Raw genomic sequence first — 72,089 nt, forward strand, 5'->3', positions numbered from 1 at the left:
GGACTCATGATGAAACAAGCTATTCACCCCAACATAGGGAAATAATGGACTCAAATGTAGACTGAAACTTTTTTTCTCTTTGTTTTTCTTGCTTCTTTTTCCTTAGCAACATGGCTAATGTGGGGATACGGTGTACATGGCTTCTTATATATAATGTATATTGCATTTCTTTACTTTTCAAAGGGTGGGGGAGGATCGAGTGAGGGAATTTGGATTTGAAAAAAAAATGGAATTCTGTACTTCAGGTGATTGGGGGAACTTATTGAGATAACTTCTAGGTTCCAAACAAAAACTATACTTTTTGCTTTTTGAATCCTGACTTTGCCTACACATTCAGTCTTCTGAAATTCCCTTGCCATTAATTCAACTACAGAGGTAGGAATAAATTAGGATCCAGTTCCAGACTGTTTATAGAGAGAACTATGATTTGATATGATGTAACATAATATGATATGATACGACATTATATGATATGTGATAAGACATGATATAATGTTACAATATAAAATGATAAAAATGTAATATAATGTGTTTATATATATATACATACACACACACATATATATACATATATATGTACACACACACATACACATACATATTAGCATGTATACTGCTATCTATTATATGGGCCAATTTAGCATCAGGTGCCAATTTGTGTATTCCCTGAGCACACTGTCCTGCCAGAGGTGCTGAATGTAGAGGAAGGAGAACTGAGTTCTAGCTTAGGCTGTACCAGAAACTTGCTGTATACATTTGGCAAAGCTACTTGTCTTCTCTAGGATTTAGCAAGAATCCTTCAAGAGGTATAAGAAGGAACATAGATAACAAAATAAAAAAGAATACTATTCAACAAACATATATTTGGCTCAGAGACACTATGTGAAAAGTCTGCTAGTATCTGGTGTCAAATAAAGAGTATTGAACAGGAGACCCCAGTCCTAACACTAATATAGAGTCACTTTGTGATCATGGACAAATCATTTAACCTCTCTGAGCCTCAGATTTCTGATCTACAGAATTAAGCAGCTTGGTCAAAATAAACTAAAAATCTCTTCCACATCTAATTCTTTGGTCTATTCTTTTATGAACACCAAGAAAGATACAGGACTGATATTATCCTCTATTTTGCAGATAAGAAACTAAAGGGTGAAAGAGTCCCTTAAAATATAGCACCAATCTAACTTTTTAGCCTTATTTCACATTTTTCTCTTTCATCTGCATGACAGACCAAGAAAATTAGAAAGCACTTCATTTCCAAACTGCCTATCTGCATTCGAATATCCTCCCTCCCCCCCTCTACCTCTTAGAATTCCTAGTTTCTTAAAAGGTTTAGCTTAAATATCCACTTTTCTAATGAAACCTTTCCTTATCTCCTCTAGCTACTAGTACTTTGCTTCCATCAGAATTACCTTGTATCTATTTTATAAACACTTCTATATGTAAATTTTATCTACTCTGGTTATTTGCAAGTTCCTTATGGCTAAATACTTTCATTTTTTAAAGGTATCCTCAGTGACTGGCTTTGTGTCAGATGAATATAATTAAAATATAATTGCTCAATAAATGTTCGTTGATTGGTTGATAACATAATGGGATAAGTTAAAAGGATCTGAGTTCAAATATTTGCTCTGCAGCATTGTACCTATTTTTTCCACCCCCCCCCCCCCAAACCACCTCCCCTTAATTCACTTCTGTTCTTAAGGTCATAGCTTCCTCACCTACCAAATCAGTCAGTTAAACTAGGTGATTGCTAAGATCTGTTCTCTATCTAAATGCCAGGCTTTTCCACAGTAGGTGATGGACTGGAACTTAGTTCTTCTTGTCTACAAATCTAATGTCCTTACCACTACCCTTACTGCCTCTCACCATTCTAACCTTCCTCATGGATAAGTTTTCCCATGAATTATGTAACTGCATATTAGTTATAAGCCCAAAATGAATGCAAAAGAAATGCCACAGGGTTCAACCAATTATATTGTTTTTATACACAAAGGCTATTTGATCCCTTCCTGAAAAACTGTTGTGTCTCTTAAGAGTAGTTGTGAACTGATGTCATGGATTTCTGCAAATGCCTTCAAATGTGATTGCTGTGATCATTTGTTTTGCGTACTGTTTTCTTTATTAAAATGGATGGTTCTATAAAAGGCAGGTTGTTAGGAAGTGACAGGGGTGTGATGGGGAAAAATGAATAAAATGTGTTTCATTAAAAAAAGAGGAATCTCTTGGTTTATTATTGGTTAATTTAGGGAGTGTTTAAAGAGGGAGAAGTTATCTTCTATCCCATATATAGTATCTTTTTTTGCATATTATCCCATTTTTTCTCTTTTTTATTTAGAACTTTATTTTCCCAAATTACATGTAAAAGTAAATTTTAACAGTGATTTTTTAAAATTTGAACTCCACATTCTTTTCCTTCCATCCTCCCTCCCTCCCTGCTTAAGGATTCAAGTAATTCAATATAAGTTATACATGTATAGTCATGCAAAACATTTCCTCATTAGTCAGGTTGTAAAAGAAAACAAACAAAAAATTTTAGAAAAAGGAATTAACAAAAAATTACACTTCAATCTGTATTCAGATGCCATCAGTTCTTTCTCTGTAGATGGATTGCATTTTTCATAAGTCCTTCAGAGTTTTCTTGAATCACTGCATTGCTGAAAATAACTAAGTCATTCACAGCAGATAATCTTACAATATTGCTGTTATATTGTATATAGAACATTACACTTTGCATCTGCTCATGTGTGACTTTTCAGGTTTTTCTGATAGCATCCTGCTCATCATTTCTTACAGCACAATAGTGTTCCACAACAATCTCATGCCACAATTTGTTCAACCATTCCCCAATTGATGGGCATCACCCCAATGCTATCCTGACTGTAGTTCCACAATGTTTGAATTGTTTCTTTCTGGCTGCTTGCAATATTTTTCCTTGACCTGGGAGCTCTGGAATTTGGCTATAACATTCCTAGAAGTTTTCATTTTGGGATCTCTTTCAGGAGGTAATTTGTGTATTCTTTCAATTTCTGTTTTGCCTTCTGCTTCTAGAATATCAGAGCATTTTTCCACGACAATTTCTTGAAAGATGATATCTAAGCTCTTTTTTTTTAACATGACTTTCAGGTAATCCAATAATTTCAAATTATTTCTCCTGTATCTATATTCCAGGTCAGCTATTTTTCCAAGGAAATATTTCACATTGCCCTATATTTTTTTTTTATTCATTTGGATTTGCTTTATTATGTCTTCATTTCTTATAAAGTCATTAGCTTCCATTTGTCCAATCCTAATTTTTGAGCAATTATTTCCTTCAGAGAGCTTTTGTATCTCCTTTTCCATTTGGCTTTTCAAGCTGCTGACTTTTGTTTCATGTCTTTCCTGGATCACCTTATCTTCAAAGTCCTTTTTCAGTGCTTCTATGGCCTGAAACCAATTCATATTTTTCTTGGAAGCTTTAGATATAAGAGGTTTGACTTTGTTATTTTCTTCTGAGGTTGTATTTTGATCTTCCTTTTCACTAAACAAACTTTCTAGGGTCAGCATCTTTTTTCTGTCTGCTCATTTTGCAGCCTATTTCTTGACTTTTAACTCCTTCTTAAAGTGGGGTACTGCTTCCAGGGTGCACTCTCCCAAACTTCAGGTGGTCCCAGATGGTACAATTTAAGGAGAGGCAAGTTCACCAGTCCTCTGTTCTGTGCTCTGGTCTTCAAGCAACCACAGACCTGTTTGCCCTCTGACCTGGAAGAGAATCCAGTTCCACTATGGCTGCAGGCTCTAGTGTGCCTGTATCCCTCCCCTACCTGGGCTGCCACCAAGACTGTGACCTGTATCTGAGCCTGGGCAAAACAATAGAGTCCTGCTCGACCCCCTCACTGTCCATGGGCTAAGTTGCAGAAGCAGTTACTGCTATTGCCAATACCAAGTCTCCTTTGTGGCATGGCCTGCCTGGGGCTGGATCTTTGTGGTGTGGCTGTGCTCTGCTCTCCCCCCAGTACAACAGACCTTTCCTGCTGACCCTCTGGAAAATATCTCACCCTGTTCTTTTGTGGATTCTGCTGCTCCAGGAATTATCTTATGGCATTATTTGAAGGTATGTGGAGAAATTTTTGGGGTTGTGCTCTGAGAAGCCACTGCCTTTTCTACACCATCTTGGCTCTGACCCCTATAGTAACTTCTTGTACAAACAACATAGTTGGGTTTTTTTGGTTTTGGTTGTTGTTGTTGTTGTTGTTGTCTCCCCCACTACACTGAGGTCCTTGAGAATAGGTACTGTGCTTTGCATTTCTTTGTATCCTCAGAACTTAGCATAATGACTGACACGTAGTAGGCACTTAATAAATTCTTATTGACTGAGTTCTAATAGTTATTGACTAAATGACAGTTGTTCTAAAAGTATACAGGAATTAACATTATTTTTGTTCTGTTTATAAAAAAACGCTTGACATAAATTCTGCTTCTTTTTTTCTTTTTTAATTTGCTGTGGATTTTTTTTCTTTTATCTTACAAGTATTAGAAAATGCAAGTTGGAATTCACTCAAATTGTAGCATTTCTGATTAGTAGAAAATATGCAGCTAGTCTATACTCTACAAGCTGGAATACTTATATATTAATAAATGGCCTTGGATAGATCTTGACTAAAAATTAAATTAAACAACTATTTTACCCCTTTTCCTTCACTCCCTGAAAGGGCCTATAGGCTTATACACATCTGGGTCCATTTTGGGCCAGGCCCCAATGCAGTCAATTTCTCTTTGGTTCATAAATGCTCTCACCCCAATTTCTTCCAGAAAATCTCTATAACAAAGCTGAAATGTGGCTTGAGTCTGGGGTCTCTCCAAATGTTGTTAGCAAGGTTTCTTTCCACAAATGTACTCAATGTACAGTATGAATTTGGGGCATTGGGTAATTAAAAAATATTCCCATCACAGAAACTAAATTAAAAAAAAAAACAAAGAACTCACAAATATGTATAAATACGCAAGAAATATACAATAGACAAGTATATAGTGAAATACATTCACTGTACTCCCCCAACCCCCAGAAAATAGGACTTTTTGTTTAAGTTCTAATCAGACAATTCACATTCAACTACTGCTTGTATCTTTGGAGACACTCATAGCAATCATCAAAGATGGCTGATGAGATACAGAACTCCTATCACCAGGATATTCCTTTAGTCCTTCAGCTACAGGATATTTCTATTGGTGATCCTCTTAGCCTCTGAGAAATAATTAGAGGAATCTGTTCCCTCACTGATGCCTCACTCTTGAACTTAACTCTACTCATGAGGTAACCCCCAGTGCTGGAAATATTCACTTCTTAAAATTGCTAGTTACTTGCTGTGAGCAGGAAGAGATAAATAAGGCAGGAGAATCCAGGAACTGTGAGGTCTGGATACTCCAGTCTCAGATTCACTTGGACAAGCACTTCTTGAGCCAAGTACTTCTGCTATGTTATCATTGACATGGTAGATGTAGGGAGGCAGCCATGGTTAAGGATAAATATCATTCTCAACCTCCCTTATTGCATTCCAGTCAGGGAATCCAAAGGAATGACAGTAAGTGAAAAAGGTCACAAGGTGTTAGTTATTTCCATAATTCATTCTTATAGACCAAAGAGAGAGGGTGTTCCTTTGAAAAGAATTCATTACACACACACACACACACACACACACACACACACACACACACACACACTTAATCACCCATCATGATCAAGTCAATTTCATCACTGGGAACCAATAAGAGGAGTTTACTATGACTTCCCATCAAAGGGCCAGAGAATATTCCCTGATCCATTGGGAGTTTGTATGGGGAACAAGATTTAGTAGGGTCCCTGCTTTGCAGATGGGCACAGAAGTTAACCTGAGATTTGATTTATCCAAAAGACTGAGCCATAATTGTGATTTCCTAGTAACTGAGGGTGTAAATAGTTGATGCTCCTCTCAAACAATGCACCATTGTCATAAGAGTCAAACAACCTTTCTTATTAGCTATTTTTCTTTATGGAGACATCTAAAGCTTCATCTTTTTGATCTAGTGCTCTGTCCTTGCTGAGTATAGTTTCCATGATATAATTAAGACAACCCGTTGTTGCTGTTGTAATAGGTGAATTTTAGATAGTCAGCAAGTATCTCATTTTGTTGCAATCCTTAGACTGAAACATTAGAGCAACTTGAATCAGCCCAGAACAAGGTGCTTCCTTTTAACCAAAGTCCACATCATATAGGCTCATCAAGTTGATTGGGGAGCCACTCTGTTACAATGTTTATAATAACCGAGCACTCAGGAAAATTTCCCTACATATTTGGCAATTAATAAATGCTTGTTGAATTTAATTAAATGTCCATCGTTCTCCATTTATTTTATTCTGTGCATACACTAGGGATCAAAACAAGAATTGCATTCTCCGTGAAATTCTCCTTGATCATTCTTTTCTACATATATGTGTGTAGGAAAGAATGCATACATACATGTATACATGTATATGAAAGTATATAGGTATATGTATGTGTGTATATATGTGAAAATATATATGAAATTATATATATGAAAGCACATGTGTATGTATGTGTGTATATATATATATATATATATATATATATATATATATATATATATATATATATGCACATAAACACATACACACATATTCTACCTCCCCCTAGCAGGAACAATACTCTACAGTAACGTTTATGCACTTAATGATATATGGTCCTGTGTTGCTCCCTCTTATTTATTTCAAAGCATTATAAATCTATGTCTGGAAAAAAATCTCAAGGGCCTTCTAATTCAACAATGTTATTTTATAGGGGAGGGAAACTGAGGAACATCATTCAGGTAATAACACTGAAAGGTAGGATTAAATCATTCAGGTATTATGACTCAAAGGTAAGATTAGTTCATTCAGATAGGGGTTGAAAACTCAAAGGCAGGGTTTGAACCTGAGTGTTCTATTTCTAGTGCCAATATTTCTTCTTTTTCTTCCTTCTTCTTCCTTCTTCCTTCTTGTCCTTCTCCTTCTTGTCCTTTTTATCCTTCTTTTTCTTGTTCTTGTTCTTGTTCTTGTTCTTGTTCTTCTTGTTCTTCATCTTCGTCTTCTTCTTCAATGAGGGTTAAGTGACTTGCCCAGGGTCACACAGCTAGTGTCAAGTGTCTGAGGTCAGATTTAAACTCAGGCCCTCCTGAATCCAGGGCCAGTGCTTTATCCACTGTGCCACCTAGCTGACCCAACCAATATTATGTCTGTTGTAAAACATTACTTCATATTTCAGGTGAAAGCATTAGACTTGCTATTAGTAGGGCTAGGTTGGTGTACTGGATTCTCCATTTTTGTTTGCATGACTTTGAACCAGTAATGTTTATCTGAGCCTCCTTTTACACATTTGTACAATGGGAATAAAAAATCAATAGTCTTCCTAATGAGTTGATATAAATATAAAACTTTATTACTTAAAGGATTTGTGATTTCAGCAGGCCACCAATTTTGTCCACTGAGCCCTATAATCTTAATATTCAGAATCACTAAATTGTTGTGGCTAAAAGAATTTAGAACTTACTGGTAAAGCTTTCTCAACTCTGAACTAGTCTGGTCTTTGAATGACAGACACACAGTATGTCACTAGGCCTATAATTGAATTATGCCAACTTGGCACAACCTGCCAGATTTTGTTCTTTTCTGGCACAGACTTCAAAAGCTCTGGGTCCCCTCCATGCCACAACGAGACATTGGCAGAGGACATCAGTGGAGGAAAGTTGTGAGAAAGTGCTTTGTAGACTGTAAAGTGATACAGCAATGGGAGCAATTAGTATTATGAATTCCAATAAGTAGCTGAAGCACAACCACTGGATGAGAGGCTCAAAACTTCTCTAAAGTCAGAAAAAAGAAGGGAATGCCATGCTGACTAAGTCTGGATCATGATTGGGGCTGGGGCTTCATGAAGACAAAAATCAATCTCAGAGTCATTTTCTGGGGAAGGAGATGCCATACATAGAGTTTTCCTTGATTTCAGAGTAGGGATTAGCATGGATTTGGTGTAAGAGGACTTTGAGGAGGAACTATGCAAGTTATTAAGTAGATGATCATTAATATAGACAACTGATGTGGTATATTATCTAAAAGATGAACAATATACACACAGGTGCATGAATATACATATCTGTATTTGTACGTGTGTGTATATATGTAAATATATACATACACACAGATAGAATTTGTTTATCTATATACATGTATGTGTGTATACACATATGCATATGTGTATGTGTATACACACACATACTCTAACCTGACAACACAGCAAAGATTTAGTGTGAAACAAACTTTGGTAGAAGCATAGAGCATTGGAGCTGGAAGGGTTCTACGAAAACATGTAGTCCAGACCCTTAAGTTTGGATTCCGTTTGGACATCATCACCCTTATTTCCTATTGCATATACAGCAACCACCAGCTTCAAAAAGACGTGAACTCATAAACAAGCAGTTACAGATGTAGTTAAAAGTACAAGTAAACAAAGATACAAATAGAACTATTGAGAATACTAACAAAAAAGATATATCTGAATCTAATGTTGAAACTGAACAATATCTAGTTAGTAGGTCACTTGCTATCTGACATATATTAACTTTATGGTCCAGGTACAGTGGTGTTTCTGCTGTTCCTCACATGTGACACTCCACCTACCAAATCCATGGTCTTTCACTGCCTGTTCCCTATTCCTGGAATTCTGCCTTTTTTCATCTCTACCTCTTGGCTTCCCTGAATTCCTTTAAGATTCAACCCAAATGCTAACTCTTTTCAGGAGGTCTTTCCTCCCTATCCTAGTCTCCTGAAGTCCTTTCCTTTGAAATTAACACTTTCTCTCTCTCTCTCAAATATATATACACACATATATACATGTACATATATGTATATATGTGTGTATCTTCTATATACAGTTTTTCATGTGTTGTTTTCTCTAAAAGAATACAAGTCTCTTGAGGGCAAGGAATATAGTATTTTTTTTTATCTTCATTGTATCTCCAGTGCTTGGCACAAAGTGAACTTTAATAAACTCTTATTGACTGACTAAATTACTGAAATACCTATCTAACTGGATTATTGGGGAAAAAGTACTTTTTATACATTAAAACACCATAGAAATATGAACTATGATTACTACTTTATAAATTATTTAGATTGAGACCCTGACAGGTTAGGTGACTTAGTGAAGACCAGAGAACCAAGTAATAAGCTGAGACTAGGATGTAGGTCTTAGCATTCCCTAATACAATATCCTTTCTGTTGTATACAATGTTGAATATAAGAGGGATAGGATATGAAGATATTATGAAACCTATACTAATGCTTAAATCCTTACTACTCCCACTGTTAAGGGTTAAAATTCTAGCTAAACTGTCTAAAATATCTAATGAGTGGTCGCCAATAAATTATAAGCTTTAGCAAGAGTTAGACTTTTAAGCATTTATTAAGGAGAATAAGAATTTGGTAAAGAGAGAGAGAAAGGCCTAGATTCCTATCTATTAAAGGGAGAGCACATTTCTAGCTCCCTTCTCCGCCAGCGTCCTCAGGAAAAGAGAGCGAGACTGAGCGCCAGTCTCTTCCTTCCTCCTCCCACTAGTCTGCGTCACTTCCTCCCGCCAAGAACTCTTCTACAGTAAGTATCCAGCAGGTGGCATCATTCCAATCGTTACACCACCTCTTCATGATGCAAATACACCTATGTATTTTATTTTGTCATATACACTTTGGCTTAAGGAAGCACAGCTAGAATATTTATTTCTTGTGGGTCCTTCTTAGGATTTGTCAAGTTTGTAGATATCCTGTAGAAGGCAGATTTCAAGATAAAATAGAGAGAGTAGGCACTTGTCCATGGTAAGTTATTACATCCATAGCTTCCACAAATTCCTATAAATAATTTACTCAGGGGCACCTGACACAGAGGACTTTTCCCATCTTCTTAATAGATCAAATGTAGAGGGGTACATATGTGGTGGGATACTTCACATATGTATCACCCCCCTCATCTTTATTTTTGTCTAAATTAGTAGAAATTTCTTGTGTTTTTTTCTCACTCTTAAACTCCCATTAAGAGGGAAAAAATTGTTAAATTTTGTGAGAAACTTTAAATATGGGGATTACATTAGAGGATCACTACAGCTCTCTTGAATCTTTAAAACTTCATTCAACTGTTCCAAGATAATAATTCAAAGACTGTTATTTCCCTTTTATAGATAGGTTAGCCAAGTCACCAAAAAGGTATGAGACTTGCCAATGGTCATATAACTTATTGGTGATGAAAGTGGGGTTAGAATCAATGTCATTTGATTTCTTATCTGATTCATTCTATTAGGTTAAAAATAGGTCCCAGTTACAAAACCACAACATTTAGGCAGGAAATTTCCAGTGTAGCTAAGGATCTATGCTCATGAGTTATCAGTTTACTCAAATATAAATTTATCTACTTACATCCTTCCAGCAGGATGAAAATTAGTTGAAAACAGAGACTATATCCAATATTTTTTTTAATACCACCCACCCCCAAATGCATACATACTCATACCTATGATAGTGCCTTGTACTACAATCCAATATTCTGTCTACTTGGTAAATTCTGGTTTGCAACAACCAACCATGCTTTATGTAAGGTGTTTCTATATTTAGTCATTTGAACTGAAGAGCCTGTGGACATAACCAATTGTAACCCATCAAAGAGATGTAACAGGCTGTTTGATGGGTGAGATATTTCATGACAAGGTGTTGCCACACCAAAGCATGCTCAAGTCAACAGTTTGAGCCTTGCTCATATTCATACGTTGCTGTGGCTTCATTGATTTCACCCTGCTACTCCCAGGAAAAAACAGCTGCCAATATATGCTACTATTGCTCAAAAGCAGTCACATTTAGATCCCTAGACTTCTCCTCTTTAGAAACAGATTCCTAGGTTTCTCCCCTTTGGAATGAGCAATGGCTCCTAAGTCAGAGGAGCTGCATTCAAAGACCATCTCTGACAGTTTGAATCATAAGCAAATTTCTCAGACTTTCTGGACTCACTTCCATCCTCTCCAAAATAAACGATTCAACTCAAACAAACTCTGGGTGGACTTGGGATTATGATCTTTCATAAAAAATAAATAAGTATTTTTCTCCTATATGTAATGAGGAAAATTAAAATTGGATTTGAAGTTTAGCATTGGTCCAAATGAAGCAAATATTTATTAATTGCCTATTGTGATCAAGGTTCTGTAGCAAGAATTGAGGAAGATACACTTTAGATAACAAAGTCTCCTGAATCCATTATGTTTATAGTCTAAGAGAGTGATAAGACAAAAAATACAGAAAATTATAATACCTAATAATTCAGGACAAGTCTCTTAGTGAAACTGAAACAAAATGCTTGGTCAGACCTGAAGGAAGTGATCAGAAAAAGTGAATGTTATAGGAAGGTCATTGGCATGATAAGGTAGGGAAAGTATTAGTATCAAGGTTGTTGGTTGTTGTTCAGTCATGTCTGACTCTTCATGAACCCTTTTGGGGTTTCCTTGGCAAATACACTAAGGTGGTTTGCCTTTTCCTTCTCTAGCTCATTTTACAGATGAGGAGCTGAGGCAAAATTCAGTGACTTGCCCAGGGTCACACAGCTAGTAAGAATTAAGAACCTGGCTTTTATTCTCAGGTCTGGCACTTATTGATTGTGACAATTATTACCTCATGTGCAGGAGTTACATAATACTTGCTCTGTGTATAGCACAGTATATAATATAATTATAGTATTATTGTGAGGAAAGTACTTTATGAGTCTTTAAAGGACTGAGGAAATGTAATTTGTTAATATTATTAAAGACATAGGTATGGATTCTTTTTTGTTTTTCTTTACAACAAACATTTATTTTATTTTTTCCACTTACATGTAAGGGTAGTTTTCAACATTCATTTTCATAAGATTTATATTTCCAAATTTTCTCCCTCCCTCTCTTTCCTCCCCCCTCCACAGGACAGCAACCAGGTTATAAATGTACAATCCACAAATGCTTTTTTTATCAATTCTTTCTATGGGGGTGGATAATATGCTTCAACATTAGTCGCTTGGGATTGTCTTGAATCACTGTATTGCTGAGAGTAATAAAGTCATTCACAATTGCTCATCAAATAATACTGCTGTCACTATGCACAATATCCTCCCAGTTCTGCTCACTTCACTATACATAAGTTCATATGAGTCTTTCCAGGTTTTTCTAGGATCATCTTGTTTGTCATTTCCTATAGCACAATACTAGTCCACTACAATCATATACCACAACTTCTTCAGCCATTCCTCAATTGATGGACATTCTCTTGATTCCCAATTCTTAGCCAATACAAAGAGTTGCTATAAATATTTTTTGTACAATTTCCCCCTTTTCACTTTTTCATGATTACTATTGTTAGCTATTTTCCTCTATCCTATTCCCTTCCCCATGATATATACTCTATTATCTATCTTCTTTCACCCTATCCCTCAAGAAAAGGGATTTGCTTTTGTCTGTCCCCTCAGCCAATCTTCCCTCCCTTCTTTGACCCCTCTCTCTTTATTACTTTTATTTTTTTGTGGGGCAGTGAGGGTTAAGTGACTTGCCCAGGGTCACACAGCTAGTAAGCATCAAGTGTCTGAGGCAGGATTTAAACTCAGGTCCTCCTGAATCCAGATCCAGTGCTTTATCCACCGTACCACCCAGCTGTCCCCTGATCCTCTCTCTTTATCCCCTTTCCCCTCCTATTTTCCTGCAGGGTTAGATAGATTACTCCACCCAATTGAGTGTGTGTGTTATTCCCTCCTTGAGCCAATTCTGATGAGATCTTGAGGTCTTTGAGCCATTTCTGATGAGTTAGGCTCATTTACTGCCCAGATTAAATAGATTACTCCATCCAATTGGGTATTTGTGTTAACCACAGAAGAAAGCATCTGGCAAGAGTCCTTTAAACCTACCACCCAATTGACTGAAGAAGTGGACAACCTACTGCCAGCTCCTAATCCAGAATTCCACAAATCAGCCTGTCTCTGCTCTGGTAGAAGGGTTCATCTGTACTTCTTCCAGCAAAACAATCTTGATTACATAGAGGCTAGGAGAAGATTATCATGCAACATCTGTCTCATATCAACCATCAAGGTGTGGGGACCAGGTGTGTCTACCAGGAGAGCTGCTAATCACCACCAGTCTTGACCCTAACTTTGGTGCAATCCAACTTATAGTATGACTCAAAAGTTAGGCTGGCAGCTGACCTATGGGAAGCAATATGGTGTAGCCAAATGAGTCCTGACTTGGAAACAAAAGGCCTTGGTTGTTGTCCTGCCACCTATTTGTTGTGTGATCTTGGGCAAGTCACTATAATTAATTTTTTTAAAATATATTTATTGTGTACAGAGATGTTAATTTTGCTAAGTTTAGACCAGAAAGATTTCTTGCTGTCATTGAACTTATATTTTAACAAGCAGAGAAACTATATTTAGTACGCAATATTTCATTGGTGTACCACATTGTACTATATGAAGCTATTGGGAGAGTATAAGAGGACTTGTATTTTTGCTTTAAAGGACAGATAGGACTTCAGTTGATCAGAATTATATTAAGTGCTTACTATGTGACAGGAATTATGATAAGCCCTGGAAATTAAAACAAAAGAGTTGAAGAAAAAAAGAAAGGATACCTGCCCAAAATTACCTTGCATGTAAAAAATTCACAATGTATAACATATATGCAGTGTAAATATAAGGTAATCTCAGAGTGAAGAGACTAGCAAGGGAGTAAGGAATGTGGGTTATGGGAAAGACCTCTTTCAGAAAGTGATGTTTGACACTCATTTGGGTAATCTATCTTACCCTGCAGGAAAGTAGGAGGGAAAGGTGATAAGGGGGAAGGGGTGAAAGAAGGGAGGGCAGATTGGGGGAGGGGGCAGTCAGAAATAAAACATTTTTGAAGAGGGATAAGGTGAAAGAAGATAGAAAATAGAGTAAATAACATGGAGAGGGAATAGGATGGAGGGAAACAGCAATAGTAACTGTGAAAAAAAATTGAAGCAGAGGCAAGAGCAACATAAGATGATGATTGATGATTGATGATGATGATTGATCGATTGATTGAAAGTGATGTTTGAGGGGCAGCTAGGTGGCGCAGTGGATAGAGCACTGGCCCTGGAGTCAGGAGTACCTGAGTTCAAATCTGGCCTCAGACACTTAACACTTACTAGCTGTGTGACCCTGGGCAAGTCACTTAACCCCAATTGCCTCACTAAAAAAAAAAAAAAGAAAAGAAAAGAAAGTGATATTTGAGCTGTGTCTTGAAGGAAGTGAGGCAAGTTAGCAAGTGGGGGTGAAGAGGGAGAGAATTACAGACATAAGAAGCAGTAGATTAAAAAAAAAAACAGATTTGAGAGATAGACTGTAATCCTAGAGGAATAACAAGCAAGTTGTACCCTTCTGAACTTCTCCACCATACCCCAGAAACCTCTTCATTTTTGAAGGTTACTTTGGCCCTTGAACTCATAACTTGGGAGTAACCTCTGCCTTTTAGGCTACTTTATATAAGAGGAAGCTGGAAGGCTCTTCTCAGAACCTCCCTTTAAGAAGTGCACACAAGGCAGCCATCTTTTCCTTTCCCACCAAGCTGCATCCCTTTAACTTCTTTATCATGCCCTTAAGCCAGGTAACCTTCTCCCCTCCCCTACTCACCCCTTTTTTGTTTCCTTTATGTGTTGGCTTCAGCATTAGAATGTAAGCTCCTTGAGGAAGGACTGCATTTTTGCTTTTAATTGAATTCCTCCTGCTCAGCACAAAGCCTGGCATTACATAAGGCTTAATAATTGTTTGTTGACTCACTGATAGCTTGTTTCCCTCATAGAGTATGTGGAAGGAAGTAAAGCATTAGAAATATAGAAAAATGATAAGGGTCCAAGTTTTAAGGACTTTAAATGCCCAATAGAGGAATTTATATTTGGTCCTGGAGATAATGAAGAAAGCACTGGAGTTTGTTGTTTGGGGTAGGGGAGGCAGAGGTGCATGATATGGTCATACCTATGCTTCAGGAATCATATCAGTAGCTGAGTGGAGCATGGATTGGAGTGGTGAGATATTTGAGGCATGGGGACCAAACAAAAGACTATTGCCATTGTCCAGGCATGAGTCAATGAGAAGCTGCATCAGGGTGTTGGCTGTGGGAGTAGAGAAAATGGATCAAAAGAGAAATGATGTGAAGATAAAAACAAGACTTGGCAAGATATTAGTCAAATGGGGTGAGTGTGAGAGAGGAGGAGTCAAGGATAACATATCAGGAGGCTTTCAGCCTGAGTGACTAGAAGGGCAGTGGTGCCTTTGGGAGATGGGAGGGTTTGGGGGAAAGATAATGAGTTCTATTTTGAGCATGCTGAGTTTGAGATGCCTATAGGACATAGGCATCTCAAAAGATATCCAGAAGTCTGGTGGTAACGTGAAACTGGAGCTCCAGAGAGAGTAGGGCTAGAGATGTACATATATGGATCACATACATAGAGACGAGAATTGAGTTCAACAAGCAAGAAGAGCACAGACAGAGGAAGTTCCAAGCACAAGGAATATAATGAACAAAAATATATTGTTGAGAAAAGGGAGACGTAACCTTGTTTAATATCCTTATACTCTCAAGGCAATATTCTCGCAATTCAATAGGGAGTAGAGTTCTGGACTTAGGAAATCTTGGGTTCAAATCCTGCTACAGATACCTAATAGTCATGTGACCCTGAGTAAATCACTTCAGCTCTCAGAGCCTCAGTTTCCTCATCAGTATGTAGTATGAAGGGGTTGGACTCCATGATTTCTAAGGTCTCTTTTAGCTTTACATTTACAATCCTAATAAACATTGTATTGAGCATCAGCTATGTGATAAGCATTGGAAATACAAAAAAAAAATTTTAAATGATAAGTCCTTGCCTTACTCAGGCAGAATGGTTCATGGTCCAACTCCTTGAACATGGCTGTCCCTTCTCCCTAGGGGAAAGTTATCATCATCCTACTTACATTTCTCCTAGAACTTGTTTGCTTGTTTGTTTGGGGGAAAGAGAACATTTCATGAAGAAGCTCCATTGTGTTTTGAAGGAGCTGTAATTAAACCTGGTAAAGAATGTACCTAGAATGTTGAAATTGTGATTCTTTTCAAGCAGAGAAGTACTGATAATAAACTAAGTTTTTGAAAGAAACTTTCCAGGAGGTTATAAATTATACTATTTCCCAATCCAAACTGTGATTTAAATGTTAATATTATCATGGTCATAGTTTGTGAAATTATAACATAATTAAGGTCTCTAGCTGTGAGTGGTTACACTTTGAGAGACAGACGCAGTGCATTCTATACAGCAAGGAATCAGTGAAGTCTTAACTCTATCACTTCTGACTGGAGTGCAAAAATCAAATCAATTACTCATAAACACTTGTGATAAGATTAATTTAATTTTTTTCTTAAACAAAGGGGGTAAATTAAAAGAATCAGCGTATTCCTTCCCACTCTGTAGTGACAAGATTAAAAATTAAATTTATACATATTTCATTTCTACATAATAAAGCCTTTTTACAAAAAGAAAAAAAATACCACAGTTCATCTAATTAAATCAAAGAAAATTGCCTGCAGCAATGTTACAGTATTACAATTAGACGGCTGCCAAAACCCGCCGTTTGAATTCTTAAACACCACTATGGGTTTAAACACCAAATATGTTTTCCAATTTTTTTGGTGACTTCATGGAAATGTCATGTTCTTTTTCTCACTCATATATCAATGTGGGGGGAAGATCCTCTGTCTCATTCCCATGCCCACCTTGCTCAGGAATTTGGAAACTGATTTGGCTTTTTCTTCACAAACTTTTTTTTGTTTTTCACGAATAGCCTGAGTCACACTAAAAGTCACACTCACACAGGGAAGATGAGAATTAGTTTATGTCTCAAATGCTTTCACCTAAAATGTATAGACAAGAAGGTAAAGAAGATGTGAGTCCTATTTCATGAAGAATTTCTCTTATTACATCTCTTCCCCTTTTCTGGCATAGAACTGTTAAAGCTAGAAAAGACTTGACACAGAACATAGAATGGCAAACCCAGAAGGGATATTAGAACTATACAAAAATAGAAGGTTGGAACTTAGAACATATAATCTGGAAGTTGAAAATGAGAAGTAATCCTTCAATCATATAACAATAAAATGTTAGAGCTAAAATTGACCTCAGAATTCCAGAACCAAAATGTCCCTTGCATGTCATCTAGTCTAATTTTACAGGTGAGGAAACTGAGATTCAGAAAGAGAATATGCCTTGCCAAAGTTCTTAAGATAGGAAAACTAAATGAATGGAGGAGGGGTTGTACAGGAGCTTGAGTCAGAACTATTAGGTTTCTCTTGACCTATAATGAGTCAGGCAGAGAGATGTCATTTTAAATCCCCTGCTTCCCACCTCTTGTACTTTCTCTTGCCTGGGGAATACATATATGTGACATATATCTGAAGGCACTTACCACAGACATCTGTGGAATGTGGCTATGAATCTGCTCCTTTCTCACAGAACCAGTCTAAAATTGTGGGTAGATCTCAAGCCTTTGTGCTTCATGGGCATCTGAAGTCTTAACTCCTAAGCCATATATCTTAGGAGTCAAGGAGACAGTCCATGATCAGGAAGAAATATCTGTCAAGAGTTATATGTTGAGACCAAATTCAATTTCATTCAATCTACAAACATTTATGAAGTGCTTACTAGGTGCAGGGTATAAGCAAAACCTCAGAGAGATACCAGTGAATTTAAGCTCTTATCCTCAAATTCTTTACAGGGAACACAATAACCTCTTTCCCTCTCTCTCTATTCCCACCACTATCACACTCATTATCACATGCCAGGATTATTGAAATATCCTCTTAACAAGTCTTCCCACCTCCAGTATCTTCCCTCTCATCTAACCTGCATAAATGCCAGATAAATCTTCCTTACACATAGAACTAGTCATATCACTCTGATCAATGCAATGATTAATCATGACTTCAGAGGACTGAGGGTGATGCATACCTCCCACCTCTCTTCCATTGGCAGGCATTGCCTGTGTGCTTATTTATTTTGTGTAATTGTGCTTCTTTCTTACAAGGGAGGGTTCTGTGGACCTGAGGGAAAGAGAAGGTTATCATTGGCAAGTCTCTCTCTCTCTCTCTCTCTCTCTCTCTCTCTCTCTCTCTCTCTCTCTCTCTCTCTCTCTGTATATGTTACATATATACACATATACATATATATGTGTGCACATATTATGTACACACACATATTAAAATATTATAATGAATTAATAGATAGTAGACATAATTTATTAGGCATAGGATTATATAGTACATTATATATTACAAAATATAATGCATATAATTATGTAATTGATTATAATATATTTATATGTAGTAGATATATTTATAAAGGGAATTTACAAAAAGGCTTGGAATTTGTTGGGGAATATATATGCTAAACAAATTTTTTATGTTTTATTCTAGAAAAAATATAGATCTATTGAAGTTATGTGAGTAGGGCAGTGACATAATACTTTTAAGAAAAAAGGAAAAAGACTACTTATAGCTTTCATTTTTTCAAAAAATGCTTAATGTCTTACTTTTGTCCCTAGGATAAACTTAGGAACATAGGTACATAGATTCTGAGATACAAGGAAACTTAAAATTTTTCTATTCCAGTGAGCTCCAAGCTTCTTTGCTTATTTACCTTTAGCAGTGAACAATATTTGATCACTCCCGTGTGTGTGTGTGTGTATACACACATTTAAAATTTATATACATGCATTACTAAAATAACAATTTACATCTTTTAAAACACAAAAAGTAGATAAAAGATAACATATAATTTTATTCAAGATCAATGTCATCAACAAACAGTAATATATAGAGAACTTCATTATCAATACAGAATCCAACTTCAACTTGGACTATAACACTAGAGCTATTGAATACTATGGCAGCAGGTAAGAGGTTTGGAGAGTATACAACTCCCTGTTTTATGTTTCTCTTTATATTAATGATCAGAAGATTGTCAAACAAGGATATTTCTATTGTTATTTATTTCAAGAAATCCTGAATGATTTCGATAAATGCATGAATAACACCTTGCTGGAAAAGAGATTTTAAGATGGTGATTTAGTGTACTAAATTGAGTCTTGTGGTTTTTCTTAATACTCCATAGATAAAATGCATAATATATTCTATATAATATTTGTTCAGTATGATGTAGAAATGGTCTATTGTAGAATGTCCCTTGCAACAGTCTCTCTCTTCCATAAGATAAGGATATCCTCACTGTGAACATAAATAGTACACATACACACATGCACAGATACACGTCCATATCCATATATATATATACATACACAAATATAGTATAGTACGTGACATAATGCTTTGCCTAATATAGCATAAGAGCCTTGAGGACATAAAGTATTTGGGTTTTACTTCAAATTCCCAATGCCTAGCACATTGCATGGTAGCAGCTTAAGATATTATTTTTTATTGGTTGATTGATTGATTAATGTGTAAGAAATTATGCTATGTAATTGTGCTGAGTCATATGAAGGTAAAAATAGTTAATACCCTCAAGTAGTTTACATTCTAATAGAGGATATAACATATGAACCAGTTTGTCCCATAGAAAAATTTTGGTAAATTTCTTTCCTTTTCTATTTTTCTGAATAGTTAGTCATAGTAGTTATTTGTTATTAGGATTCATTTGGAAATCCATCTGGATCAGGATTTTTCCCCTTTGGGAATTTAATAATTGCTTACTTTATTTATTCTGAGATCAAGGTATTATAGATTTTCTATTTCTTCTTTTATTATTTTTTAAAATCATATTTATAAATGATCCAAAATGTAGAGGAAGAGATAGCACACTATACAACATCAGAATATCCCTCCCCCCAAATCTTGACAGATTACAACAAAGGGCCAACTCTAAAATGAAATTTAATACAAATCAATGTAAAGTCTCATTTTTAGGTTAAAAAAATGCAAATGTAAGATGGGAAAGCTAGTGTTGGAAAGCAATTCATATGAAAATGATCAGTGTATTCAGTTTGCTTAAGCTTCAAAGTCAACGGTACAATATGGCTGCTCTCCATCCTCTGTTCTTTACATAGGCTCTCCTGCATTCCTGAAATGATCTGTCTCCTCACCTCTGACTCTTCAAATTCCTATTTTCCTTGAAGACTCAGCTAAAACACAACCTGTTCCATGAGGCATTACTTGGTATTCCAAGTTCTTACCACTTCCTTCTTACTCCCTTTCCAATTACTTTTTACTTATTGTGTATAAATTGTGCGTTTACTTATATGTGCACATGTTTCATCTCCCTAAGGTAATACAAGTTCCTTGAGTATAAGGATGAATTCATTTTTGTCTTTGGATCTCCATCACTTAGCCTGAATAAAGTAAACATAGAATAAATGCTTATTGAATTGAATCAAAGCAAAGACATTGAGAAGCTGGAGATTGTCCAGAAGAAGGGGGAAATAATAATGTAGGACACTGAGTTCATATTATATCAGCTTTGATTAAAAGAGCTGGAATAATTTAGCTTAGAATATGGGATATCTGGGGACTATCTGATACCTCTGCTTATGTCTTTGAAGGGTCATCACTCTGGAGAAGAAATAAACAGATACCATTCTTTCTGGGCTCATTCTCTCAGCCTGCACTGACATCAGAATTTGAGTCCCTACAGGGGGGACTATTGTTATTTTAAGATTTCTGAAAGTAACCCTGTAGGGGTTTGCTTTATTTCCCACCTAGGTACACTCCTCAGTACTGGTCCATCAGACCCCCTGAGCCTAGTGCCTGCCCTTCCACCCATCCCCTTCATTATGAATTTCTTTTTGTATGTTTCTTAACTCCATTATATTCCCCTGCAGAACTCCTTGAGGGTAAGGACTGTTTCTTTTTTTATACAGGTATTGCTAGTGATTTCCACAGTGCCTGGCACATAGTAAGTGTTTAATAAACACAACAGATTAATTGATTGACTGATTTCCCTAAACAATCAGACTCAGGACTCAGTTATTTCTTTTTTTAAAGTAATAAACATTTTTATTTGTAATTTGGGGTTCCAATTTTTATTCCGTCTTACATCCTTCCCTCCCCCCTCCTTAAGGCAGTAAGCAATCAGTTATGGGCTATTCATGCACAATTGTGCAAAACATTACTGTATTAGTCATTTTGTGCAAGAAAACTTAAGTAAAAGAAAAAAAATGAAAGTGAAAAACAGTATACTTCAGTCTGTGTTCCATCAATATCAGTTCTTTCTTTGGGGGTAGGTAGTATGTTTCATCAATAGTCCTTTGGGATTGTCTTGGATCACTGTATTGTTAAGAATAGTTCAGCCACTGTTGTCTCTGTGCACAATGTTCTCTTGGTTCTGCTCACTTCATTTTACATCAATTTATATAAGTCTTTCCAGGCCTTTCTGAAATCATCCTTGTCATTTCTTATAGTACAATAATATTCCATCACCATCGTATACCATAGGTTGTTTAGCCATTCCCCAATTGATGGACACTCCTATGATTTCCAATTCTTAGCCACCACAGAAAGAACTGCTATAAATATTTTTGTACAAATAGGCCTTTTTCTCTTTTGGGGATGTCTTTGGGTTACAAACCTAGCAGCAGTATTGCTGGATCAAAGGATATGCACAGTTCTATAGCCCTTTGGTCATAGTTCCAAATTGTTCTCTGGAATGGTTGGAACTTTTCACAACTCCACCAACAGAGGATTAGCATCCTAGCTTTCCCACATCCGCTCCAATATCCAATATTTTCCATTTTTGTTATTTATTTATAACATCTCCACCTCCCCAACCCCTAGCTAGGGTATCTTTCCCTTTGCATGAAGAAAGTCTCTATAGCCATGGTGTACTCATACTTATAATTTAATGACACTGAAACACATATGCAGGGGACACATGGCAAAGATGGATTTTGGAAGGAGGCCTAAAGTAGTTCCTTTTCTTCCTTTAGAATACCCACGAAGTTGTCTAGTGCCCTAAGTATAGTTGTTCATTCATGGACTCTGAAGATTAGTACCCTTCAAGAGTACAGAGTTGAAACTTCTCTTCATCAAAAAGGGGAATAATCCCTTAAGCGACCACCATGCTTGGGTTACTATGTCTCATCATCTCTGGTGGTTGTTTCTACTGTTGACAGACACTTCTGCTCTATGACTATTGCTACCTCTTCCAGTGGCATCTGTTATCAATTCCAATTTCTGGGATATCTAATGGGTCAAACTTAGATTCTCCTGAACTTATATAGTCACCTGGACACACCTACCTTGGAATGCTCACTCACTGGTGGTGAGGGAATAATATGTGAAAGAGAAATTGAATTGTGCTCATAGACACATAGCAGTTGAATAGAGTAATGCACATACAGGTACCTCCTGGACCTTGAAACTCTAAGAGACCTTCTTCACTTGAATTCATCATAAAAAAAAGTCTGAGGGAGTCCCCAGTTCTTTTGCATGCATATTTAGCTTTACCTCAACCTCTTCCAAGTCATTGGTTCTTCTGCCAAATAAAATTAGAAGTCTTTTTTATCATTGTATGGTAGCAATGGAGCAGCTAGGTGGCCTGGAGTCAGGAAGACTCCCTTCCTGAGTTAAAATCTGGCCTCAGACATCTACTTGCTGTGTGACCCTGGGCAAGTCACTTAACCCTCATTGCCCCACAGGAAAAAAAAACTGGAAAAGGAAATGACAAACCACTTCAGTATCTTTACCAAGGAAACTGCAAATGGGGTCTTGAAGAGTTGGATCTGACTAAAACAACTGAAAAACATGGTGCCTCATGGACTAGCTATAGCCAGAGAATATCTGCGCATGCCATAAAGACTGGGTCTTTATTGGCAATTAAAGTCTTCTCTTCTATTACAGGCATATTTTGCTTGTCTTCAAAGGGAATTAAGAGCAATCAGTTAAAGGCGGAAGAGGAAAATTTAAATTTGCTGAAGAAGAAAAACAAATAACCCAGCTAAACAGGACTACTCAAACCTGGAATGGATTACTTAAGCATATAGTGAGTTCTCCCTCTTTTGTAACCCAGAGCATTATGGTATGGACCCAGTATAGCCTGACTCAAATACCCCCCAGAGGGAATGATCTGAAACCCAGCTGTGAGTCTTTCAGAAAAAAGAGCATGTAAGATTCGTATGTGGACTTTCTTATGTGTTGGTCTTAGGACTTCTCAGACCCCAGAAATTTCTCTCTGAGTTTCCTTTACCTTAGGGTCCCTGAGAATGCCTTGATAGAACCTATGTCCTTATTTATACCTCTGCTTTGTAAAATCAAATGTTTAACTGAACCTTGAATCCCTAATCATGCATTGCCCCATAAAGGAACTCTGTTACTTAGACAATTATTTTAGCTAGTAGTAAGAAAGTGAAATGGATATTGATGTAGGCCTGAAAAGAGTGGGAAGCATCTCTGACAGGGGTATGACTGCAAAGGGTGCCAGCAGAAGGCATTTGGTAGAAGAGCAAGCTTCATCAAAAGGGGATGTGTTGTGGGTACCAGTATACACCAGAGCACAGGGAATAACATTTGCAGCAACAGGCATGCCCCTGGTAGTGATTTCTTTGTTCTTACTGTTCTGATAAGGATCCCTTCCCTTTGCTACAAGGATTAGGGAATGGGAGTTTTACAATGAAGCTGACATTTGACCTCTGAAGTCAATGATAACCAAGGATCAGAGATGGATTATTCTAAGACAGGAAACTGATAAACACCCAGGTAAGGGTGATTATACTTCTTTCCCCCAAAGCCTCCAATGACCTGAATCTCAGGGCTTTTGGGGCAAAAGGGTTACTTTGCATCAGGACCCTTATATGTGAAACTCAGGACTTTTCAAAGACAAGGGAACTTCTATAAGGGTAGCTTTTATCAGGCATGTGGGAAGGGTCACCAAAGACAAGGCTGAGGGAAGTTATGCTCACTTGTACCTCTGATTAGTAAAAAACAATCACACAAGACCCTTCCCTGGATACCCTCATTGGAGTCTTCAAGCAAAGCCTTGAGGAACACTCACCAGGTACATTATAAAGTGATTTCTTGTTCATTATGTATTGAACTAGAAGGCCACTGAGTTGAACATGACTCATATTCTATAATTCTGATTCATTGAGCAAAAACCATTGATGCTTTCTTAGTCCATGGCCTTCCATAAATACTTCATCGAGCACTGATACCCTGAAGTGCTTTCTCTCTTTCAATATTCTGGGAATAGCATGCAACCCTGAAGCTTACCATAATACCTAATTTTCATTACTTAACAAGTCCACTTCCTTTTATTTCCTATACATTCGTGAAATCTTTTTCACTCCTTCTCTAGAATATCGATAATATTCTAGAGCTTTGTTTAAATACATTAAGCATACATGTCATGTGATCTGAAATTTATTTCCCCTCCTTAACATTTCTATTAGCTTCATTCTGTAAAAGAAGAAACTGAGAACCTAAATCAATGGCTTAAAAATCTAAAGTTCCTCAGGTGGTAGAGGGGACATTAGAATCCAGATTTCCTCCTTTCTCATGTCATGATCTTCTAGGTATATTATGCTGCCTCCATGAAAGATACTGCCTAGTCAGCAAATATGACAACTCCCCAAGATTTTTAATATTGTATACAGACATGCAGGACCACATATATGCATAAGTTCACACATGGGTTGCACAAAATTAACTGTTATTTTCACACGAAAAATGCGAAGGTTGAGTTCTCTGGTATGACTGACACACTGGAGCACTCATTGAATTAATACAGTTACAATATTTCCTGCCTATAATATTTGTCTTTTAAAGACATGGTCTACTGCTCACACATATGATGTTTCCCACTTACTCTGTTTTCTTTTCTCGTCCTCTGGAAAATGTTATTATGGGTTTTGCTGTATTTGGCTAAATATTTGGTTTATTAAAATGCATCATATTTCCCTGACACTTTGAGCTGTTGTAGTGGCTGAATGTGAATTTACAACTGAATTGAAAACATGCATTATTTAGCCAGTAGCTTATAATGTTAATACAGAAGTTTTATAAGCCAATGCCTTAAGACATTTCTTCTAAAAGCTGTGACTTTCTTTGGGATGAAGTCATTTAACCACATTTTCTTTTGTATTTCTATATTTAGGTCCAAAGAGAATTAAAATATAGTGGTTATCTTACCTGATTTTAATTGCCTTCGACTTCTTTTGGTTTTCATGGAGAAACCAATGTGCCAACTGACGGGATTTGACACATTTTTTCCAGGCAGGCATAGGATTTCCAAATATACAAGTCCTTTTAGAAAAGTATGCCAAAGAATCCTCTCCCACACTGAAATTAGAGATATGGAATCCAACAGAAGAATAAATGCCCATTTCTACTCAAGGTTTATTAGGTTTGGTTCCATACCATGGCTGTCTCTTCACAGTCAGACAAGAATGGTAAGAATATTTTTTTAAAGTCTTTCAGAGAAAGCCATTTCCCTATGCCAGTGTATCACTATCACAAGATCAGAGGCATGGATGAGGAAATGGAGACTTAGAGGAGGCAATGGAGAGAGCCATGGACTAAAATTCAAAAGAATTGATGTCTAGTTTCTACTACTAACTAGCTATGTGACCATGGGAACTTGTTTCCCTTTCTTGAGATTCTCTTTTTCTCTATAAAATGAGAGATTTGACCTTCACTGTATTTATTATCTCTTCTAGTTCTAATAATTCATGTTTAGTTATTCTAAATTGCCTTGGTGACTTGATATTCTGTGTTCTATGGTTCTAAGAGCTCTTCTTGTGTTATAATTTTTTATTTCTGGAAAGGTACTGAATTTGATTTGGACTAAAATTTAACAAACAAACAAAAAACAGCTTCTGTGCCCACTATGTTTCAGTCATATGGCCTTGGGTAAATCACTTCCCCCAATAATGCCTCAAACGTTAAACTATCATATGAAAGAATTAACATTTAATATATGATTAATCATATTATTTATGAATCTTCAAACAGGGAGATAGTAAGAGAATGGCATTTGAGCTAGGAACTTTCAGGAGGAACCCCTCCAGAATATTAAGAATCTATCTTTTAAATATCCAGAGAAGATTACTCAGTCTCTCTTGGTAACCAGTAACACCTTTCACTATTCATAAATGCAATTAAGGTTGTGCTATCTGCAATATCACTTTCCAGAAGACTTAGAATCTAGCATTTCTGATCTCTTTCTACATAAATTTCTGTTGTCGATGCAAGTAGCAATTAACATAATAACAATAGCCATCAGTTCAGTGATGCAAGTAACAAATAAAATAGCAATGATAACTAATAATGGCAAGACTAGTGCTTTGCTTCAACATTTATTAAGTACCTTATACCATGTATAAGGTACAATTTTAGGCACTGCAGAAAAAAGACAGAAAATGAATTGGCTCTGCTCTTTCCCTCCCTGACATAATACTAAGGGACACAACATTTACAAAGATATGTAAGTATTGTATAATTTGAAGAGGATCAGAGCACTAACAACTGTCACAATGAGGGGAGAATAAATGAAAGATGAGGATTCTGAAAATAGAGGTGAGGATAAAGAGGATTCTAGGCAAGGGGTATGAAGTATTCAAATATAAGTAAGCCTGAATCAGAGTGCTAAATTTGGGGAACAGCTTAACTGTAGGAATACAGATTGGCTGATGAAGTAAGTATAGGGAAGTCATGGGATGAGATTGGAAAGAGACACTACATCTAATTGAATAGAATCTTCAATAGTAGCCTGACTTATTTGTATTTTATTCTACACGTAATAGGGAGTCACTTATGGTTTTTGAGCTAGGGATTAAAAGTTCAGACCTGTGCTTTAGTATTATTCTTCTGACTGATGTGTGAATAATGGATTAGGGAGGAACTGAAAGCAGAGAGACCTTCAGAAGGATGTTACAATAGTTGGTGATGAAAGCCTGAACTAGGGCAGTGTTTATGAGTGGAGAGAAAGGCAGAGATGCAAAAGGTGTAACAGCTAGTAGAAACTTCTCTTGGAAATTGATTGAATGAGGGGTGAGAAGGAGTTAAGATGACTCCAGAGGTACAAACCTTAATGACTGGGAGGTAGTTTTCTCAACATAGTATGGAGCTTCGAAGAAGCTAGGGCTTTAGAGCAGGAGTTGTCAAACCATAGCCTGTGTACAAAATCTAATAAATGACTTGTAGGAGAACTAGAAGAAAGCCATATAACAGAACCTAAAGAGAAATGAATGAGGCCAATTGAAGAATTGGTTATTATCCATTTAATTAATCCACTTAGGGGGCAGCTAGGTGGCACAGTGGATAAAACACCAGGCCTGGATTCAGGAGGACCTGAGTTCAAATCCGACCTCAGACACTTGACACTTACTAGCTGTGTGACTTTGCGCAAGTCACTTAACCCTCATTGCCCTGAAAAAAAATTAAACCACTTAATTCAAAACTTTAAGCATTACTTTTTTCACTTGTCTGGGTGCTCCATCCACTGACTCAGATAGCAACTCCCTAAATAAAAGAGCTTCTTGGGTTTTTTGTTTTGTTTTGTTTTATGCAACAGCAAACAAACACAAACATACTCTTTTGGCCAGTCCTTAAACTGGGTTGATACTTAGATGAAGGCATTATTGGATTCTTAACTGGAGACTGAGGCTCAGTAGGACCTGACTAACTGGCATTATACTGAAAACCTTTGATAAACCAGGTTCACCTCCAGGCATCTGAGAAGAAAATTCAGTGGTAGCAATCAGCCATACTGATAATTTGATAGCTCAGACACCAAACATTTTTCAGTTTTCAATCTTTTGCTTTGTTGCAGACTCAACTTTAGCTTATATAGTAAAGGAACCGGTAATAAAACCCTCCATGGGAGTATGGTATACTTACTATGAAAAACAACAGATTTAGAGTCAGAGCACTGGGGTTTGAATTTTGCCTGTTGCACATGTGTGACCCAAAAAGACAATCATTTCCCCTTCCTGGGCCTCAGTTTTCTTATCTGAAAAATGAGGGAAATAGATGCTAACTTCTCAAAGGCCATTCCAGAAGAGCATAAGTCCTGGCTTGATCTACCAAACTAGAAAAGCTTTCACCATGATCCCGTTCATGGGTCATTATCTGCCATCTGTCATCTGAGCAGCAGCCTAGATAAGTCCAGAGAAGTGCAGCACCAGGTTCACAAGAAGATTTTTAGCCAAGAGAAACAGAGGAAGATAATTTTTAAAAATATGAATGAAGTTATGCTCTGTGTTGGAGGGATGTACATACAGAGGAAATAGCAAGTCTTTAGAATATTGAAGTGTGTGTATCTGTGTACATATGTGTATGTATATACTTCAATATACATACTTCAGTATATATTCAATACACACACATATGAGAATATACACATGTGAGAACATATACATGCACACACATGCATATACATGCACACATGCATACACATACATAGGCAATACACATATACATAGACACATTCAAATATGCACATAGACATAAATGTATATATGCATGTGTACATACATGTATACCACAAGCATATGGAGATAGGTTGTGATCCTTTGTCTTCCTGACCTTTCTCTCATGTGAAAAATATCTCAAGGAGTAAGAAAGGTAAGGAAGATGCAGGTTCACAACCCATCTCCTTTAATACTACATAACACAAATCAGTACTATTAGTTTTTCTTTGTTCTCTTATTGGAAAGATTTTTATTCGATCTGATTTGTTTTATATTTTGAATGGACAGTGATTTTATCAGTGTGGGCTCTTTAACCATTCTCATAGATCTTATGCTTTTTCATTTTGTGAAATTCTTCTTCATGTATTTCCTGAAAACCTCCATAGTGGCTACATGTATTATGCTGACATATTTCTTCTTGCCCTTTCAAAAAGCATTGAGTACCAGTGCAGCCGTTCCCGGGACTGATGTCTGTCTTTAATTCTGGAAACCCCATTCTTTAGTGTAATAATAACACAAATAATTCATTTGTAAGGTTAGGGCTATATTGTTTATCCCAGCCACTTAACCATAATTACTTTTGTTAGGTATCACAATCAGAACTGAGTGTGAACAGGGACTATATTTCTACTTGACATTAGACTTTATGTGAGTGACTAAACCAGCCCAAGGAATTTGAATAAAAGGAAGCTATCTAACAAACATGAAGCAGATTCTGACAGGCTGGATTTGAAAGGTTGAGGCAAGAATGGCATTTCAGCACCCCTTTGAGGAGACAAGGCTGGCCTAAGCTGTGGCAGAGAAAGGAGGTGTCAAGGATAATCGTTGGGTCTACATACATCTCAGAAGCAGACCCAGGCTAGGGGAAGTCCCAAGAAAAGGTCAGCTTTTTCCCAACTTCCCCTCAAAATTCTGATCTACTCACAAACATTATAATATCATCTTCTGTCTTGTTACCCAAATTTTCCAGTAAAATGAATTTTGCCTTAACTACAAAGAAGCCAGGGATTAGAGATGAATAGAAATGTGAAGTTAGGCAGAGAGCCCAACTTCTGTCTAGGTGTTAGGAATATTCTTAACTTAATAGAATGTAAGCTTTTTGAAAGGAGGGCCTGCTTTTTACCTTTCTTTGTGCTTAACACAGTGCTTGATACAAAATGGGTGCTTATTAAATGTTAGCTGCCTAAGTGATAGACTGAAGCCTCAGAGAGATTCTGACTGAACTCATAACTTTACATCTAAAATAAACTCTGTGAAGCCAAAGAAAAGGGAACTAAGTGAACCTCAGGGGCCATTATATTGCCCTTTAAGCTTAAAATGAGTTAACTATTTTGATAGGGTATTACTAATATAGACAAACAGAATATTCTGTGTCCTTCAGGTGAAGCTAAACTACTTAGGTTTACATGGATATGATCCAGTCTCTCACACAGTGAGTTTATGAAGTAGGTATACAGGCCCTGTTTTTACTCAATTCTATGTGTCATTCAATTAAAAAGTGTATTTACCTAAGAAAGCTAATTTCTTTCAAGTAGTTGTGATATTGAGGACAGTTAGGTGGCAAAGTGGATAGAATGCAGGGCCTGGAGATAGGAAGACACAGCTTCCTGAGTTCAAATCTGATCTCAGGCACATATTAGCTGTGTGACCATGGGAAAGTCACTTCACCTTGTTTGCTTCAGTTTCCTCATCTATAAAATGAACTGGAGAAGGAAATGGCAAACCACTCAAGTATCTTGTTAAGAAAACCCCAAATGGGGCAGGTAGGTGGCACAGTGGTTAAAGCACCGCCCCTGGATTCAGGAGAACCCAAGTTCAAATCCAGCCTCACACTTGACACTTACTAACTGTGTAACCCTGGGCAAGTCACATAACCCTCATTGCCCCCCCCCCCAAAAAAAAAGAAGGATCACAAGGAGTCAGACATGATGGAAACGACCAAACAACAAAAAGAAGATGGGATAATAAATGGAGCCCCACCCTTATAATTGATTTATCATTGTTACCATTACAACAAAGGATGAAAGAATGACAGTCAGGTAGTTCAAGTGTTGCACTGGTATTAGAAGGGTGAGAGGAAATCCTTCAAAATACTACACAGATTCATAAGAATCTTGTAGTTAAGGTAAAAGTGATTAATTCTATTTTCTAGATGAGAAAACTTAGGCTTCAAGAAGAAAAGTTATCCACCTATGGTAGAGAAGAAAGGGTGCTATTTTCAAAACAGAAAACTTAGGTTAAAATGCAAGCTCTATCACTTAATAGTCATATTACATGGATGTTTTAAATCTCACAAACCACTTCACCAAAAAAATAACAACAGTGATAATAGGTTTAGGTACTTAACCTGGGATTTCATTAGGAAAAGGAAATAGGAATGAAGAAATCTCCTTTATCAAGACAAGTTGATGTTTTTACTGAAATTTAGAATCTTATAGAATTGCCTAGAACACTGATATGCTAAATAATTTGACCAAAGTCATAATGCCAGCATATGCCAAAGATGTGACTTAAAGCCAGATCTTCTTGACTCTGAGGCTCTCTCTATATTACTCAACATGGTAATAATAATAACAGCAACAACTATACACATTTATGTTGTGATTTAATGTTTACAAAGTCTCTGAGGCAGGTCTTACAAGTATTATTATTCCCATTGAACATGTTTTTGTTCAGTCATGTCCAACTCTTCATGATCCCATCGAGCATACTGTCCATGTGATTTTTTTGGCAAATAATACTGAAGTAGTTTGCCATTTCCTTCTGTAGTACGTTAAGGCAAACAGAGTTAAGTCACTTGCCCAGAGTCACATAGCTAGTAAGTGTTTGAGGCTGCATTTGAACTCAGGTCTTCTTGATTCCAGGCCCAGTTCTCTTATCCAATGAGCCACCTAGCTGCCCCTGGATCCTGGTATATTAAGTGATGAGGCTAAAATTTATTTTAAGATTGGACTACAAGACCAATGCTGTCTGTGACATCATTCTGGCCTCCAAAGTCAGTCTGACCATAAAAACCCCCTTTAGCCCAAATTTTACCTGAAAAATAACATAATCATTGTTCCAACTATGCCTACAAGATACAGATTATATTTTTCCTATGGGAAGCAGTATAAATTTGGAGGAACAAGTTCAGTGTATTGGACTGGCTAAAAGGCTAGATTTTCATCCAGATGACCTAGGTCTAGAGTTATTATTTTTTATCATTTGAGTGATCTAAACCAGGCCATCTCTTTTTCTGCTTGTGACCCCTTTTCACCCTAGAAATGTTTATGTGACCCCAGGGATATAGGTATATAGAATAAGTATACATAACCTTTTATTGCTGCCAACTTTTTTGCAACCCCCACATTCAGCTATACAACTCCATGGGCATAGTAGGGACCCACAGTTTAAGAAGTTAGGATCGAGAATAAGTCACTTTCCCTCTATGAGCCTCTGTTTCCTTATCTATATAATAAGATGGATTGAGATCAGATCAATGTCTAATCATTTTTAAGGTCACAGCCCCTTTTGTCAGGCTAATGAAGCCTGGGGACCCTCATCTCAGAATAATGTTTTAAATTACAGAAAAAAATACACAGAATTACAAAAGAACTCAATAATATTAAAATACAAATGTTATTTCCCCCCCTGCAAAGGAACACATTCATAGACCCCAGGTCAGGAAACCCTGGACTAGGTAATCTCGAAGATCCCTTCCAGCTCCAACATAGAATTTTGCTTGGAATTTGAGTGGGTTGAAACATCAACCCAGGTCAAAGGACCCATTGTCTTTAAGAATAAGTGATTTGTCCCCTGTACAAAGGTAATGAACATGGGCCATGGGGCTGTCTAATTCTCACAACTCTGCCCTCCATTTGGAGACCTCACACTCAGTTCCAGGCAGATTTTCATGTGTGATGACTTCATTAGCCAGGAGTTTGTTTCCTCGCTTTCTGCAGGGTTGCTTGTGGATGTATGTGTTTGACTCTTTGACATTATAACACTTTGCTATCAAGGAAGCTACAATAAAAACAACAATGAAAACATTGACTAAGTATGTTTGCAATCAAATATATCCCTCAGTAATTTAATTTGGAAGCAACAGAGAGCATAGCATTCTAAACATAGGGCTCTTTAATAATTCATAAGTCTCAAAATGGGAGAAGTTGATGCTGAGGCTTAGAAGAGCTAGATCTCCCTTCTACCCTTAATTACTCAATAGCTACATAATAGAACCTCAAAACTAGAAAGGATCTACAAATCATAGAGCAAGAGAATATTAGAGTTGAAAGGAGCCCTAAAATTATACTATGGAGAATGTTCAATTTGACGGCAGCCTACCTTTCCAGGCTAATCTCACATTAATCTTATTCAAACACTCAATGTTGAAGTCAAGCTGGTCCTCCTGCCTCTGATTTTGCACAGGCTCTCTCCCATGCCTGGAAGGCACCCTCTCCTTTCTTTACTTCATAAAACCCCTTGCTTTCTTTAATTCAGTTCGATTGATACCTTCTACAGGAAGTTCATCTTGATTCCTCCAGTTCATAATGTCCTCTACCTATAAATTACTTTGTATTGAGACTGTATCTTTTTAAATATTGTTTATTTTAATTATCAAGTGTGTATTGTTTCTCTCCAAGGGAATATAAACTTCGCCTATAAGGGAGGAGATTGTAACATTTTTGGGTTTATATGTCTGAAATGACACTTTGAACAGTGCCTAACACATGCTAGATACTTAACAAATGTTCGTTGGATGAAGGAAACATTTTTGCACGGGCTTTAGAATAATAGAACATGGGACATTGGAGCTGGAAGGAATAGGGGAGAAAATCTAGTGGAATCTTGTCAGTATCTCTTCTATCATTTTGAATACACACACATATAAGCATACTTAAATACACACATGTATGTATATGTTCACATACACATATAAATATAACTCAGATAAACTATGCCATTCCATACCAACATTTCATCCTATATCACTACTTATCACCATACATCATATTCTATATAAATTTTGTTGTCATTTTTTTCAGTTCTGTCCAAATTTTTACAACCCTAGCTGGGTTTTCTTGGCAAAGATACTGGAGTTTTGTCATTTCTTTCTCCAGCTCTTTTTACAGATGTGGGAACTGAGGCAAACAAGGTTAGGCAACTTGCCCAGAGTCACACAGTCAGTAGATGTTTGAGATCATATTTAAACTCAGGAAGATAAGTCTTCCTGAATCTGGATCTGGAGCTTTATCCTCTGTGTTACCTAGCTGTCTTCCTGTGCAGGTTACTTAACCTGTTTGCTTCAGCTTCATTTGTAAAATGGAGATAATAATAGCACTTTTCTCTCAGGATTGTTGTGAGGATCAAATGAGATAATAATTGTAAAGTGTTTAGTATGGTGCCTGGCACAGAGTGATATCTCTGTTTGGTATTATTAGTTATTATTACTATATGTAAAAGGGGAATAAAAAGTGGTTTAACATAGTATTGTTTTATGAAGCAAATAAAATCATAGTTGCAAAATGATCTGTCATCATGAAGTAATAGATCAATGTGGGTTTATAGGATCTTAAATTTCAGATGAAAAGGGAGGGGTCTTAACAGTAATCAAATGCTAACCCCTCCTTTTATAGATGAGGGGGAAAAAACCTAGAGAAATGACATGACCAATGTTAAACTGGTAGTAAGTGGCAGAACCAATATTTGAATCCACTTCCTTTGATCCTAAAATTCAATTATCTTTTTGGCTATTGCTATCCCTCTACTGAAGCCATATTTCAATGCCTCATCATAGTATAAAGCACCTCACCAGGATTCTACTCAGAAGCTCTGACAATTTGTGCCAAGATGTAAAGTTTACAAGAAAAGGACCAGTGATGGAACAAAAGCTGTGCCCACCTAAGCATCAAAAGGCTCATCACCACATCGGCCAGAGGTGATATTCTTTTTGTCGTCCTCACATTACCTCTGGAAGGCCATCTATTAATTTGTTAAATGGATGTTCACAGAAGAATGTGCTGATATCATTTTCCAACCAAGGATGGCTTGGAAGGACAGAAGGAGGGAGCTGCTGTGCTGAGACAGGAGTGGAGCCCAACCCCACAGCACCCTGACAGAGATCCAGTCCCAGGAGAAAAAGACCCCCCAGAGCCTCTGAAATAGCTTCAGCACCAGTGTCATCTGGAACTAAGCTCACAGTCTGGTGAGAGGGCTTAGTCTTTGGCAGGGGGGAGATTACAAAGGTCTCTGCTGATGCAGAGGCAGAACTTGGGTTTTGCTCCCCTGCTGGAACCAGGATGTAAGCTTGAGTAGCAGTGGCCCAGGTGGGGAAAGGGCACAGGCTCATTGGAGCTGACAACCACAGCACACAAAGTTTTGCTGTCTTGTTGATTACTAAGTTGGCCTGGGATTATCTCCAGACCAGGGAACAGGCCAGGTGAGTGAAGAACCTGATCCTCCTTAAATCATACTACCTGGGACCCCCTGAACCTTGGGACAGTGCAGCTTGGAAACAGTGCCCCATTGTAAGGAGCTAAAAGTCAAGTAAAAAGAAAGGCAAGATGAGCAGACAGAGAAAGGTGAGGACCATAGAAAGTTTCTTTAATGACAAGGAATATCAAGGTACCCCCTCAGAGGAGGATGGCAAAGTCAGGGCCCCTATATCTAAAGCTTCCAAGAAAAATAAGAATTCATCTCAGAACATAGAGGTACTAAAAAGGACCTTTACGATAAAGTTGGAGAGGCAGAGGAAAAAAATGGAAAGAACAATGAGGGTGATGCAGGAAAGACATGAAAAAAAAAAGTCAACAGCTAGAAAAGCCAAATGGAAGAGGAGATTCAAAAGCTCTGTAATGAAAATAATTACCTACGAATTAGGATTGAACAAATGGAAGATAGTGACTTTATGAGAAACCAAGACACAATAAAGAAAATCCAAATGAATAATAAAAAAGAGGGCAATGTGAAATATCTTACTGGAAAAACTGCTGACCTGGAAAATAGGTCCAGGGGAGATAATTTGAAAATTATTGTTCTACCTGAAAACCATGATCAAGGAAAGAGCTTAAACATCATCTTCCAGGAAAATGTCAGGGAAAATTACCCTGATATTATATAAACAGAAGGTAAAATAGAAATTGAAAGAATCCCCCAATCATCTCCTGAAAGAGATCCCAAAAGGAAAACTCCCAGGAATATCATAGCCAAATTTCAGAGCTCCCAAGTCAAGGAAAAAATATTGCAAGCTGCCAAAAAGAAAGAATGCAAGTACTGCAGAGTCCCAGTCAGGATAGCACAAGATCTAGCAACTTCTACATTAAAGGATCAGAGGGCACGGAATATGATATTCCAGAGGGCAAAGGAATTTGGATTAGAACCAAGAATTACATATCCAAGAAAACTGTATAATCTTTTAGAAGAAAAAATGGGACTTCAATGAAAAAGAGGACTTTCAGGTATTCGTGATGAAAAGACTTTAACTGAATGGAAAATTTTAATTTCAAATACAAGACCCAAGAGAACCATAAAAAATTGGAGTTGGGGTCATACCTGGGGTCATGCAGTTGGTGAATGTCTTGTGTCTGAGGCTGAGTTTTGGCTGGAGTCCTCCTGGGTACAGGGTGGATGCCTTGTCCACTATGTCTTTTAGCTTCCCCATGATGACATCTTTAGGATAAAATTGATGGGTGAGAGGATTGCACTGGGGGAAGGGGAATGGCAGAGGTAGCATAGAGTGAAATCCCACATGAAAGAAACAGGAAATGGGTTATGGAATGGTAGAATGTATGGAGGAGGAGCAGGGCAGTGAATGAACTTTACACTCATCAGAATAGGCTAAAAGACTTTAATCTCATCAGAGTTGGCTCAAGGAGGGAGAAAAATTTGAAACTAGAAATCTTATGAAAACGAATGTTGAAAACGGTCTCTACGTGTAGCTGGAAAATAATAAAATACTTTTATAATTAAAAAAAATGTATGGTACCTACTTTGCTGGACTATTGTGAAGAAAATTCTTTTGTCAAGTTTAAGGTACTATATAAAAGTTATGATGAACAGGATGCTATCAGAAAAGCCTGGAAAGATCTACATGAACTGAAGCAGAGTGAAATGTACTGTATACAAAAGAACAGCAATAGTGTAAGAAGATCTGCTAGGAAGGATGTGGTTATTTTCAGCAATGCAATGAGCCAATATAACTCTGAAGGACTTATGAAAATTGCAATCCATCTACAGAGAAAGAACTGATGGTATCTGAAAACAGATTGAAGCATAATTTTTTTTTCTGACAGTTCCTTAATCTGAAGTTTTGTTTTAATCTGTTTTCTCTCACAACCTAGCTAATGCAGAGATGTTTTCCATGACTACTCATGTATAACTTATATTGAATTGCTTGAGTTCTTGGGGGTGGGGGTGGGGAGGGAGGGAGGAAGAGAAGTTGGAACACAAAGTTTAGAAAAAATTGATGTCAAAATTTGTTTTTACTTGTAAGTTGGAAAATAAAATTCTAAACAGAAAAAAAAAATTAAAAAAAATAATGACTTCCTTCACAGAAGGAAAAGATTGAATCCTCTAATGGTAGCAACCCTACTAGCTGAGATTTGGACATGACTGAAGGTTGTTTGTATCCCTTTATGATAAACACAAAAGAGTCAGCCAGGCCTTAGTTCATCTTACTTTTACTATAATACTTTTACACTAATATGTATCTGAGATCTCAGCCTTGTGGACACTTCACTTTGTACAGATAAAAACTCATTCAACTTGTTTCATGCTGTGTAATTTTTGTGGATGTTTTCCTGTGAATCCTCTTTAGAAGTTCTACCTAATGAACTAGAGTTTTTCTCTTTAAATCAAGGGTTCTTATTTTTCCTGTCATGGACCCTTTTGGCAATCCAGTGAAACCAATGGACCCTTTCTTGGAATAGTATTTTTAAATAATTAGAGGAAATGTTATATTTCAATTAGAGGTTAATGAAAAAAAAACAAACATAAGTTTTTTTCCCATCAAAGTTCCTAGACCTTTGTAAACCTATTCATGGGCTCCAGGGAATTCCAAGCTAAATATTCCGATTCTAATTATTTTGATATTTTGTTTTATACTAATACAATTTGATGCAGTCATCACCATCCATCTACAAATAAGAGTATATGAAGGACTTCATAATCTGCCAGGAATCTCTTTTCATTTTGAATCCTGTATTGGATTTCTTCCATGACAAGGTTTATAACCACTTTTGGCTATCACTTGTTTCCCTATCTTAAGATTTGTCCTGATATTTTTTTATCAGAGGCTCATCAAGCAAGGCTATCTTTACTATTCATTTTGAATAATGTTCATGCATGGATGGGAAACACTTTATTGGAGAGCAACATTTTGCTCTACCAAATCATATACTTCAAAAAAACCAAAAGCAACAAACAACAAACAAGTGAGAAAAGAACATTATAAATTTAAAAATGCAATAGAAATGAAAATTATTGTGGTTAACCTTATTTGACTCTTTGGACCTTGGCATCAAGTAATAAATATTTTTTAAACACAGAGATTCATGAAGGCTTTCTGCTCTGTGATCTGTGGGGATGGAAAGAGAACCCAAACCAATAAAATAGGGCTCATTGAAAACATTTAAAGACATTCTTATATTTCCTGCCTGAGAGGGTGGTTTTGAGGAAAATACTTTGCAAACTATACATCAGTACAGGAATCTAAGATAGTGCTAATCACCCCCTTCTCATTAAATTGAGGGGGACTGGGGTTTAGCAACTGGAGCACTGCACTTTGCAGGAGTCACCAAGACCGAGATTTGAATTCCATTTCAGACCTTCACTCCCTGTGTGACCTTGGGCAAATCATTTAACTTCTCTGGGTCTCGGATTCCTCAGTTGAAATGGGAGGGGGCTTGGACTTGATGACTTTTATGTCCTTTTCCAACTTTAAATCTCTAATGCTATGTGTAAGGAAAAAGGAGGACATCATAATGAATTTCCTCATATGCAAAATAACCTTAAAAATGCTTGCACTAATGAATCTCACAGAGTGTTTCAGAGGAAAGAGTAACCTTATAGTGCTATCCAAATGTAAGCGTTTATTATTAGTTAGAATCCCATTCGTAGTGTGAACTGGCCTTATTTGGAGTTTTCCTTGATTCATGAAAACTCTGACTCAAGAGACCAAGCAAATACCCATTTTTTTTTTTAATTTGGTAATCAGTCCTTTGGAAAATATCAATACCCTTCCCCAGTTCCAGTTCTTTCCTTTCTTTCTCCCAACCCCCCCTCCCCGAAAAAAAAAGCAGATGTTCCCCAGTTAAGCCTTCCCTGTGAATTTAATACTCTCTGTGTCACCAATGCTACCATCGGGACTCCTCTTTCAATAAGATGCTGATTGGTTGAATATGGCTTCCAGTAACTCAGCCTTTGTTTTGTAAAAACATTATTACAACATTGTATAACACTTTAGAAATGTTTCAAATTTAGGCTGGCGTGGTGACTTAGCAGACTAGGGGGCTAGCATATGGAGTCTGCTACACTCAAGAGACTGTGGTTTCATTGCTGGCACCCACCAGTCAAGTCAGGATTAGCAACCAGGGTATTTTCAGCAAGAGCTGAGTTTGCAGAACCAGCAGGTACTATTGCCTGGATTCGACCAAGAGAAGAACTGCTGGCCCACAGAGACTAATATGACAGTGGCACAGAAATTGAATGTGGGCATTCTTCAGCTACAAAAGTATCTTATTTGGTATGCATTCACTTTTGTTGCTTTGCCTAGCCCAAGCTGGACGTGAGGGAGGGGAGTTTGGAGGGAAGGGTTTGGGGAGGTCCAAGAGGCAGAATAGCAGAAAAGGCACTAATCTGGGAATCAGGAATACTGGGTTCAATACCTAACTGCCATTGATTAGTCATGTGAGCTTAGGTATGTCACTTCTCTCTAAGCCTCAATTTCCTCATCTCTAAAATGAAAGATTCGAATACATGATCTCTAAGGACGCTTCAAGCTCAGATATAATGTTTTATTGGAAGTCTATTCCAGCTTGGTATTCTCTTGACTTATATGATTCAATAGTCCCTTCTAACTTTAACTTTTCTATTTTAAGGATCATGATTTCATCAGTGGAGGTACATCCTCTATAGGAGCAGGGTAGTTCCTGTCTTTCTTTCTACACTAGAGGGTCTCTGTCATTTTATTTGCCATACTCCTCCCAAAGTCACTACTCTGTGAACAACTTTCACATGACAGGATTCTCTGAACTATTTTAAATTTCTCTTCATATGACAAATGTTCATTCAATCACCAAGTCCATACCCAAAGTCTAGCCAATTTGGGAGGACCTTTAATAACCAACATTCTGCTTGACCACTAGGTCAACTCAAAGTCACCTCTATGGCAAGATGAGGCATAAGAAAAGAGTGGAGCCTCTGTTATCCTCTGGTTCTATAAATTAAATAGGCAGTTCCACCAGGGCTTCTTGGTGCCATATAGAGAGCCCAAGACTTGGAGTCAGAGGACTTGGATTCAAATCCTTTCTTTAGCACTTACTATTTATGAGACCTTAAGCAAATCACTGAGCTTCAATTTCCTCATCTATAACATAAAATGATAGGACTTGATGACCCCCTCGATTCCTCTCCAGTTCTATATCTATCAGACTATGAGCCGGAATAGGGGGAGACCAACATGAAGTTGCTTCTATATACCAGGCACTGTTCTAAGAACTTTACAAATATTATCTAATTTGATTCTCGTAACTTGGGGAGGTTGCTTCTATTATTGTTCCCATTTTACAGTCAAGAAAATGGAGGTAAAGTTTAAGTGACTTGTCCAGGGTCATATATCTAGAAAGTGTCTTAGGTCATATTTGAGCTCAGGCCTTTCTGACTCCAGTACCAGTGGTCTATCAAATCTGCCACCTAGCTGCCTACAAACATATTCGCAAAATTGTTAGGTTTTGGTGCCATGAAGTATGTCATCACTAGCAAAACAAAAAGGTGGGCTGAAATGCCACTGGCAGGGAGAAATGGCAGGTCATGAGAAGCTTGGGCTCCTCTATAAAGTTTTTCTTCCAGCAGCAACCTGTTTTCCTATCTGAGGGTGGCCCTAATTCAATTTATTAGAGTCTACAGTCAATGGCTTCTCATGTTTCTGTAAACATGAGAAGTGAGAATTTACTCACATGAGAGTGAGTAAATACTATAAAATTTACAAAAAACCTCCTCTCCAGAACTTGATGATATAGGCTTTAACAGTATTATTATCCCATTTTTTAGATGGAGAAACTGAGTTTCCAAGGCAATAGATACATTGCCCCAAATCACATGTCTAACTGGTGATCAAAACAATACTTTAATCCAGTTCTTTTAACCCCAAGTACAGTCATATATCTATGAGAAAAGAGGGAGCAAGCAACATGGTATATTAGCTAGAGGCCTGGATAAAACATCAGGAAATATTGGTTTGAGGCTTTCCCCTACCACTAATTTGTTGTATGCCCTTTGACCAGTCACCTCTCTTTCTAAGACTTAATTTTCTCATTTTTCAGATAAAGAGGTTCAACTTGATCTCAAAGTTCAACTTTCAATTTTAAAAATGTCATTTTTTTCTAGTCTTAACATTTTATGTATCCACAATAGTGATAAAAATATTTTTAAAAATCATAAAGGAACCAAGTAACTGATGCAGTCACTTAATATTTGGACCACACTCTAAACACACTCTCCTCTTATGGAATAGCTCAGATCATACTATCAACAGTTTAGTATCCAGAAAGGAGTGCCTTGGGAAAGACAAGTTGGCAACAGGAGGAGCCAATGCTTAGGGTGACCACACTGCCATACCTAAGGTACGGTTTTCATTAAGAGAGAAATGTGTGGGTCGGGAGGGAAGGGGGATTGCATTAAGAAAGTGATACTGTTCATGTCTTTTGTTTACTGGAAGAAGGGCAAACTGACACTATCAGATTAAGAGGAAAATGACTAGGGGGAGGAGATGGGGGAGGCGAGAGGGGGTTGGGGACATACTTGAAGTTGAAGGAGGGAGAAAAAAATCATGGCAGTTAAAGCCAATAAAGTCCTTTATTTGAATGCCATTAGTGGGTTTGGCAGGCATGTTTGCCATCTACTTCAGAGGACCACTGCACAGATTAAGAGAGGCTAGATGCTAATTTGCACATATGGAAATGCTTTTTCTCTCCGTTCTGATGGCTCTGTTGTGGACAGATGGAATTAGCAAGAACTCCGAAGCCGTGAAGGCAAACACATTAAAAAAAAAAAAAACCTTTCTTTTTTTCCTTTCTCTTTCTCCCCTCACTTTCTTTTCCTTTTTTCTTACTTTTCTTTCCCTTTCCTTCACTCCTTCCCTCTTTCGCTCCCTCCTTTCCTTCCTTCCTTCCTGCTCTTTCTCTTAATTTTTTCTTTCTTCCTCTTTTCTCTCTTCTCCCTTCCTTTCCCTTCTCTTTCCCTCTTTTCCTCTCTCCCTTCCTTCCTTCCTTCCTTCCTTCCTTCCTTCCTTCCTTCCTTCCTTCCTTCCTTCCTTCCTTCCTTCCTTTTCCTTCATGAAGAACTTCAGACTGCAATAACATAAACATATATTATTATCAGAAGAGCTTCTGGCATTAATAATGTATTTATCATGTTTCAATTGCAAATCCATTTCTAACAGTGAGTGAGACACTCAGAGCAGGATTCATGATGCCAGAAAATGTTGGCAAATTGAGACCCATCTTTAGGCAGATTTGGCCTTATTTACTGTATCTAGATCTATCTATGTTTTAGACTGTTTGCCTCATAAAAGCACCTTCCCTGACAGTCATCAGAAACTCTGAATCCCGACTGCAGCTTTGTGGCCTCACGTGGGTTGTACTCCCAACATTTCCACTGTTAGAACTTAGGGGGTGGAAAAGCACAAGCAATCCCACTGGATTTACCTTTTCACCCCTGAAGCAAGCCCAGCTAGTCTGAAGAGTCCTTTTTCTGTTGCTTTTCACTCACTGTCTTTTATGGGGAGACTCTGTAATATTTTATTTATTGGCAGACTAACAAGGTTTAGAGTACTTTGAGAGCTGGTCCCATCCAGAGGCCTGCCTGGCTGAGACACCTGTCTGGGTAATTGGTGCTCCATATCAGGTTATTTAAAAAAGGAGAAGAAGCCCAACAGAGGTGAATGAGCCCTGCATATGGAATCATAGTATTTAAATCTGAGAGAGATCACCTCATCAATCCCTTCATTCTCTAGAGGCAGAGGCAGATGCTCAGAGAGATTAGGTGCCTTGTCCGAGGTCCTACAGGGAGTGGGAATTCAAACCCAGCTCGTCCAACACTAAATTTCTTGTTTGTTCTACTATACCAGAGAGTCAATTGAAGTGAGTTAGACTCCTTCTTTGCCACTCAGTAATTCAGTGTGGGCAAAGTACATTCTCTTCCTCCATTTCAGTTTTGTCATCTTTGAAATGGGGATAATACTGACACTACTTGCCTTCCAAGGTTTTGGGGAAGATCAAATGAGGTACTATACACAATCCATGTTGTCAGCATAAAGCAGAATGTAAGAGCAACTTTATCTCTATGACAAGATTATATTATAGCATCACCCTCGTCCACCAATGGGAGTCACAGGGTTATGTACTTTCTGCTTCCCTTTTCTCAATTGTTACAGGAAAAAAGGAAAATATGTACTTTAAGCAAATCAAAAGAGATTCATGTCTAATATGTAGATGTTGCTCCAAGATTCTCTAATGTACTTTAACAAATTATTTAGACCATTAATTTTACATTGCTTTCATTTCCTACTATTGTTCCCCCTCCCCTATCCAGAGAGTTTTCTTATAACAAAGAATAGTCAGAACATGGACATTTTAGTCATTTTTAGCACAATTTTGAATTGCTTTCTATAATGATTAATGATGCCTATCTTTCTGAAGCTCCTCCAACATTAACTAGTTTTATTTTTTTTTTTGTCATCTTTGACATTTTGCTGGGTGTAAATTGAAATGTTAGATTTGTTTTGATTTGTCCTTACCTTATTGTTGGTAGTTTCAATTCGTCCTTCAAATGTTTATTCCTGGTTTCTAAATTTTCTTTTGAGAACTTTCTGTTTATATCCTTCGAGAAATAGTCCTTGCTTTCATTTATTTGTGTCAATTTCCTATATAGCTATAAGACCCCTATCAGAGATATTTGTTGAGATTTCCCTCAATCCATATATATATATATGCTTTTTATTCTACCCTCATTCTAATTTTTTTTTAATTGTCTACTTCTTGAATTGTCACCACTCTCTACCTATTCTTTTCAATTGCTTACGTTTTCATTTTCATGGCATGGAATCCCGGGTTAATTTGTTACGAACTATAATACCCTTTTTACTATTAGAAAAAAAGAATTTAAAGGTTGTTTATGTCAATACTGTCAGGTCCAGCTTCCTCCAATCACATTACCACTATCCCTGAAAGTAGAGGACCTTAGCTCTATAACTTACCAGCCATATAATTTTGGTTAAGTCATATTAAATAATTGCTATGGGATTTAATTTCCTTATCTGTAAAATTAAGGGATCTATAAGGTCCCTCCCATTTCTAAGTTTTATGAGGCAATTCACTTTTTAAAAACAAAGTAAAACATGCATGTTAGTTCTTATTGTTTCGACTGTCATTGTTATTCTAATTGGGAGGGAAGGAAACACTTCAGCAAATATTTTCCAGAAAGGCATTAATTAACTAACCCTTCAAGACTGGGGAGATGACAGCCCAGTGTCCTTTGCTGCAGTCTTAGACCATAGTTTAAGGATTATGCTAAGCTCTGGGCAATAAGTTTAAATGATAAACTGGAAAGAATTATTCAACAGAGAGCCATCAGGATAGTAAAGGATCTCAGGTTCAGATCATATGAGGAGCATTTAAAGGGAATTATGTTTAGCCTGGAGAAGACTTGCATAGGGGTTGAGGGAGGGGGCAGAACGATAAGTTCATTTAAGTAGCTCTCCGGCTGTCATGTGGAAGAGGCATTAGAATCATTCTGCTTGGCCAGCTATGTTGGCCTGTAGTCACTGCTGTTGGGGAGGTTGAGGTAGGTGAATTGCTTGAGTTCCAGAGTTCTGAATTGCAGGGTACACAGCCTGCAGGTGTCTGTGGTAAGCTGAGAATCTTCATAGTGATCCTCAAAGGAGTGGAGAGCTAACAGGATGCCTAAGGAAAGGTAATCTGGTTTCACATTAGAAAAATGGAGCAGGTCAAAATTTCTGTGCCAATCAGGAGTGAGATTGGTACTATGCTGTACTTCGAGCCATTGTGAGATAAGAAGACCTAATCTCCACCCTACCTTGCCCCCTTAAAAAAATTCTTGTTGGTCCTGAAGGGCAGAATTAGGAGGTAGGAGTAAAAGTCACAAAAATGGGGCAGCTAGGTGGCACAGTGGATAGAGTGCCAGCCCTGAATTCCGGAGGACCAGAGTTCAAATCTGGCCTCAGACCCTTGACACTTACTAGCTGTGTGACCCTGGGCAAGTCACATAACCCCAATTGCCTCACCAAAAAAAAAAGTCACAAAAATGTTATTTTAGGCTCAGTATAAGGAAAACTTTTCTGGCAATTAGAGTTATCTCAATAGTGGGATGAACTGTCTTTGGAGATAGTGTTTTCACTTCTTTGGAGCAAAAGTTAGATAACTACTCTTCTGGTTTGTTGGAGAAGGAACTCTTCTTTACGGACACATTAAACTTAATATGTCATGAATCTGTGAAGTCCAGGATACTTATTTAAGAAGTAGACAGATAAGACTCTTCAGAGAATACAATCTACTGAGATAGGTGCATATGAAATACTCCCATTATTTCAGTGCCACTGTCAATATTCCTCCTCAAACCTACAGAGACATAATTAGGAATTTCAGCACCTGGAACAAATTCAGTTACTCATAGTTGGGGAAAGATAGAATGTATAGTTAAGGGAGACTGAGGCAGGGCATTGACAATAGAGAGGTTCAGGATATAGGAAGGAGAGTGTTTGAAGGAGGGAGAGGTTATGGCAGAAGGTCAGGTACTTCATTTACTAAGGAGGAATTAATGACATGGTATCCCCGAGATGATAGTAACAATTATCTTGACATGATGGAGTTACCATTAAAAGGGTGCTAATGATTGTTGAGAAATTATTTTGAAGAGACTGTGGAAAACAAGGGATATGAAAATTAGTCCTTCAGGCCCTGCCTATGTGCTAGTGATGTGGGAAAAGAAGCAACCATCCTTGGATAAGGTACCAAGAGACTGGTGCTTTTAGAAGGTCAGGTTTTAGTGAGCACCATAAGATGGAAGAAATATGAAAGAGAGGTACGGTGAAAGGGAGGTGCTTAGCCAATAGAAGATGACTGCTGAAAGAGAATGGTAAAAAGGGAAGGCAAAAGGATTGAGGGTTTAGGAGAGTTAGGCTCAGTGGAGGCTTGACTTTCTGATATTTGGCTTTTCATGTGGTATTGTTGGTGAAATGCAGAAACCTGAGGAGACAGATAAGTGAAAGAGTTTGTTGGTGAGAAGGAAAGGTGGAGAAGCAGGATACCCAGGAAGAGTAAACATGCCCCAGGGATGCCAGCCCCAGGGGGAAAAAAAAGATCTGGCTTCCCATATTAATTTTAGCCCTGCAGAATCATCGTGGTTTACAGAACTTACACAGAAGAGTAATAGGGGGATAGTACTGGATACCACTATGAGCAATTCCATGATCTAGACAAGGTTCAGGTTACTGCCACAATTCTTAGAAACAACAAAGGAGCTTTGGTGCTTTTTGGTTTCTTTTCTTTCTTTCTTTTTTAATTTTTGTTTTCTTTTTTTTTTCAGTGCAACAAACATTTATTTTATTTTTTCCAGTTACATTGTAAGAATAGTTTTCAACATTCATTTTCATAAGATTTAGAGTTCCAAATTTTTCTCCCTCCTTCCCTTTCCTCCCTCCTCCACAAGACCTCAACCAATGTGATATAGGTTTTATATATATATACACACACAAACACACACACTACACAAGTGCTCTTTTTATTCAGTTTTTTCTATGGGGGTGGATAGTATGCTTCAACATTAGTCCATTGGGATTGTCTTGGATCATTGTATTGCTGAGAGTAGTTAAGTCATTCACAATTGCTCATAGAAAAATACTGCTGTCACTGTGCACAATGTCCTCCCAGTTCTGCTCACTTCACTATACATCAGTTCATATGAGTCTTTCCAGGTTTTTCTGGGATCATACTGTTTGTCATTTCCTATCGCACAAGACTATTCCACTAGAATCATATACCACAGCTTCTTCAGTCATATCTCAATTGATGGACATTCCCTTGATTCCCAATTCTTAGCCACTACAAAGAGTTGCTATAAATATTTTTTGTACAATTTTCCCCCCATTTCACTTTTTCATGATTACTATTGTTAACTATTTCCCTCTATCCTATTCCCATCCCCATATTTACTCTATTATCTATCTTCTTTCACCCTATCCCTCTTCAAAAGGGATTTGCTTCTCTTTGTCCCCTCTCCCAAAATGACCTTCCTTCTTTTGCCCCTCTCTCTTTATCCCCTTCCCCATCTATTTTCCTGCAGGGTTAGAGAGATTACTCCACCCAATTGAGTGTGTATTTTATTCTCAATTCTAATGAGATTGAGGTCTTTGAACCAATTCTGATGAGTGTTAGGCTCATTTACTGCCCAGATTAAATAGATTCCTCCACCAAATTGGGTGTGTGTGTTAACCCCTCCTTGAGGCAACTCTGATGAGATTAAGATCTTTGAGCCTATTTTGATGAGTGTAAAATTAATTTACTGCCCTGCTCCTCCCCCATCTCTTCCCCCAAACCATAAGCCCTTTCCTTTCCTGTTTCTTTCATGTGGGATTTCACCCCATGGAACCTCTGTCATTCCCCCTCCCCCAGTGCATTCCCCTCACCCCTCAATTTAACCCTAAAGATATCATCATGGGACAGCTAGGAGACACAGTGGAGAAAACATCCACCCTGGACCCAGGGGGATCCCAGCCAAAACCCGGCCTCAGACATAAGAGAGTGACCCACTGCATGACCCCAGGTATGTCCCCCAACTCCAATTTTTATGGTTCTCTAGGGCCTTCTATTTGAAAGTCCAATTTACCATTCATTTCTTTTCATCATGAATACCTGAAAGTCATCTTTTTCATTGAAGTCTTATTTTTTCCTTTGAAAGATTATAATCAGTTTTGCTGGATACATGATTCTTGGTTGTAATCCCAATTACTTTGCCTTCTGGAATATCATATTCTATGTACTTTATTGGTGTTTTTTTTTTTTTTTTTTGGTGAGGCAATGAGGGTTAAGTGGCTTGCCCAGAGTCACACAGCTAGTAAGTGTCAAGTGTCTGAGGCCAGATCTGAACTTAGGTCCTCCTGAATCCAGAGCTGGTGCTTTATCTACTGTGCCACCTAGCTGCCCCCTATGCCACCTAGCTGCCCCTTTCTATGTCCTTTAATGTACATACTGCTAGATCTTGTGCCATCCTGACTGGGACTCCACAGTACTTCAATTATTTCTTTTTGGTAGCTTGTAATATTTTCTCCTTGACCTGAGAGCTCTGGAATTTGGCTATAATATTCCTAGGCATTTTCCTTTTGGGATCTCTTTCAGGAGGTGATTGGTGGATTCCATCAATTTCTATTTTCCCTTCTGCTTCTAGACTATCAGGGCAAATTTCCCTGGCAATTTCTTGGAAGATGATGTCTAAGCTCTTTCTTTGATCATGGTTTTCAGATAGACCAATAATTTTCAAATTATCTCTCCTGGGACTATTTTCTAAGTCAGCAGTTTTTCAAAGAATATATTTCACATTGCCCTCTATTTTTTTATTCATTTGGAATCGCTTTACTGTGTCTTGGTTTCTCATAACATCGCTAGCTTCCATTTGTTCAATCCTAATTCTTAGGTAATTATTTTCATTACAGAGCTTCTGAATCTCCTTTTCCATTTGGCCAATTTGGGTTTTCAAGCAGTTGAGTTTTTTCTCATGTCTTTCCTGCATCACCCTCATTTCCCTTTCCAGTTTTTCCTCTGTCTCTCCAACTTTATCTTCAAAGTCCTTTAGGAGTGTCTCTATGGCCTGAGACCAATTTATATTTTTCTTGCAAGCTTTAGATATAGGGGCCCTGACATTGACATCTTCCTGTGAGGGTGCACCTCGATCTTCCTTGTCACTAAAGAAACTTTCTATGTTCCTCACCTTTCTCTGTCCGTTCATCTTGCCTTTCTTTTACTTGACTTTTAGCTCCTTAAAGTGGGGCACTGGTTCCAGGCTGTAGTATCCCAAGTTTCAGAAGGTCCCAGATGGTATGATTTAAGGAGGAGCTGGTTCTTTCCTCACCTGGCCTGTTCCCTAATCCAGAGATGACCCCAGACCAACTTGCTAGTCAATCAGCTTTGTGTGTTGTGGTTGTCAGCTGAGATGAGCCTGTGACCCTCCTCCACCTGAGCCACTGCTACTCAAGCCTACCTCCTGGTTCCCAGCAGGGGTGAAAAACCCAAGTTCTCCCTCAGCACTAGCATAGACCCCTGTAATCTCTCCCCTGCCAAGGGTTTAGCCCTCTCACTAGACTGTGAGCTTAGTTCCAGATGACACTGGTGCTGAAGCTGATTCGGAGGCTCTGGGGAGTCTCTTTCTCTGGCAAGGCCTTCCTGGGACTGGATCTGTGTCAGGGTGACTGTGGGGTTGAGTTCCACTCCTGTCTTAGCACAGCAGATCCCTCTTTCCAACTTTCCAAGCCGTTCTTGGTTGGAAGACATTTTCAGCACAAACTTCTGTGGATCTTGCTGCTCCAGGAATTGTCCTATGGCATTATTTGGGTGTTTTTGGAGTGATTGTGTCATGAGTTCAAGAGCTCACTACTTTTCCTCCACCATCTTGGCTCTGCCCCTGAAATCCTTTTGATTGATTTCAAAAGAAATACTGTGGTTAGTCTAGTGCTAATGACCCCTTGATACTGTCTTTTGCACATTCCCTTTAATTAGAGGGTGATATATGCATCCCTACTCCTACATCCTCAGTTTATCCCTTGACATAGTGGCCTACCCTGGGTTTCATGAAGCTCTGTTTACTAAAGAACAGACACTCATTGAAACACTAAATATGAACACAGCCCAAACCCAAATACAGTATTAACAGCTAATTTCAGACTCAGTGTAATGCCGTATCAACAGAAACCTAAAGCATAGGTACACATTAGGAATTAATAATCTTAAATACCCATCTATACCAGTCAATACTAGTGACATTCATCTAAGGCAGTGTTTTCTTTTCTTTTCTTTTCCTTTCTTTTCCTTTCTTTTCTTTTCTTTTCTTTTCTTTTCTTTTCTTTTCTTTTCTTTTCTTTTCTTTTCTTTTCTTTTCTTTTCTTTTCTTTACTGTTATATTCTTCCTTCTCCCCACCAATTACATGCAAACCCAATTTAAACATCTACTTCGGAGCCACAATGATTATTAAAGTTTATGTCCTAAGTAATAGAGTTTGTGATTAGCATCAATGAAGGTTGTGCCCATGCTAGGGAAATTAGAGATCCTTGAAAAATAAATTTTTGGTGAGGTAATTGGGGTTAAGTGACTTGCCCAGGGTCACACAGCTAGTAAGTGTTAAGTGTCTAAGGCTGGATTTGAACTCAGGTCCTCCTGATTCCAGGGAAGGTGCTCCATCCAATGCGTCACTTAGCTGCCCCATCCTTGAAAATTTAAAGTGAGATTGCAAACTATCTTTTGTAGTTGTCACACTACAGGGTTTCCCTTCTGTGAACTTGGTCGATATTTGCTGATCATTTTTGAGAGTGAAAAAGAGGTCTTTGTGGTCATAATTTATGGAATACTTTCTTTCTAATGATCCTGGGATGTGGGCAGTGGAATTATTATTCTCCTTTTACAAAGTCAAGTCAATGGCTTTTATTACGTAACAGCTATGTTCCAGGCACCATTCTAAGGGCCGAAAACTGAGATGCAGAGAGGATTTTTGGCCATGGTCACATAGGTAGTGACTGGTAGAACAAGGTCTCAAAATAGATTAAAAAAAAGTAAAAAAGAACAAGGTCTCAAATCCAAATGTCCTCAGTGCAAATTGGATGCCATTTCCACAATATTTTTGTTATAAGATACTTGAAATTACAAAGGATATTATTTCATTATGATTTGGGGATTCAGAATTAGTTATACTGTTCAAGTTATGCTGAATTACAGTTAGGTACCAATAACCTCAGCTAGGCATTTTGCTATGCTGATCTTGTCATGACTTCTTATCATAGGATCTCAGCTTTAGTGGCAGAAGAAAAGTCAAAGACTGTATCACCTAAATCTGTCATTTTTCAGATGAAGAGACCAAAGTCCAGGTAGGTTGAATGACTTGTGTAAAGTAACACAAATTTTAATCATATCATGTGAGATATGAAGCCAGTCACCTGACTATAAAGCCTATTACACTTATTGAATGCTGACCAAATTATCTCTGCTAGGAATTTATTGCTCAGTTGGTCTTAGTGTTGGTTGCTCAGAATTTCTCTTGAATTCCAAATTCTGGACTTCATCTCCTCAAAGATATCTGCCTCCCTAGATACTTTCCTACAGAGTGAAATAAAGTTTGGTGGTAGGAGTGTTTGCCTTGAGATCAGAAAAAAAGCGATCAAGTCCTAACTCTGCCATTCACTTTTGGCATTATCATGGATAAGTCACATCCCCTTCCTGAACCTCAGGTTTCTCATCTCTAAAATTGAAATAATAATACTTACCCTGTTTTCATCCTGTGGTTGTTGTGAAGAATACCTTTTGTGCAAAATAAAGCACCATGGAAATCTAAGCCCTAGTAAACATTATTAGGGCAGCTAGGTGCCACAGTGAAGAGAGAGTCAGTTCTGGAGTCAGGAAGATTCATTTTCTGAAATTCAAATCTGACTTCAGATCCTTAGTAGCTATGGAACTTTGGGGAAGTCACTTAACCCCCTTTGCCTCAGGTTCCTTATTCATTTGTAAAATGGGCTGGAGAAGGAAAATGGCAAATCACTCCAATATCTTTGCCATGAAAACCCAAATTGGGTCACAAAGATTCAGACATGAATGAAATGATTGTATAACAGTGACCACTATTATTGTCATTGTTGTCTGCTATAATATCATTTGATTCATATGCTGGAAAATGTTTCCCAGATTTTATATATATATATATATATATTTTTTTATATTTATATATATTTATATATTTATGTGTATATATATTTATGTATATATGTATGTATGTAGATACACATATACATCCATATAAATATGGATGTATATGTATATATTCTTGATAGTATTCAAATATTGAAGTATATCCTGCCTAAAAGACATATCACTGAAGAGACTCTTAGGCCACTTTAAATATTTCTCAACACCCAAGGAAAGAAATGTTTTTTTTCATTATGTAAAAGGAATGTCCATTAAAGTGTCACAATAGCTACTTTAAAGAGTTAAGGAGAGTACAATGTCAGTGGGGGTGGGATGAGGTCGAAAGAGGTCCCAATAAAGGAAAAGTCAAAATGTACTTTCTTTAATCTCTCATGAACTCTGTTTTCAATACATAGTTTTAAGCAAATTTCCTTTTCAACTTTCATTTTGTACTGCATGTAAAAGCTGTTGAATTTTACATAGTAGATTTAGGCTTTTTATTTTAAAAAATCATATATATGTATATGTGCGTATATGTAAATATGTATATATATATATGTGTGTGTGTGTGTGTGTGTGTATGATTACTCTAAGTAGAACGTCATATTGCTCATCATAGCAGTTTAATGGTATTTTCACTCCAGCTGTTTTTATTTATTCTTAAACTTCCAATAAAACTTATATTTTATTTCAAGTGGCAATCCATAATTAACTTTTCAACTGGTGGCAGTGGTTTCTATCCATGCCACCAACAGTGTTGAGAAGGTCCTTTGGGTGGAGGTGGAGGTAGAGGAGTGGAAGACAAAAGGTAGTGGGGACACTTTGCCTGGACCCCAGAGAGAAGCATTCTCTAGAGAGTGAGTTTTATAATGCCAAAAGCATTCAAGAATCCAAACTGGGATTTTGTAGGGGGCAAGGAATGAACAAATGACAGGAGAGGGTGTTGAAAGGTGGACAATGGGCTTTCTCAATATCACTTTGGCAGAAAAGCAGAGGAATGGAGGACCTGTTTGTCCTCTTCTTTCTCCCACTAGCTTTAAACTGATGACATACTATATGCCAAGGGGAAACTTTATAGGGGAAAGCAGTTATTTAGTTCTTGGAACATTTCCAGGAAATATTTGAAAATGTGATTGATTATGTTACCATATATGAACTTGGGACCAGGAAGAACAGAGTTCAAATTCTCCCTCTGATACTCATTATCAGTGTGCCTCTGGGCAAGTCACTTGACATCTCTATATCTCAGTTTTCCTGTCTATAAAATGATGGGTTGGACTTAATAGTTTCTAAGATTTCTCTTAGCTTCTATATCTAGAATTATTTGTTCCTATGACCCTCCACACAGACCAATAACTTTTAATTTGCTCCATTACATGATCTGTTTCTGAGGACACCTAAGGGGATTTGCATACTATTATTCTTTTTCCTTCCACATCAGGTCCATTAGTAACAGGGGCAATGAAAAAAGAACATTTTGTTTGAAGAAGTAGAAAGGATGCTCATGACCTGGAAGGGGATGGATTTAAGGCTTAATTCTAAGATGACACTGGACCCTAGAAGTATTGAATCTTCAATTATTACTGCTATACTCAACATTTAAAGTAGATGGCTGAAATGCTAAAGGTATCCCAGAAGGGATTTGCAGCCCTGAAGGCGATACATGGATTTTTACCACTTTCTTAAGTACCCCTAAAGTATAGTTTTTAACAAAAGAGTATTGTTAAAATTCAAGAGCCATTTATCTATCTATCTGTTCATTCATTCATTCATCTTTTTATCCATTCATTCATTCATTCATTCATCCATCCATCCATCCATTCATCTCTTTATTTATTTATTTTGCACAGAATATGGTGACTTTATTGATGGTGTGTATATAATATAGAACTCTAGGCTTCTCCTTCTTACTACAGGGGTGCTTAGGGACAACAATGTGAATGGGGCATGGGATCCGCAGTACAGGAACATAGGTTAGGGATATGGGCTCCCCAGTGTTGGAACTCCTCTTTTGGCTGGGAATGAAGTTCTATGACTTTCCACTTTACTCCTTGGAGGCTACATAGACCATGACATCTACTTCATGGTTGATGTAACTATACTCATTGTCATACCAGGAAATGAGCTTCACAAAACATTCATTGAGGGCAATGCCAGTGCCAGCATCAAAAGTAAAAGAGTAGGGTGTTGCTGTTAAAGTCACAGGATACAACCTGGCACTCTGTGCAACCCAAGATGCCATTCAAGGATCCCTCTGATGCTTGCTTCATCACTTTATTGATATCATTATATTTGGAAGGTTTCTCTAGGCAGCAGGTTAGATCCACATCAGGCACATTGGGAGTAGGAACACAGAAAGACATGCTTGTGAGCTTCCCATTAAGTTCAGGTATGACTTTGCCTACAGCCTTGGCAGCACCAGTGGAAGTAGGGATTATATTCTAGGCAGCACCAAGCCTATCATGCCATAGCTTGTCAGAGGGGCCATCTACTGTCTTCTGGGTATCAGTAATGGCATGGACTGTAGTCATGAGTCCTTCTATTATACAAAGTTGTCATAAATGACCTTGGTCAAGGGAGCCAAGCATTTGCTGGTGCAGATGGCATTACTGGCCATCTTAAGGGAGTTGCCATATTTCTCATGGTTCATTTCCATCATGAACATTGGGGCAAGAGCAGAAGGGGCAGAAATAATGACCCACTTAGCCCCACCCTTCAAGTGAGCCCCAGCCTTTTCCATGATAGTAAAGACATCAATGAACTCTACAACATACTTAGCTGTAGCATCTGCTCATTTAATATTGGCGGGGTACCACTCCTGGAAGATGGTAATGACTTTTCTGTTGATCACCAGCTTTCTATTCTCAGCCTTGACAGTGCCCTTGAAATTTCCATGGGTGGAATCATATTGAAATATATAAACCATGTAGCTGAAATCAATGAAGTGGCCATTGATGGCCACAATGTCTATTCCACTGGAGTTGAATGCAGCTCTGGTCACTAGGTGTCTAATACGGCCAAATCTGTTGATTCCAACATTTACCATCTTTTCTCAGGGATGCATCTGAAGCAGTGGACCCTGGCACCAAACTTGGGAGAATTACTGAGAGCCAAGAGACATTTATTTAGCATGTACCATGTACGATCCTGTCATAAGAATTGGGTTTAAAAATATCCATCTGTTCATTCAAGAAGCTTGTAATTTAATGAGGGAGGACAAGAGGGTTATGGTATACAAACCAATATTTATTTAATGTAGGCAAAGGTGAGACCCCAGGTGTTCCAGGAAGATTTCATAAGATTATTGGATTAGATTTAAAAATAACACCACACAATACATACCTATATAATGTATATACATATATGTGTATATGTGTGCATATATGTATATGTGCATGTATTATATATGCATATTTTTTACCCCAGTAAAACCATTTCAGGAGGTGGGCTTAAGGTTAAGGGTAACTGACAGGCCTGAAACCTGTCAGTAAATTAGGGTGATATCTATCCCAAGTATGTGAAGATATCTCCCCATGGAATGGGCAAATGAGAACAACTTTTTTCTAATGGCCATGAAGGTGGCTGAAGGAGGTACTGTGGAGTCCTTAGAGCATGGTCAGCCACAACTCCCTGGGCCATTTCCAGTCATTTCGATATTTGTCCTGCCACTGGACTTCAATGCCTATGGAAGAAAGAGTGAGGCTGAGGACTTTGGGAAAATCTGCCTCAATTAAATCCAATTCATGAGCAAGTCATCACCCATCATCCACTGTTTTACCCCAATGTCAAGATGTCATTGGTTCTCTTTAAAAACAAAGGATGAACAAAGTAAGTGCTTTAATGCTTATAGACTACTTTTGCTCACATGTTACTATCTTTAATACAGGAAATCGTATGACACAAAACAAAACAAAACTACCCTGAAATAATCTCCATCTATTCCTATTCTTCCTATTCTTCAAGATACATCTTAAGCTATACTTTCTCCTTGAACATTTTCATTATTATTTCAGCTCTCATTAATTTCTCTTCTCTTAATATAACACTTTACACTTAGAGATTATACTTCTGAGCTCACAATTTTGCAGTGTGTTATAGTCTCTCTTAAAGGCAACCTGCTATAGTTGTATGAACACCAAATTAGGAATTAAGATGCCTGGGTTCTACTTCCAGTCCTGCCACTAATTTACTGAGTTTCTATGGCTATGCCATTCCTTGTCTCTAGAACATAAGGAATATAGAATTCCACTAAATTATTTTAAAAACTAACACTTTTCCAGCTTTGTCAAGCACTATTTGTACTATTGCTTCATATGTTTTAGTGTTTTTTCCCCCAATTATACTGTAAGGTTTCTCAGGTAAGGGAACATTTTCTACTTTTTTTTTTCTGGTAAAACTCTTCTGCACTTAGCATACTGCTGAGCACATAGTGTATAGGTACCCTGAAAATGCTACACTTAATTTTCCCTGTGTGCTTGATACCAGGTGATACATTCTTTTCCTTTCAGCTGTCGCCACCTACTTGAAGACTTGCAAGAGGACCCAAGACAGTCATTGAGGGTCATTGTGGCATCGTATATAGAAAACTAGCCTTGAAGTTAGGATAAGCTGATACTTCTTGATTGTTTGACCTTGAACAAGTTGCTTAAGGCAGAGCTCTGGGCAATGATCATTTGCAGGAAGGGATCTGCTTGTAGCTGTAGAGTGGATCTGTTCAGCTGGGAATTTCCTATACTTTTGAAATCACTGCTTTTACCTATCTTTTAGCTTATATACCTAAATATTCATAAGAAGGTGTATAAAAGTTAATTCCCTTTGATTCTTGGGGAATTTTTTGTATGGACATAACACATAGTAGATGATAGACAACAGTGATCTTAAGTTAGCTCTAAGTACATTAGACAGGGGAAGAGCTGAGTGGTAGAAATTACTAAGTTTCATGTCATGTGACCCAATTTCCTGCCATCCTCAAGATCAGTTTTGTTCCAAAAGATCATTGCTTCCAATTTCTGGGTATATCCTCCCCCTACTCCCTACCCATCTTCCATTCTGTGTGACAGACACTCCCAGAAGCTATCCTCTCTTGGAACAGTATGCTGCTAATAGAAGTAAAGCAATCTATCAAAGATGGTGGCTTTTAAATGCACCAGATATCACCAGATTAAATACATCATGCGATCCCTGTCTCCTATTGAAGGTACATACCTCTTCCCCCATAAGTATTCTTCATCAGCCCCCCACCCCAGCCTGCCGGGGTGAGACCTTCCCACCATACCCCATATTTAATCCTATCTTTCTGCCACCTCTCTCATTCTCATTTTGCCCATATTTGTTAAATCTCCATTAGATTTCAATACATCCTTGTGTGAAATAAGGGGATTGTTATGATTATTCTTTTTTTTTTTAGAGAGGCAATTGGCATTAAGTGACTTGCCCAGGGTCACATAGCTAGTAAGTGTTAAGTGTCTGAGGCCGGATTTGAACTCAGGTACTCCCGACTCCATGGCTGGTGCTCTATCCACTGTGCCACCTAGCTTCCCCTATGATTATTCTTAAAGACATTTTAGCTCTAACATCCTATACTTGATTCTTCTTTTCCTTCCTGTTAGCAATATTAAAATATTTTAAAATATCTCACCTCTGCTCTGTCCAATTGTTAAGGGATTGAGAAGGGATTTGGGGGTGGGGGTAAAATTAAGACTTCTATTATGACCAAATTCTCAGACAAATTCGTTTTGGAAGAATGAAATACATTTAATATACATAGTACATATGGCCAATGCAGAATTAAGTAATCAGAACCAAAATAATAATATTCACTATGGTGTGTTTATCAGTCATGCATGACTCTTTATGACCCCTTTTAGGGTTTTATTGGCAAAGATATTAGAATGGTTTGCCATTTCTTTCTCCAGTTCATTTCAAAGATGAGGAAACTGAGATAAACAAGGTTAAGTGACTTGCCTAAGGTAACATAGATAGTAATTGTCTGAGCCCAGATATGAACTCAGGTCTTCCTGATTACAGGTCTAGAGCACTGACCATGGCTAAAATCATGTAAATAAAAAGAACACTAAAATAAATGTGAATGCTGAGTAATTATCACAGTCAATCAACTCTGGAGAAAAGATGTAGAAGCACCTCCTTCCTTTCATCAAAGAAGAGGTAAGATATTAGAGGGGAAAAATTGCACTTATCCTGTCAGATATGTTCATTTTGCCTGTTGGTATTATTTAATTACTTTGCTTTGTTACAAGAAATAACTCATTTTGCAATAATAGATTAACCATTAAAACATTCCATAGGTGACTGAAACCATCTTAATTGGACCTTAGCCTCAGTTTGGTATATCAATAAATGATTAGATAGATAAATGGATAGATAGATAGTTAAGAGAACAAAAGAACAAACAATAAATAAACAAATTACCTAGCAAATAAATGGATGAATAAATAAATAAATGAATGAATGAATAAGTGGGCAGGTGAGCAAATGAACAAATAAATTAATAAATAAATAAATGGATGAATAAATAAGCATATAAATAAATGGATGGATGGATGGATGAATAAATAAATGATTATATAAAAAACTAAAAAAACAATATGTATTTTTTTAAATCTACAGATAACTTCTCTCTTGAGTGAAGGAGAAAGGCATTTAGAGAATACCCGTATGTGCCATGACTTCCATGAAGTTTTTATACATAATCAAATTTGCAAATAATTTTTTAAAAAGATGTCTACAAATTGAGAATATAATTCTTAACAATATTCCTAAAAACAGACATCGATACCCATACAAGCATTCTTATAAAGAGAATAGACTATTGGAAGCTTATTGATGCAAGGCTTCAACCCTCCCAGGAAGAAGAGAGAGCTGCTGCTTGCTACTTTGTTTGCCAGAGGTACTTCGGCTTTCATAGTCACAAGAAAAGAAGAGCAGTTCTGAAAAAAAAAAAAAAAGAAGTAAAGGATTCTTCTATGAGTTTCTGCTTTGTCTGCAAGAAAAGAAGAAACACAACCTATAATGAAAGTCCCAAGGTCCTAAGTGCAAGAGAGGGAGTCAAAATCCTATGTATTCCTCCATTCTTCCTGCTATTCTCATTCTAGTACCCTTTAACTAGGTTCTCTATACTTTGTTCGTCATTTCTTGTCTAGTAGGATTTGTTAACTTAGATTCTCTGAATTTATTTTTAGTTTTTTATCAAGATATTTCAACATAATTGGTTTCCTTTGTAACTCTGTGTACTTTATTTTTTATTTTTTAAAATAATATTCTGAGAAGAGGTCCATAGGCTTCAGTAGACTTCCAATAAGGTCTATTAAAGAGAGAGACAGACAGAGAGAGACAGACAGACAGACAGACAGACAGACAGACAGACAGACAGAGAGAGAGAGAGAGAGAGAGAGTTTAAGAAACTCTGTCATACATAGGCCAAACTTTATTTTCAGCATTCACAGTTCTGTGCCAGATCTATGGACCACTAGAGGTGCTACCCCTTTCTTTTTATAGGACAGGTCAGCTTAATTTTGAATGAGCATCACACCTTATTAACAATGGAAATATACTTTCTCAATCCAATTGTTTCTCTCCTTTTTCTGAGATTTTTTTTTTTCTAGAAGGAAGCAAGTTAAGAAGAGATTCATTATTATGACTTTATCCCCTCTTTTATAAACAAGGTGGAGTATGATTAGGTTCAAACACAGTGCCAATGAAGGATTATACAGGAAAAGTGCAATAAAGAATATTAAAAGAGCAATGTAAGAGCAAAAGAGGAATTGGGAAAGTCAATTTTCAAGAGGAATAATTAACTTATGGATAGTCTTTGCACTCTATTATCATCCATACAATGTCAATACACTAAGTTAAGTCTGATAGTATGGTGAATCAACACTTTGTAAAAGATTGATATGAGAACATGGCTAAGAAGCACCCAGCATGTGAAGGTGTAGATTGGTAATGATCTGCATCATTGGAGGGATTACCCACATAAATGAATTCATAGATATATCAATGTAGCAATGCTAAGTAAGCAGGCTTGTAATATTCTACCTGCAAGATTCTATATTCTATGATTCTATCATCCTGTCCTAATGTTCTATGTTCTGTTATTTTGGGTTATCATAAGCTGTGTTTCACACAGTTTGTACTGGTATGACAAAATTCTAATACTAGTTCCTTCATTCCTAAATGAAGAAATTTACAAGTACAATGAATCTCACCAAATATAAATGCCCCTCAATTTCTGTAGCTTCCTTGTTACAGGACAATTGGTACTGTTGTACTCATTCTATTCTTTTCACATGGACAAAGGAATTATGAACTTCTGAATATTACATAATAAAGAGCTTTCATTAGCATAGACATAGTTGTTGTTGACTCATTTAACCCAGGAGAGTTCTTTAGCACAGGTTAAGGATAAAACTGATAAAAATTGTTATTCTGGGGATTGCGCATAATGCAGCTTAGCAAGATGGAAACATCTGAGAGTATGAATTTTCTTACATGGACCTCACTACGGGACGAAACCAGTTATTATTTTTTTTTTTTTTGGTGAGGCAATTGGGGTTAAGTAACTTGCCCAGGGTCACACAGCTAGTAAGTGTTAAGTGTCTGAGACTGGATTTGAACTCAGGTCCTCCTGACTCCAGGGTCAGTTCTCTATCGACTGTGCCACCTAGCTGCCCCTAAACCAATTATTTTTAAATGTGCTTTAGTTTCATGTTAGCATATTGTGTTTCAGTGTAATGGGAAGAACATTAGATTTGGATTTCAGATGACCTGGATTTGAATTCCAGCTTGTCTTTTTCTATCTGTCTGACCATTGGAAAATCACTCCCACTTCTCTGACCCTTGGTTTTATCGCTTTCAAAATAAAGGGTTTATATAAGTTTATCTCTGGGGTCAGTAAGTCAATAGTCAGTAAACATGTATTAAGACACTTACTGAGGCAGTTAGGTAGTGCAGTGGACAGTGTCAGATATGCAGTCAGGAAAACTCTTCCTGAGTTCAAATTTGGCCTTAGACATTGACTACCTGTATGACTCTGGGCAGGTCACTTAACTCCATTTTCCTCAATTTCCTCATCCATAAAATGAGCTGGTGAAAGAAATGGTAAACCACTCCAATAGCATTGCCAAGAAAACCCCTTGATATGATGGAAAACTACTGAATAACAACAAAAGCACCAGCTATGTGTCAGGTACTAAAGAAAGCCCCCTTTTTTTCTTTAATAGAGTATTTTATTATTTTCTAGTTACATGTAGAGATAGTTTTCACCATTTGTTTCTATGACATTTCTAGTTTCAAATCTTTCTCTCTCCCTCCCCTCCCTCCCCCTTCCCAAGACAGCAAGCAATCTGATATAGGTTATACAGGTACAATCACATTAAATATATTTCTGCATTAGTCATGCTGTGAAAGAAGAATCAGAGCAAAAGGGAAAAACCTCATAAAAGGAAAACAAAAAAATAGAAATAGCATTGTGATGTTTAAAATCTAAATGTGGGCCCTAACCTGCCCCCCCCAGTTTTTTTTGGGGAAAGCTGGCTAAAATCACTGATAAATTCAGCAAGAGTTTAGGTGTTTAAGGATTTACTAAAGCATATTAGAAGTTAGTGAAGAGAGAGTCAGTATAGCCAGAGAGAAACCCCTATTTTTCCTAGCAGTCCACATGAAGTCCCTCACCATGCCAAAGTCCCGGACAAAAAAGGGGACCCTCCTGTTCTCCATCTCCCGCCACCAAGCCAGTTCCAGACCAAAAGAGAGAAATCCAGCAAGCCAGCCTCAACTTCCTAGTTCCTGTCTCCCTCCCCAAAACTGAGGTCCTTCAAGCTGATTGGTTGAGGGTCATCTCCTGCTGATATTATAGTCCATAGCCTCTGAGAACAACACCCCACTCAGGGCCAGCCAGGTATGGTCTCAATTTAATCATTCTTAAGTAGGTACTCAGTCAGTTTCTCAGTCTTACCCAATTCAATCAATTCCAAATCATTTTTCAGGTGGGGCCCTTGGGCATTTGCCAAATCCCATTATTCTATCACAGTATGGTTCAATCTGCATCTAGATACCACAGTTCTTTTTTTCTTCTGGCTTTGGAGAGCATTTTCCATCATGAGTCCTTTGGATCTATCTATCACTGTTGGTCAACACACAACACAATGTTGTTGATACTATGTACAATGTTCTCCTTGTTCTGTTCATCTCATTCAGCAACAATTCATGTAAGTCCTTCCAGGTTTCTCTGAAATCCACCTGCCCATCATTTCTTCACATTAATTTTTTAAGACTTTGTGTTCTAAATTTTCTTCCTCCCTCCCTCCTGAACCCTCCCTATAGAGTCAAGCAATTCAATATAATTCATACATGTGCAATTATTCCAAGCATCTTCATATCAGTCAATTTGTGAAAGAAAATAGAATAATAAGAAAGAGGAACTAATAAATAAAATTACACTTCAATCTGTATTCAGATACCATCAGTTCTTTCTCTGTTGAAGGTTTGCATTTTTCATACGTCCTTCTGATAGCATCCTGCTCATTATTTCTTTCATAGTTACTATTACCCTTCATCCTATTCCATCCCCTTGATATTTACTCTATTTTTATCTTCTTTTACCCTATCCCTCCTCAAAAGAGGTTTGCTTTTCACTGTCCCCTGCCCCAATCTTCCCTCCCTTCCTTGACCTCTTCCCCCCCTTTTCTCCTTCCCCTCCCACTTTCCTTCAGGGCAAAATATATTACTATAACTACTTGAGAGTTTATGTTATTCCCTCTTTGAACCAATTCTCATGAAAGTAAGGCTCACTCACTATCCCGCTCCTTCCCCATTTTTCCTTCTACTCCACTTTTTCTTGTTTTTTTTTTTCATTTGAGTTACTTTACACCCTCCCACCTGTCCTTTTCCCTTTCTTCCAGTGCATTCCTTTTACCCCTTAACTTTATTTGGAAGATGTCATAATAGGTCAGCTAGGGGACACCGTGGATAAAGCACCTGGACCCAGGAGGCCCTGAGCCCAAATCCAGCCACAGACATAAGCCACCCCACCCTGCCTTCCCTACAAAAACCATGGGTAAATGCTTTACATATATCATTCCTTCATATTCACTTCACACCTGTGCCCTCTGTCTAACTATATTTCTTTCAGATGCCCTGATACTGAGAAAGTTCTTATGAGTTGGAAGTATTATCTTTTCATGTAAGAATGTAAACAGATTATCCTTTTAATGTCTCTCATGATTTCTTTTTCCTGTTTACCTTATTATGCTTTTCTAGGGTCTAGTATTTGAAACTCTGATTTGCTATTCAGTTCAGGTCTTTTCATCACAAATGCCTGAAAGTCTGCTTTTTTCATTTAAGTCCAATTTTTTACCCTGAAAGATTATATTCAGTTTTTCTGGGTAAGTGATTTTAGGTTTTAGTCCCAGTTACATTACCCTCCAGAATATCATATTCCATGTCCTCTGGTCTTTTAATGTAGAAGCTGCTAGATCTTGTGTTATCCTGACTGTGCCTCCACAGTATTTTAATTCTGTCTTTCTAGCTGCTTGCAATATTTTCTCCTTGACCTGAGAGCTCTGGAATTTGGCTATAATATTCCTGGAAGTTTTCCTTTTGGTATATCTTTTAGGAGATAATTGGTGGGTTCTTTCAATTTCTATTTTACCTTCTGCTTCTGGAACATCAGGGCAATTTTCCTTGACAATCTCTTGGAAGATGGTGTCTAAGCTCTTATTTTGGTTATGGTTTTCAAGAATTCCAATGATTTTCAAATTATCTTTCTTGGATCCATTTTCCACATCAGCTGTTTTTCCAAGGACATATTTCATATTGCCCTCTATTTTTTATTCATTTTGATTTGCTTTACTGTGTCTTGGTTTCTCATAAAGTCACTAGCTTCCATTTGTTCAAATCTAATCCTTAGGAAATTATTTTCTTCAGAGAGCTTTTTAATCTCCTTTTCCATTTGGTTTTTCAAGCTGTTAACTTTTTTCTTATGACTGTCCTGCACCACTCTCATTTCTCTTTCCATTCTTTCCTCTACCTCTCTAAATCTTCCTTCTATCTCTCCTATGAGTGCTTCCAAGGCCTGAGACCAATTCATATTTTTTTTGGAAGCTTTGGATGCAGGGTCTTTACCTTTGTTATTATTTTATTCTGGAGATGTATTCTGGTCTAGCTTGCCCCCAGAGCAGCTTTTGATGGTCTCCTATTTTTTCTGCTTACTCATCTTGATCCCTTCTTTCTTGACTTTTAACTCCTTCTTAAAGTGTAGAGGTGCTTTCAGGATACACTGTTCTGAGCTACAGCTTGCCCCAGGGGGTGATTGGGCTTTTTCTCAGCCTGGTTGGCCTGTAAGTAACCACAGCCAGCTTTCTCTTTGACCCAGAAACAGAAGTCTGATTGAAATCTGATTCTCTATGGTCAGAACCTTGGAATGCCTGTGTCCCTCCCCCACTGGGTGGCTTTCCTTCAACTTTGCTTGCTTGTTCAGAATGTGGGCTACCTGACCCAGTTCCAGCAGGGACTGCAGCTATCCTCCCCCCCTCCCAACCACTGGACCCTCTCATCAGTCCATGAGCCAGGCTTCAGAAGAAGCAGCTGAGGGGGGCAGCTAGGTGTTGCATGGATAAAACACTGGCCCTGGATTCAGGAGGACCTGAGTTTAAATCTGCCCTCAGACACTTGACACTTATTAGCTGTGTCACCCTGGGCAAGTCACTTAACTCTCATTGCCTTGCCAAAAAGCAAAAACAAACAAACAAACAAAAGAATAAGAAGCCGCTGAAGATTCTGAGGCTTTGGTTGGAGGTGCTGCCTACTTGTCCTGTTCTGTGTGCTGTGCTCCTCTCTCAGATCGAACAGAAGGTTATCCCAGTCACCTAGTTAAGCCGTCTTTGGCTGGACAGAGTCTCACTCTGTTCTTATGTGGGTTATACTGCTTCAAGAGTGTTTTATCACATTATTTTTGGAGGTTTGTGGACAGGTATTCTTGAGTTGGGAGAGTCACAGCCTTTCTTCCACCATCTTGGTTCCACCCCTCCACCCTGGCTCCTTTTAATTCACATTCTCTAACTTTGGGATGCAGAGAGAGGGTTATTTATCCAAAGTCACATGTTTAGTTACAAAGTGGGAACAATAACCTAAATATCCCAAATTCTAGTCAAGTTTTTCTCTTACTACAATGTAATTATATCTAATATTTTATAATGTTTATATCAGTGCTTTACAAATATTATCTTCTTCAATCCTTAGAACACTTGGGAGGTAGGAGTTCTTATTCTCATTTTACAGATGAGGAGGAAATTGAGGTAGGCAGGGGTTAAATGACTTGCCCAAGATCACACAACTAATAGATGTCTGAGGTCAGAAATAAACTTGTCTTCCTGAACTCAGATTCAAAGCTCTATCTACTGCATCACTGTCTCTAGGTCTTCATTGAGGGTCTTAAAGCTATAGGACAGAAAAAATGTTCTACCAAATTTAGAGGAAACAATACTTAAAACTATAGAATATTAGAAGTCAAAAGGAATTTAGAACATAGAATGTAAGGGCTAAAAATATTCTTAACGTCACAAAAGAATAAAATGATATACTACAAGAGACCTTAGAACACATAATAGGAGAGAATGTCAACACATAGGAACTAAGAATACTGTAGGGCTTAGCACTATCTTAGAAATCATCTATTCCCAGCTTCACATTTTACAGAAAATGAAACACTTGTCCAACATCACCCAGTATTTCCAGATGCAGAAATTAAATATGGGGTTTGTAAAATTGTTTGGAGAAGCCCTAAAAGGAAAGGTCACTTCATTCCAGTTAAATCCTGTAGACAACAGGGTTAAGCAGTATTTCTCTGAGAAGATGGTCATATTTACTAGAATAATACAAATGACTAGCAGGGGAAATACCATCTGCCAGACTATTTTTGCAACTGTGTGGAAAACGATGAGGGCTGTGGCCACTGCTGGGTTTTTGCTGAGGATGGGAGCTGATCCCTCTCACATATGGTCAGTGTGGTTGTAAAGAGAAATCACAGAGTTCATGGAAGGCAACCTTTTCTAAACAACGCAGTAGAAAGGGTTCCACTTCCACTCTGCTTCCTCACCATCAAATCAATAGTTCACCTTTATAGTTTTTGAAACATATTTCTCATAACTTCATGAGGTCAGTAGTTCAAGTATTATTAGCCTGGTTTTATAGATAAGGAAATAGAATCACTGAATCTGAGTGTAGAAGGTACCTTATAAGTTGCCTAGTCCATTTTGTATCTGCAAAAGAATTCTTTCTACAACATCCTAGACAAGTGAACAACTGACTTTAGATTAAAGACCTTTTGTAAGTGGGAACCTACTATCTCCAAAAGCAGTCCATATCGCTTTGGAGGGTCTCTAAATGTTAGAAAAGTTTTCCTTATGCAAAATTGAGGTTTGGCCTTTGTAACTTGTACCGGTTATTCTCAGCTCTTTTCTCTAAGATAAAACAAGTCTTTCAAAAACTGTCCTTCAGGTATTAGAAACAGGCTAAGATATCCCTCTTAAGTATCAAGTATTATTCAATCTAAACATCTCCAATTCCTTTGATCAATTTTGCTACAGCATGGTTTCTAGATGACAAATGTACCTCTCCTGTGTTGCATTTAAAGCCTTTCACAGTCTGAACTCTTCCCACTTTTCCAGTCTTCCTACTCTTTACTCTTCATGTACCTCATGATACAACTGCACTCAGTTGTTTGATGTTCTTCATACTTGACCCTTCATCTCCAGACTCCTTGCATTTCTACTCAAATGCTCTTCTTTAACACATTCACCTCCCAGCTATTCTTACTTTACATAAGTCTCATTTTAAATCTCACCTTTTGCAAGAGGCTTTTCCCAAACACCTCTGCCTCAACCTCCAGCACCCAGTACTTTCCTTTACCTTTGATTTACACTCTGTGTATATATACACACACCTATACATGCAGATATATGTATGTATGCATGCATATGTGTCTGTCTGTCTATCTATCTATCTATCTATCTATCTATCTATCTATCTATCTATCTATCTATCCATCTATCGATCTCTTATATGAATCTAGTTTTTTACATGTTGTCTCCACAATTTGACTGGGAATTTCATGAGGACTAGGATCATGTTATGGTTTTTCCTCACACCTCTAGTTCTTACCACATAGTAAATGATTAATAAATATTTGCTGACTGAATGATGATAATATACATAATAACTACAACAATGTAAGTAAAGTCCACTCTAAGAGTTGACAAAACTCAGGTCAAATACAAGAATCTTATAATCATAGGCAAAACATATGTCCTTCCCATCTATTAATAAGTAGAAAACTATAAAAGTAGAAAGGAACATGTAAAATGAGTCACCATGAGCTTGGACAGACTTCAAGAGACAAAGGAGCATAGAAGGACCTAGTGTGCTTTGGTTCATGGGATCATGAAGAGTGAAATATTATGCTACTGAGTATAATGAATAACAAATATTATACTACTGAGTGGTTTTCCTTAAATGTTTTAGGGTTAATGTAGGGAAATTTGGTTCAGCGTTTGATGGGAAGCATTTAACATATAAAAATATTTTTTTCATATAAAAGATTATCTATTATCTATCTACATACATATATATGATTTCTTTATATTACCATCATTTTCATTTCCAAATATATGCCTTCTCTCTCCTGACTAGACAGTCTTCCTTTGTAACAAATAATAAAAAAGAAAATGATGGAGGAAAACACATAGAAAAGTTCAGTAAAACTAACCAAAATATCAACTTAGATGTATATAGACACACACATCTATATATCTATATATGTATGTGTGTGTATATCTATATCTATATCTATATCTATATCTATATCTATATCTATATCTATATCTATATCTATATCTATATCTATATCTATATCTATATCTATATCTATATCTATATCTATATCTATATCTATATCTATATCTATATCTATATCTATATCTATATCTATATCTATATAGATACACACACACACACATACACACACCCCAAATCCCCAAGTCCCGAACCTCTGAAAAAAAGGGAGAGAGAAGAATTTTCTCATTTATTTTTCCAGGACTAATTTTGATCAATAGGACTGTATAATGTTTAGTTTCAAGAAACAAAATATGTCAATAAATTAAATATAATTTTAGACTGGTCCTGGAATTTCAATGTTATAGGCAACTCTAGTGAGGAATTTACTTTATCAAGACAGATCAGAACATCCTCAGCAATTAGCTCTTAGTTGATAGCCTGATTATGAGACAGACAGGACTTGGATTCATCTCTCTCTCTCTCTCTCCACACACAGATACATACGCAAATATATTCATGAATACACACATACACACACACACACACACACACATATATATATGCATGTATATATTTATATGTTATTTTTTAAGCACACTCTTTTCCCCCCTTCCATTGCTTTAGATAAGTTTTCCAGAGCAGTATTCAGGTCATAGTTTTGATCTTATAGTCTTGGTGATACTCACAAGATCAAATTTGCCATCTTACCTAAATATCGCTAGTTCATCTTGGTGTTTGCCTCTGCTTTTCTCATTAACATATGTATATCTGAAGATATAGGGTGAATTGACTGTTCCTTTCTTAGATTTTTCTGCTGTCAGTTTTTTGGTGCTTCTGTTCCTATTCTTTCTGTTGCATAGCCATTTTTTTGGGGGGGGGAGGAATCTAACTTGACATATTCACTTCTTTTCTCTTTTCTCCTTTGTTTTTAGTTTAAAGCCTTCTTTATTAGACTTGAAACACTCTAAGCAAATATATGTTTATTAGCTTTCATTAGATACACTTCATCAATACACAAGAGTTCATCATTCCTATATTTAAAATTTTTTTCCAGAAATCACAATTTTGTTTTCATACACCATATTCTTAACCTGCTATTTATTTTCTAAGATCGCTTCTCTTTCTCAAGAAGTCCTTAATTTTAGGGCAGGTAGGTGGCTCAGTGGATAAAGCACTGGCCTTGGATTCAGAAGGACCTGAGTTCAAATTCAGTCTCAGACACTTGACACTAGTTGTGTGACCCTGGGCAAGTCACTTAACCCTCATTGCCCTGCAAAAAACAAGCAAACAAATATAAAACCAAAACAAACAAAACAAAAAAAGAAATTCTTAATTTTGATGGATGGTAATGATTTATCAATCAATCAATAAGTATTATTAAATGACTACTATGTGTCAGGTACATACTGATGAAAACACCACTTTGTCATTTAAATTATGGTCTAAAATCTCTTTCCCCAGACTTCATTATATCCTCTTTTAAAAAAAATTAATAAGAACTTATCTTCCTCCCCCAGCAATTAGAAGAAAACAAAGTTTTGCAAAAAATATGCATAATCAAGCAAAACAAATGTCCATTGGGGCAGCTAGGTGGCGCAGTGGAGAAAGCACCAGCCCTGGATTCAGGAGGATCTGAGTTCAAATCTAGCCTCAAACACTTGACACTTACTAGCTGTGTGACCCTGGGCAAGTCACTTAACCCTGATTGTCCTACCCAAAAAAATGTCCATATTGGCCATTGCCAAAAAAATTATGCCTCATTCCTCATTGTGAATTAATCATTTGTGTCAGGAGGTGGGTAACAGAGTATTACCAGTCTTCCAGAATTATGGACAGTCATTGAATTGATCAGATTTCTTTCTTTTTTAGTAAGGCAATTGGGGTTAAGTGACTTGCCCAGGGTCACATAGCTAGTAAGTGTTAAGTGTCTGAGGCTGGATTTGAACTCAGGTACTCCTGAATCCAGGGCCAGTGCTCTATCCACTGCGCCATCTAGCTGCCCCGATCAGATTTCTTAAATCTTTCAAAGTTGTTTTTCTTACAATAGTGTTGTTATTGTGTGTGTGTGTGTGTCTATGTAAACACATACATATTTTTGATTGTGTTGACTTCACTCTATATTAGTTCATAAAAGTATTCCTAGGTTTCTCTGAACATACTCCCTCCCTTTTTTTCACTATACCATTTGCATTCATTTGATCAATGTAGGGTACCATGGCTTTAGATATATGACTGGGTCTCACAAGGGAAAAAATCTGACCTCCCATTCACCCCATTACCTAAGGGGAAGTATCTGCACATGCACATCTTTCAGGCACACTTTTATATCATTAGTTTGTCCTTGACAGTATTAGAGACTTTCTTATCAATAGTTTCCTAAGGAAGTATAGTTGGAGTGTGGAATCCAAGATATGCAGAATGGAACATTGACATTTGGAAGAGAGTTCTGGGCTGCATTTAAGATGCATACAGTATGAGCTAGCCAAGCACATGGAAATCACACAAGCTTTTGATGAATCAGCACCCTGCACATGTGCCCCTATACCTCTGATTCTCACTTGCAAAGACAAAGAAGGCTTTCTTCCAGTTATACTTATATGTATAAATATCAGGGAAGGTTGGGAAGGAGAGAGATGGGAATTTATACATCGACCTGGTCTGCAGGTCCTGGACACTGACCCCCCCCATAAGTAAGTCTCCTTTAAATAAATTCTCTTTAACCCTGGAGCTGCCAATGGCTTTCTTCAGTAATGAGCTGTTATCTAGGGGGTACAAGGGAGGTATACATTGATACCCTGCCTATACTTAACAATTGGCTTTGTAGGCAGGATCCTGTACCCTATAATCAATAAACATCTATTCAGTGCCTTTTATTATGAATCATTGTGCCAAGTGTTGGGGATACAAAGACATCTGTTAAGGGCTAAAATTCTAGCTAAACTGTCTAAAATATCTAATGAGTGGTCGCCAATAAATTATAAGCTTTAGCAAGAGTTAAACTTTTAAGCATTTATTAAGGAGAATAAGAATTTGGTAAAGAGAGAGAAAAAGGCCTAGATTCCTATCTATTAAAGGGAGAGCACATTTCTAGCTCCGCTCTCCACCAGAGTCCAGAGGAAAGAGCGCGAGCCTGAGCGCCAGTCTCTTCCTTCCCCCTCCCACTAGTCTGCGTCACTTCCTGATGCCTGGTCTTGCCCTCAAAGACCTTCGCTTCATGGGCAGAACTCTTCTACAGTAAGTATCCAGCAGGTGGCGTCATTCCAATCGTTACACATCTAAAAGAGAGTCTCAAGTCTCAAGGAAATAACAGTTCAATGGGAAAGGCAATAGGCAAACAGCTTTGGAGAAGCATGCTATTTACAGAAGAAATTGGAAAGGCACTAGGGAAGGCACTGGAATTAAGAAGAATTGGGAAATATTTCCCGTGGAAAGTGAGATTTTAGCTGGGACTTGATGGGACCCAGAGACGCCAAGAAGCATAGATGATGAGGGAGAGCATTCCAAACATGGGGAACAGCCAGAAAAAGTGTCCATTGTCAGGAAATGGAATGTCTTGTTTGTTGAACAGGAAAGAGTCTGGTGTTACTGAATAGCAGAGTAAAAGAATAGGAAGAGCTGGGTGGGACACAGGGGGTTGCTGTATAAGGTATAAGATTAGAAAGGCCAAGATTCCAGGCTTTGAATACTTAACAGGGGATTTTATAATTGATCTTATAGGTACATAGTGTCAAATTCAAATAGAATCAAGGGCCACTAAACTATACATAAGGATCCATATTGACTTAGAAAATCACATATTAATATTATCTATGTTCTATTGTATTTTTATTTATTTTGCCAAATATTTCCCAATTACATTTTAATGGAATTTAAGCTACACTTTGGATTATTGTTGCGAGACCACTTGTTTGACAATTCTGCTATAGCTTATAGCCATTGGGTTTATTAAGTGGGGATGAGGTATGGGAGGGGGGGTGACATGGTCAGACTTGCCTTTTAGGAAGACAATTTTAACAGCTAATTGGAGGATGGACTTATATGCAGAGAAACCAATCAACAGTCTATTTCAATGGCCTAGACATCAGGTGATGAGTGCTTGTACCAGATTGGCAACAATGTCAAAGGACAGAGGACATCAGAAGTAAGAGATGTTATGAAGTGAAATCAATAGTCCTTGGCAACAGTTTGGCTATGTGAAATGAGAGAGAGAGAGAGTGAGGAATCAAAGAAGATATTTAAGGATAAAGTCCTAGGTGGTTTCACCATGAAATAGTAATTATGGGAAAAGGCTGAGACATTTTGAGATCAGCCCCCAAGAAAACAACAATTAAGAGGGGAGGGAGTCAGGAAGTAAGTGATAAGGAAAATAAAAGTGAGAAAAGAATGAAAGTACCAAAGATTTATGGAAGAAGATGACTCAAAGACCTTGAATATAAACAGATAAATATGTAGGGGAAAAAAAAACAAATCCTGTAACAACAGAAGGAAATATGGCTTCCAGATCTAGTAAGCAATTCAGGCATCTTTGAATAAAAATTTGGAAAGAATGAAAAGGATAATGATCAAATACTT

Source organism: Dromiciops gliroides, chromosome 2 (genome assembly GCF_019393635.1).
Source record: "Dromiciops gliroides isolate mDroGli1 chromosome 2, mDroGli1.pri, whole genome shotgun sequence".
In the NCBI taxonomy this organism is placed as follows: Eukaryota; Metazoa; Chordata; class Mammalia; order Microbiotheria; family Microbiotheriidae; genus Dromiciops; species Dromiciops gliroides.